At 32.3% G+C, this 72,089-nt stretch overlaps 1 protein-coding gene across 1 annotated transcript; it reads left to right on the plus strand.

Moving 5' to 3' along the window:
* Nucleotides 1–21,569: 21,569 nt before the first annotated feature.
* LOC127702779 (adhesion G protein-coupled receptor E2-like) lies at nucleotides 21,570–33,199 on the plus strand. The gene is made up of 3 exons (XM_052207081.1): nucleotides 21,570–21,619; nucleotides 25,799–26,744; nucleotides 33,143–33,199. The coding sequence occupies exons 1-3, from the start codon at nucleotides 21,570–21,572 to the stop codon at nucleotides 33,197–33,199; spliced, it is 1,053 nt and encodes a 350-aa protein (XP_052063041.1).
* The last annotated feature ends 38,890 nt before the right edge of the window (nucleotides 33,200–72,089 follow it).

Consider the following 72,089-nt stretch of genomic DNA (forward strand, 5'->3'; position numbering starts at 1 on the left):
ATAAAAATATCATATTATTGGAAACATGTGTACTAAGTTCCAAGTTGATTGCACTTCAACTTCATCAAAAACTACATTGACCAAAAATTTAACCTGGAGCGGGACAGACGGACGAACGAACGGACGCACAGACCGGAAAACACAATGTCCCTATAGGTGGGGCATAAAAATGTTGTAAAAACGAAAGTCGCGTGAATCTTTTCACCGAAAAACAATGAAAAATTAGTAAGATGTTAAAATTTTTATCTTATTTTTCTGTAATGACCAATTTGAAAATAACTTACTTTTGATTTTGGACTATAATTGTTTGGTTGAAATCCACATTGTCGCCACAAAAACGAAAATTTCCCTTAAACCCGGGTATTCATTTTAAGATTATATTTTATAAAAAAATTGCTATGTATGGAAAGAAGTGGTGCTTCGTTTGTGTTGTTCAGTGTATATAGTAAAAAATTTGTTTTTCGCCAATAGCGAGAAAAGAAGGACAGTGAATGCAAGTTTTCTTTTAGAATATCAATTGAAAGTAAATATGATATCAAATTGTCCTTTTTATGCAATCATAAAAAAACTATATTTATTGGTTTTTTAATCGCAGGAAAATGTCGAATTTTCTCTGTTTAATTAATGTAAAGTTTACCAGAATTTAACCCCAATCACTGCCAATTATATATAACATACGAACGAAAGGATACATGTGCATTTTAAATCGAATTTCTAAATTGCATCCATCTATACGTTCTCTCTTTCAAAAAATAAAAAAAATATATCTGCTGTAAAAAAAAATAATAAAGACCGCAGAGTGAACAAATACGGTGTTTAGTTCTCTTGATTTTGCCGCTTTTATTTTTCACAATCAAAATTTTATTGAAACTTTTGTTGCAGCACGATTCGAAGATAATAGTTCTTAATTTGGTAAATTTCTTTATAATACAACCCCATAACTCGGAAACGTAAAATCTAAAATTAATAAAAAAAAAAAGAAAAGGAGCTCACGTCAATAGATATTAACAATTCACCAAAGTTTTATGCAAATTGGTTAAAGCGTCTTTGAGGTAATATCCGATTTGTTGACGACAGACGGACGGACGGACAACGGTATACCATAATACGTCCCGTAAACGGGCGTATAAAAAATACACTCCTAGATTATCAAATAATCAAATAATCATGAAATATTTGGTCTGGTAATCAAATAATCATTAAAAAACGTCCAAGTAATCACATAATCAAAAACCCCGTGAGGAAGCTCAACTATCAACTGTTTGTTTGAGCGCTGTGGAATCATCTCTTCGAATTTAACAAGAAATAAAAAAGTTAGAACCTACCTATGCCCCTGAGATTTTTAATAAAATTATTACCGAAAAAGTACAATTTACTTCTACGTATACAGAAGCAAAACTTCTCAAAATTGCATTTCAAATGCAATCACTGAAAGACGTCGTATATATGTACCCTTTTACGCAAAATCTTATGACGCGACGTTATTGTTATCGTCACTGACGGCAAATATTCTTGTGTACCTTAGAAAAAAACAATCTTAGCAGTAAAAGGAAAATTGCGAAATATTCCCTGGCACTGAAAGAGTTAATGAAATAGTAAAATGAGTATACGTTATTGAAAAAACAATAACCAAATAACCGACGTATTTATAATATGGACACGAATGATAGTTCCAGTAAAAGAAAAAAATTAAGCTTGATATGGACACGTTTGGGGGATTGGGCACGTTTGGGTGTTCATTAAAAATGGACACGTTTGGGCGTTTAGACAAATGACACGCTTTGGCGCCCTTTTACATTTAGACATGTTTTGCAGTTCAGTGACGTCATGTGGACACGTTTGGGGGAATCGGACACGTTTGGGGGGAAGGACACGTTTCTGAGTGTTACATATATATCGTAAAAAATGCGTGTGTTTCAAAACTACACTTTCAAGTTTTTGTTAAAAATAAATGGACAAAACGCAATTACAGTACACTGTACAATATGTAACTCACACTAATCAATTATAACACCATATTATAATTTAATAGATAACAGTAAGCCTTTGGTAACAATTTTGAACCGATTTTGCTCGATATCTACATGTTTCTTAAGAATATGAAATCTCTTGTCTTTGTTTCCATATAAAATAAGGAGATGTAGTTTGACTGACAATAAGACAACTATCCACCTATAGATCAACGTATGGGCTTGAACAATGTGTGCAAACCATATCGCAACGTCGTCTAACCTGTCTAGTTTCCTTTATGTAATCTTCTACATTTGACACATATAAATGAAATTGATAATCCTGTTGTGAAACCCTTTTTGTAAAAAGGGGAAGGTAATAAGGCCCTTAGTTATTTTGGATTGCTTCCTCATATCAGCCCGAGACGTTAAGTGGAGGGCTGATATAGGTCGAGGGATGATACTCAAGCCTATATGGAAAATGACATGTATTAATCTTTTTATCATATACTTCCGACAAATGGTTTTTATATGATGCAAATAAAATGTATTAATCTTTTTTGAGCCGAGTACAAATAAAATTTATATTTCGATACAATGTATGGTTATGCTATATATACTGCAACTCTTACAACTATTCCAGATGAAATATTTGGGGTAAAAAACGTACATTTTTTAATTTGAAGCGGACGACGTAAAATTCCTTGAACCTGTATTGACGTCATTTATAAACCTCTACAGAAACGCATTGGCAATGTCATAAACAAGGCGATATACGGTCAGTGTATATCACATATGGATATGCAGTCAATGATATTTCATAGACTGTTCGAACAGCACACATGGAACATTGATATACCGATCGCCCTCTGTCATGTCTTTGTGTGTCAGATATTATTTGCAAACAGATGACATCGGCAATACAGGAAGTAAATTGCGCGAGAGGCACTGCAACGGGTTATTTGCACGAGAGGCCCCTGATATGAGTTATCAGCCTTGGTGTGAATTTATGGCTAGTTTACTTCCGCTCGTTACACATATGCAAAACTATCATGTCAATGCTAAGTATATGTTAATATTATTTATCAACCCTAAAGATATGACATTCAGCCTCGGCATACATGTACAAATTAATACATTAATAAATGGCCTTTTCCCATACCCCTTTATCTGTCCGAGATGTTAGCATGGTTAGTCCATGTAAAATGTTCCATTGGCAGTATCCTGTGAGAAGGGAATACTCCTCTTGTCACTTATACATGTAATTGAAAATTGTAAGATTTTTAATCATCTCTGCATTATTGTTCATAAAATCATTGTGATTTCCATTTTCACACTAACATTTATTTGATGTGCCTTAAGCTAATTCTGTAAAACAGGAGATGGGGTATGATTGGCAATGAGACAACTATCCACCAGAGTCCAAATGACTCGGGTTTAAGAAATTACAGGTCACTATACAGCCTTCAATAATGAACAAGACCCATACTGTATAGTCAGCTATAAAGGGCCCTGACATGACAAAAAAACTCAAAGTGGTATTACATTGTAGCTAAGATTTAGACAAAAATTTAAAATATGATTCTTTTTTTCTCCCCAATTAATATTAGTCATGTAAATAAAAATGGAATTTTGAAATAATATTTCGTTATAAGCAGTCAGTCCGGCCGACATTTTGTCAAAATAAGCTCAAAAACATCGCTGGTGTATTATTGACCAGCAATATTTAATGTTCAAGAGTTGTGCCCTTACCTACAATGTACCTTTAAAGTTTGATTTTTAAAAAAACATGACCAAATATTTTTAACATGGACCAAATATTTTAAACATGGAACACTGTCATGGATTATGAATTACAGAAGTTTGATTTTGACATTTACCTTTGAAAATTATTCCCTCTATTTACCTTAAAACTTGGATTTAGTTTTTGTTCAGAGATGAAGTAGGGAAGAAAAGTCAGACTTACTAGGAAATGTGATATTGTTCCACTTAGAGACAAAATTTGAATTTATTGTCCATCTACCAGCTTTTTAATAGGTATAGTTTTACTTGGGATACAATGCTTTTATGTCTTCCACTACTATTGGAGAATTGTCCATATGGGGTATGTTTGATTAATTGAATGTACAAAGCTTTTTTCTGGTTAGTTAGTGAAAATGAATAAAATATAATTATACTTTTTTGGTAGGATTGAACTAATTGAAGCTTATGTCTTGGCCTTTTCGATAAAAATCATAGTATTTGATAGTTTACTGAAAGTTTTATGTCCTTTGATGTTATGATGGTAAAACATTGACATAATATATATTCTGTAAACCAACCGTTATTTTTCATGGATACTCGATTTCGTGTTCAGCCCTTTGCAGCCAACGTCGCTGCGATTTATTTTTGTAATTTTCAAAAAAAGAATTAATGATTTCTTTATGGAAAGACCAGAATTTTAAAAACATTCGCAACAATTTATATTCGCCTTATTTTCCTGCTCACAAAAGTTTCAAAAGTAATTTGCTCGTAAAAATTATTTGGTTTACAGTATCATACATTTGTGATCTTCATTATAAATTGTAACTTATAACAGACTTGTTAATTATAGTGAGATATTCCTAGAAGGAAAGTTATTGTAAAGTAAGGTGCAGACCAACAAAGTCATGAAAGCACATGACAAATGGACCTGCAAGATATAGTGTAAGTGAACCTTTGTGAATTGTTGAAGAAGCACAAGAAAATAAGGTAGTAAAGTTTTTGAGGAACTGCTTGTTTTTCAGGTTAATTTCAAGTCATCCCTTTATCCATTTATCAACTCAATTGATTTATTTAGTCATAAAACTCCCCTTTGACTAATATTGAACAGCTGGATACCAGAAGAACACCTGTGACTTAAAATTGGATTGCTAACAATTGTTAAGATATTCTTCTCAATAAGTGTTTTTCATGGCTATGTGCTCTGAACAATTGGAAGTTCAATAAAATATGTCAACAGACTGTCAACTATGTTTAGCAAACAAGTCAACAAGTGATAAATAACAAATAAAATATTTCTACATCCTCAGCGCTTTCAGAATACTGTTAATTCAGAAATTATTGCGTACACTTATTATTGCGTTTTTTGCAGAATGGACAAAAATGCGAGATTAATTATTGCGGTTTGTGGAAAAACTGCATACAGATATATCTGTGAGATATCAGAATGCGAGTTCTTATTATTGCGATACTCATCCAGTCGCATAATTCGCAATAATAAAAACCTCGCAATAATTTCTGAATTTACAGTATGTACAATATCAGAATAATTGAAATTACACACTGTCCCAAAATTGACATCAGATGGACACACGGTCAAGGAAATGTTCAAATTCGGATCTGGTCGTTAAAACATTGGGCCATTCGTGAAGGCATCATAAACCATCGTTTCACAGCTGGTTGAATTTTCAGGCTCCGGCAGCAACTTTGTGAGTGGTGGCAAAAGTTTTGGCATGCCATAAAATTTCCCCGAAAGACCTTACAAAGTTTTATCTCCGTGTTGAATTCGTATGTCCATTTCGCCCTTCGTAAGACTGTCGTGAGTGCATCTTCTCAAATTGGGTCATCTTCGTCTTTATAAATGTGATCATCGGTGCCATCGGACATTTTTTGCCTCATGAAGACAATACGAAGGAAACAAGAAGCTGTCCGATTATCTTCGTAAGGCCATATGACATCGTGAAGCCCTCGAAATGCCGTCGTATAGCCATCGTGTTATAGAACAATGACATCGAGATGGGACCACGATGTCCGCGAAGACAGCCAAATTTGAGCAGTTCAAGCGTTTCATATGTGTCATGGTAACGTGGACATAAAAATGACCAGCCTCTAAGCATCTTCATCAGACAGAACTGAGCAACAACTCTACATAACAGAGGCTTGTGTAACTCCCAAAGCTTCAATCACAATTAATCACAATTCAGTTTCTGCTGAATGGCATACTTTGATGATGAGACAATCAGCAAAAAGAAGACAGCAGCATTGCGTCTTATGTTGCTCTTAGTGAAAAGGATGAGCAACTCTTACAGGCCACGCAACTCCTCTTACATATAAAAATTGTCTTATTTCACTTTGCCATATCTTGCTGTATGCCTTTGTAATATTTGAAAATGTCCTTATCTTGTTTTGCTTTTTATTGTCCAGCGCAAGGACAAACCGAGGAGAAGGAGGAAACCGAACTCTATTTGGGTCACAAAATGGCTGTCTAACAAAAGAAGAGTTCGCTATTGCAACTATAACACTCTTATAACGGAGCTGAAGACGGAAGATGAAAGGCCGTCTACACTACATAAGACTTCCAAGAGGTCTCTACGATGAGGTCATGCGAATAGTATAAAGCAGAATAGAAAAGAAGTTGATGGTCAGGGGCACCCCTATCTCTCTCTTATTTGATAAAATGGCGCTTGCAATGATCTTGCTTGTACGTTAAAGAGAACAAAAAAGGATATCCATAAAGATCTTCAGAGATCGAATAAATCTAATGCATTTCCTAGACGACATTATGATTGTCCGTGATTACAAAATCGTAAAGTGTCCCCAGTACAGTAACAGCACTTTTTCTTCATTTGAATAACTGTCAGCATTGTTTCCGATTCATCTTTGTTAAAGTTGGCTTTTCTTATAATAATAAAATGTGGTATGATTGCCTATGAGACAACTATCTTACAAGTTTCAAATGTAGTGGGTGTAAGCAATTATAGGCAATCGTACGGCCTTCAGCAATGATAAAAATCCTAACCACATAGACGGCTATTTAAGGCCCAGACATGAACAATTCAATTGAGAAAACCCATCTATAACAAAACAGTTTACGAAAAACAAATATGACAGACATGAAGCAACGTCAACCACTGAACTACAGGCTCCTGACGTGGGACAGGCACATACACAATGTGGCGGGGTTAAACATGTTCCAACCCTCCCCTAACATGGGACAGTGGAGTTACATCACAACATAAGAACAAACTCTGAAAATCAGTCGAAAAAGGCTTAACTCATCTGATCGATACATAGCAGTAAAAAAAGCTTACAAATACACAAACCAGACGTGGCAGGGTATTTATACATCCTCAACAACAAAAATGAAACAAAGTACAGATCTGAGGATACTCGCAGTTACTGACAGCTAGTTGATAGCCAATAACAACTAATACAAAAAATGTATCTTAGACTAAAATATCAGTCAGTAATTATCCAGCTTCCAACGGATTTAGTATAAAGACGTCATTTACAGTCGGAGAAACACATGACCTTCTGCATTGCCAAATAGGTACCGACAGATTTTATTACCGTGAAAGTGCATATATACTTGTGTTAATATGTCTTTTGATTGAGTTAAGCCATTTCAATTGATATTTTACAGTGTGTCTTTCTATGTTGTGATGTTACACTATTGTTTCAGATAAGGGTAAAGGTTTCGTACCATTTATACGTTTAAACCCGCTGCAATTGTTTGCACCTGTCCTAAGTCAGCAATCTGATGTTCAGTTGTTGTCGTTTGTTGATGTGGTTCATAAGTGTTTTTCGTTTTCTTGTTTTTTTATGTAGATTAGACCGTTGGTTTTCCCGTTTGAATGGTTTTACACTAGTAATGTTTGGGGCCCTTTATAGCTTGCTGTTCGGTGTGAGCCAAGGCTCCGTGTTGAAGACCGTACTTTGACCTATAATGGTTTACTTTTATAAATTGTAACTTGGATGGAGAGTTGTCTCATAGGCACTCATACCACATCTTCTTATATCTATATTACAATAATATTTAGTATGGTTTTAATTTACTGATAACAAAATCAATATTTAAATCAATAAAAACAATATTAAAGTTATAATAATTAAGGTGTTGAATTTAATAACCTTTTAGAATAAATTTACTAAAAGGAGTGATAAATCCTAAATTTACCAGGATCGTATCTCAATTTTCAGGCTTGGTAAAGAAGAGGGTAGGAATGCCCTTTAACGTCAGTCGTCAAACGGTCATTTTCGACTACCTATCGTGATTTGTCAAAATATCCTTATCGTGATTCGTCAAAGGTCTCACATAATCATCCGTTACCGTATAATTTTTGGAAATAATTTATCGGGATTTCGTCAAAATCAGTTGTTTTTAATCGTCATAAAAAATGTATTTTATCGTCATGCATTAAAAATTACGTACCATTAACGTCATAAGGCAAGATTTGTTTATCGTTATTCGTCATTCAGGTACCCCATTAAAACCCTCAAACAACATCACCGTTAAAATAAGGATGTGCTATTCTGTTTGAAATAAGTTTTCTTTAGATACAGCCAAACTCGCAAACCAAATCTGTGTAACTATGGAAAAAAATAGTAATTTTTTTAAGTAATTTGTGGTAACGAGATCCTCGACTTAATAATTTACCAGTAATACAAAGATAATGTTCATTGAAATCTTATACGTCACTACAGACAAGGACATAGCGAACGAATTGGGAAGTATAAACACCACAACACGTTGCCAACAAAACATCGTCGTCAAAAAATGGAGAATTAATAATAGAGAAAAAAAATCGTCCCTTGTTTTCTTCGGACCGTTTGGAGCACCTCCTTCTGCCATTTTTGTTTTTGTATGCAATAATTGAAATATTTTTTTAATACTAGTATAAGAATAAAGAGATATGGTATGATTCCAATGAGACAACTGTCCAATAAAGTTCAAATGAAGTGAATGTAAGCAATTATAGGCAGTCGTAGGGTTATCAACAATGAGAAAACCCCATACCGTATAGTCGGCTATAAAAGGAATAGACATGAAAAATACGAAACTATATATTCAATTGAGAAAACAAACGGCCTAATTGATAACAAAACAATTTACGAAAAACATTCAATGCTCAACAATCAATATAGAATGTGGTGGAGTTAAGCATGTTTATAGGCGCCAACTCTCCCTTAACCTGGGACATGGGTGTAGCAATACAACATAAGAACAAACTATAAAAAAACAAATACTCAATTCAAATATGTTTTTCGACCGTTCTATTAAACGCACAGATGACTTTTCCTCGATTTTGCCTCGAATTCCAACATTCTCTTCAAAAATCAAAGACGGTCACTTCGGAAAAGTCGATAAGAGTACTATCTTAACTCGCAGTCGTAAGTGTATCAGGGGCGTTTTTAGGATATTTGAAAGAGGGGGCGTAGAATAAAATTTTTATACTAAGATAGCTGTAAAATTGTTAAGAGTAACCCACGAGGGGATTGGAGATACGCTTTTTGCACCATCGTTACATTCTTGCAAAGCGTTCGTAAGTTTTCTCTTAAATGCAACTTAAGATAGGTTTTCATGATACTGGCACCTGTACAGTATATGGAGTATAATTTGTTTCAAATTCAAGAAGCCAAATAATGCTAATAACTTTGTTATTAATAGAGCAAATACTTATATGATAGGGTGGCATGGGCTGTGCCAACGCTCATCATACCGATAGATAAATATTAATAAAAAAAAAATGTACTAAATTTTAACAAATTTGGATAGAAGGTATACTTCAGTTTACCTATTGTTTGTCATGGGCTGGGCCAGGCTCAACATTTCACACCGTTTGATTCTATATTCCTAACTCTTCGTTAATGTTTCAGTTTGATGTAGCGACTCGTAACTTCCTTTTTCAGTTATTCACGGGAAAAATTAAGTTATTTGAAGTCACAGTACTACAGCTACTCTTTGGTGTGGTATATGCTTGAATAATGTGAATTTTATGTTTTGTTTGCTATGTATATTTTTAATAAATTGAATAATCAATACATATACACAAAATGTAAGCATGCTGCCCATAAAACAAAGTTCATTTTCATCTTGTTTTATTTTGTATTGTAGAAATATATAATTTTTGACACTATATGATTGAAGCATTTATAGCTGTACACGAAAATTATTTGGTCAAACAGTTTCTTGGATAATGGTTTGTCAATTCGCCGTTTCAAAATCTAATAATGCATTCTGGGTAAAATTAAAATTGATGAGAGGTCACAGCTCGTTCAATAACGTGTTGATATGCAGACGGCACATATTCTCATCAACAAGAATAACAAATTAATATGTTCTTTGCCGGATCCACAGTTGAATAACATTCATGCTATCGATTGAAATTGATGAGTTATTCATATGTTATTCCATGAAGACTTTAGAAACAAAATCATTGGTAATATAATAACTTAGTGTTTGGCAACAATTCTACATAGACATTCGTGACATTTTCATTTGATTGTGTATGATTAAACATCCGTAAATATTATCCACAGCAGTCAAAGGGTAAGCTTTGTTTCAATATTTATAAGAGTGAATATATTTTTTTGAAAAAATAGGTTAAAAAATATTTCTGAAATTTTAAATGCACGATTGATAAAAAGTTATATAAGGAATCAATTTAATTGCTGCAATAACATTTAGAGAAGAAGAAAACCAAAGTTTTATCTCATTTTCATGTGTATATTCCAAATATGATATCGTAGGTGTGGGAGAAACTATGGAAGGTTAATAGTGTGTTTTGTGTATAGAATACATTTTTTAAAAATGTATTACTTAAATCATTGCACAGACATCTTTGCAGTGTAAAACTGTTTTTCTTATAATACATTTATGTAATTAGAATCTATGCTGTTACATGCAAATGGTGTTATAAAAATAAAAGCGATCAAATGAAAACCAAAAAAAAAAAATAGCTTGAAGGGAGTTGGTGCAGTCAAAGAGGGAGCTGAAGTTCTAATTAATGTTTAGAATACAGTTGGTAAAAGTTAGGTTATGCCGCAATTGTTAGTTATGAAATTGAAAAATTAAATTTAGAATTAATAGGCAACAAATTTAAAGGTTTTCTGTCGTCAAATAAAGTTTTGAATATTTAAGGAAAACTAAGGTTATATTTATTCTAAAATGTTAAATGCAAGAGATTTGAAAAATAACGGTACAAAGATTCTTGTAAAACCAATGGTCTTAATAGAGGTCCACAAATTGGCCGTTTTTAGGCTGTAGTTCGAAATCTAAAGTACTTTCTGAAATGAGACAAAACTACTGAAATATTAATGTATTTGCCCCCAAAATCCGTATTTTCTGCGCTCTAATATGAAACGAAGTTGGCTGTTCCTAAGTAAAATACCAGATTTAGGAAATTGAAAATGTTTCAGAAATTATCAGCAAATGTACACAAGTAGCTACTTTTTAGTCTCATTTTTCACGGAAACTAGCAAAGCAACATATATCATTTAGTAATATTTCAAACATCGTACATATATTTGTCCTAGAACCACTAAAACGAGAGTACAACGTGTGGCTGTATAAACTTCTCGTAAGGTGACGAACATCAGTCAAGTCACTTTGTCCTATTTTTTTTTTTTAGAAAATAACGAAGCTAATAACACTGTCATTAAATATAACATTTTAACACAATACTACATAGTAACTGATTCAGTTGTAAAAAAAATCCGTATTTTCTGCACTTTAATATGAAACCAAATTGGCTGTCCCTATGTAAAATACAAGATTTAGGAAATTGAAAATGTTTCAGAAATTATCAACAAATGTACAAAAGTAGTTACTTTTGAGACTAATTTTTCACGGAAACTAGCAAAGTAACATATGTTTCATTTAGTAATATTTCAAACATGGTACATGTATTTGTCCTAGAACCACTAAAATGACAATACAACGTGTGACTGTATCGACTTCCCGTAAGGTTACAAACATCAGTCAAGTCACTTTATCATAATTTTTTTTTAGAAAATAACGAAGCTAATAACACTGTCATTAAATATAACATTTTAACACAATACTACATAATAACAGATTCAGTTGTAAAAAAAAACAAAAATTAGATGTTATTAACAAACAATTATATAGGTCAAATGTTAACATATTTTAAGTGATGAATGACATGCGAATTTGTTGCAGCTGTGGGATATTTTTATGAATAAAGCTATACATTGGGTAAGCATTAATGAGACAGCAACCAAAAAAGACACAAAAACGGAAGTCACCAAAAATTTGATTACGGCCTTCAACAACTATGCTCTATACCCTATGAAAGCGTGTTAGCGTCACACAAAAGTTTTTTATCCAGATGTCCTATATTTGTGTTTATACGCAAAATTATAAAAAAAGGTTATTTTGCTTTTAGATGTCAAAGTGACGTTGATAAATCAAGTAAATAAACGTCATCTTCTAAAAGAATAAAAATGTATGTAATTTGAATTTGTCGTAGGAAAAGGGTACTAAGTACGTGTTTCTTTGTGCTCTAAAATAAGTTAAATATTTAAAATCCGTTAATTCCTTTTTACTTAACTAAATAACATATGTGTCAATCATATTAATCTATAGCAGAAAAAAGAATAGTTGACCAATAAAACGTAACTTAATAAAATTCTAAATGGATACTGAAATTACGTAGGTGAATAAAACAGTTCAGGGAAGCCCGCAAACTCCTAATACACAAGACACAAAAACGGAAGTCACCAAAAATTTTATTACGGCCTTCAACAACTGGCTAGTAAATTTTGTAACTATGCTCTATACCCTATGAAATGCGCGAGTTTTAAATTATAGATAAAACACAGACGAAAAAAAAAAAAAATGATTACAACCTTATTATTTACGGAAGCGTGTTAGCGTCACACAAAAGTTTTTTTATCCAGATGTCCTATATTTGCGTTTATACGCAAAATTATAAAAAAAGGTTGTGTGGCGCTAATATGTGTCCGTAATATTCTTACGTATTTTTACGAATACCCTCAATTAACATAACGTTTTTTTCAGCCAAGATTTTAAAGCTTTCATGTATTGGTACATACATGATAACATTTTCTGAAATTCGACAACCTACTATCAGAACTTCAACAATGATTCATGTAGGTGTGATCCAATTATTGGGCAAAAAAAAACAAAAAAACGGGGGGGGGGCTCTTCCTATATTAAGGTATACACAGACGTGCCGCTGGTAAGGGTCTTTTTTGGATTATTAAATATATCAATGGGGTGCATTTGCTTTATTACAATAGGTAGAAATGTATATTTCAATTAGTCACAAATGTTCATCTTCTAGTATGTCTGTAAAACTTTGTACTGACCTTTTTATGTAATTTAAATGAATGATCCCGTGTGGTTATTATCAAATCAAGGTGGCACGGACATATTGATTGTATAATGAAGGAAAATTGTATGTTGCAAAATGAAAGTAAAATAAAGCAAAATGAAATGAATAAATAAGATTGAAATATTACATTTGAAGTTAATGGCATTGAACACGTTTTGAGATAGAATAATTTCGTTATTTGGTAATGATATAGCTAAACATAATTTATTTATCTTTAAAAATTTATCTTGTGTAAATTTTTTTTTCGAATAATCAGTGTATGTAATGTGCGAATCCTGAAATGTCATTTTCACTGTATCCGTGATGAATTTCTGATGTAGAATGATAAATAAACAGACGACAAATTCATGATTTTGAATAAAATAAGAAATAATATATAATTTGTACTGATTCATGATATAGGTATGAGATGCGGACGGATTTTCATCGCGCCTACAGCCATCCATGTACAAAATTGATACACAAATAGATAAATTAGATTTTAGCGAGAGAAATTTATGTATTACTGAAAAATTATTACACCAGGGTTTTCGATATCATAAACTAGTCAAAACATTTACTAAATTTTATCATCGGTATAAGGACATCATTCGTAAATATAACTCAACATGCAGACATCTTATACGTTCGGGTATTTCACATCCAATCTTTTATGGTAATATTCTTTACAAAGCACAAAAATGTCAGTATTCACCTCAAAAGCTAACAAAACCTTTAAACAGACTTATTAAGAAGGGATATAGTTACGATACTGTTGTCAGGTCATTTAAGATTGCATATTTTGGCTTTAATATTGATTCACTTATAGGGTCTTTGCATCGGAATTAAACATATTTATTCTAAAACCAGTTGTTGGCAAGACACGGGTTATGTTCTTCTCATATATTTAATGATGGTATAATACTAAACCCCTAACAGGAGGGATTGTGCCTGATATTCATATGATGAAGACATAATCTTTCAATCAGTTTAATTGAGGTCTGGAGCTGGCATGTCAGTAACTGCTAGTAGTCTGTTGTTATTTATGTATTATTGTCATTTTGTTTATTTTCTTTTGTTTCCTATTCTGACATCGGACTCGGACTTCTCTTAAACTGAGTTTTACTGTGCGTACTGTAGTACGTTTGTTTTTTCTACATTGGCTAGAGGTATAGGGGGAGGGTTGAGATCTCAAAAAACATGTTTAACCCCGCCGCATTTTTGCGCCTGTCCCAAGTCAGGAGCCTCTGGCCTTTGTTAGTCTTTTATAATTTTTAATTTTAGTTTCTTGTGTATAATTTGGAGTTTAGTATGACGTCCATTATCACTGAACTAGTATACATATTTGTTTAGGGGCCAGCTGAAGGACGCCTCCGGGTGCGGGAGTTTCTCGCTGCATTGAAGACCCATTGGTGGCCTTCGGCTGTTGTCTGCTCTATGGTCGGGTTGTTGTCTCTTTGACACATTCCCGATTTCCATTCTCAATTTTAAATATTAAGAATAGTTCACGAACAGAGCGTGCAAGAGATTTAAAAGTAGCAGTTAAGTTTCATTTGCAGAAAAATGTACCTTTTAACATAATTATTAATGTTGTATAACTTAAAACAGGTTTTGTTATTCAGCTTGTTGGTATTGAATCAAATTCCACTATGCTGTTTTCGTTATGCGATTCCTGTTTACTGTCGAATAATGATACTGGACTTTCATTTTCACTGTAGGGCGATTCATTGTTATTGTACATGCGATGCATTTTCACAGAAGGAAATTAATTAATTTGCATTATATAAAGTCTTAATTCAGCCGAATCTCTAACAAAATTTATGAAGTCAGAAGGATTGATAATATATACATACACTCATACCACATCTTCTTATATCTATTTAGTGAGTGAAAATCTGTGGTAATATATCAATAAATTCTTTAAAAATGGCATTTATTGCTAATATAGTCAATTCTATTTTCTCTAATAATTTGTCCAGATCCAGATCAATATGTAGGATAAAATTTATCCTTTCCATTGACACGCCATCATTGAATACATATATCTTGGACAGTTAGGCCAATCCACGTCACCGAAAAAGCAAAGTTTCTGTTTCGGTCTAAATCTACATCGCAATCTAATACATTAAACGTTATTACAGCTATTTTCCTAATGCATGTAGTTTAAAGGTGTGGTTGGCTTGCTTGCTCTGTTTGTATAAATGTTTGCTTTAGCATTGTAATTAAGATTGAGCAAACATTTATACAAAAAAGCGAGCAAGCCAACCAAACCTTTAAACTACAAGCATTAGGAAAATAGCTCTGATGAATGCATTTTAGATAACAAAGAGCATTCACAAAACGATCTTCATTTCACGATTGAATGAGTGGAAACGTTTTAATCTTGCAAAAACAATTGTCGGTTGGATGACTGGATAATTGATATGTATCATGACATTGTGTATACGTCTAATACAGTAAAGAAAGTTCAAGCAACAGTCGAGTCACCTTAATTTATGTTTTAATTTCTTGTAAGTGTTACAAAAAAGCAAATACCCAATTGTAAGAATACAAGGAAATATTGCAAACAGTTTATTGTTACATGTTTAAATGGTTCTAATGTTTTACTTTTACAAATTGTGACTGGGTTGGGGAGTTGTCTCATTGCCACTCATACCACATCTTCTTATATCTATACCACGGGGTATAACCGCCGCACAGTTGATTCCGGACGTTAATCGCTACTCTTCGCGATGTAGGTAGATAGACCGTTCTTATATTTTCACCAAAGACTAAGTGACGCAATGTTCAGATAAGTATTCAATGTTTACTAAAACAAAGTTTACTGCTCCTGGCAGCATTGTATATTATTTATATTACATGAACACCATGTGACTATTTTAAATAGACAGGTCTGTGAATTACTTGTAAACCTCGCGAAACAAACACTCTGTGTAACTCAAACTTGATTAAACTAGAAATAGAGCATAGTTGGTTGGCTCTTACACTAATGGGACCGTGTATTTTGTGATTTGTTGTTGTTAAAAATACATAATGCGAATGAGAAACCCGTTGTTTTAATTATTTTTGAAGACATTTACTTGAAAAACTGACCTCAGAATTTTGGCACTGTACGATTAATTCTCTTTGTAGTTTGTTTATTTTCTTTAGTACCATTCGTTGTACATTCTTGTACTGTTCGTTGTGCAAAAGCCGATCAATATGGTAGAAATATGTATGACACGGCGTGACAAATTTTCAAAGCTTTTTTTTTGCGAATTCTAAAACTTTTAAAGGAAATATTCTGCTCCAGTATATTTTCGGATCCATGACAAGCTAATAACAAACTCACCAACAATATTTGAATATGCATGATATGAATGTGGTTATATCCGTGTATATTCAAGTAGGCATCTACGACTAGCTTGCATTTCAAATTGTAAATATCATCAATATAAAAGTCATTTAAACACCATTTTCTACGAAAGCCTATTAGGGTCACAAAAAAAAATATATTTATCTCGTAATTACGAGATAAATATCTCGTAACTACGAGAAAACTATCGCGAAATTACGAGATAATTATCGCGCAATTACGAGAAAACTATCACGTAATTACGAGATAAAATTTTTATCTCGTAATTACGCGATAATTATCTCGTAATTACGAGATAAAAAACTTCTTATCTCGTAATTAAGCGATTGTTTTCTCGTAATTACGCGATGACATCTCGTAATTACGAGATAAAAATTTTATCTCGTAATAACGTGATAGTTTTCTCGTAATTATGCGATAATTATCTCGTAATTACGCGATAGTTTTCTCGTAATTACGCGATAATTATCTGGTAATTACGCGATAATTTTCTCGTAATTACGCGATAGTTTTCTCGTTATTACGAGTTATCTCGTAATTACGAGATAAATAATTTTTTTTGTGACCCTAATAGGCTTTCGTTTTCAGTTACTGCATGTCGAATTAACATTTAAAACAACAATGAAAATTCATCGCACCTTCAAAAATTCTACATCAGAAATGATTGCACTTACAGTGATAATTCATCGCATCTATAGTTAAAATGAATCGCATACAAAAATTCATATTATGGATTCTGCTGCTTTAATTACACTTTTTTGGACTTTAATCCTGTTATTATACATTAAAAAGTTATATTCTAATGAAATTATGTTAAAACATACATTCAAATCAATTATTTTGTATTTTCAAAAGGTAAACAAACGCAGTTTTTCCCATCATCCTTTATTCTACAATAGACATACTCGTACACAACAGTGAAAATAAACTAACTGGATTCGCACTTTATATACACTGATAATTATTGATCAACTTTAAATAGTTGTGCATTGATTACAAAAAATAGACAAAATATACTTTCGTACGGTCTTTTTCGTACTTGCAAGATATTGGACAATAAAAAGATATTTGGACCAAGCCTTATGAAATTTGCATTACTTCACGAAATACATGTAATAGGTAAAATGTAAAGTTTGGTGTATTTTGGAAACTGGAACTTTTCTGCTTACTACTACACTTGTGAAAACCCATTGGTAGCAGACTGTTTGTTCGCCGACTATTCTTCCTTTTCTGAGTGTGTGTGTGTGTAAGTGATGTTGGTTTTTTGTGGGGGAAGGGGGGGGGGGGGGTTTCATGCACATACATGCACATGCTTACATTACTTTTTTAATCTCTTCTTTTTTAGAATCAATTATTAATTTTTATTTTAAACGGCCCAACTTACATCCACACAATAATTGACGGCAGTTTATATGTCAACTTTCTTTTTAAGATCGCAGTAAAAATATGCGTATAATATTTCAGTTGAAGTTGAAATAATTATTATAATTTACACAACTTAACCTTTTTCCAATATTTTTTATTCATTTATTTATCTATTTACATTTTTTAAAAGACAAAATTGTGACTCCGACATTGAGTACAATCATGAAAGAGCTTTTTCTTTCATTTCTTATTTTGTGCCATGAATTGGTATTGATGTCATCCTGTATGTTTTTAAATATAAAGAAAAAGAGAACCGGTTGTATGTCAACGAGACAAAAACAAAGGACAATAAAAAACGGGCAACATTCATTCTTCAACAATAAAATACGTTACAAGAAAACATGTTTTGTAAGTATACAAATGCATGAGATGCAAGAATGATTTATCGACGGTACTGCAATTTAGTTTATGACACACTATCTTTGGCCAAAGAAACAAAAAAGGATCACACACACGCGTAACAGTTTTCCCCTTTACATAAAAGCATTATATAAACAGAAAAGTCTTTTAATTAATTGGATATAATATAGGTGTATACATAAATAGAAGCAATTGAGTTGAGTAGTACTGGAATATCCAAGGCAAACTAATAGTATGAGTTATATGTATGACTGAATGATTCAAACGATGATTCATGTGAAACATATCCAGTTAAAAAAATATCGTCCGGAACTCTTTTCTCAAACAAATCCCACGCATTGAATAAATGGAAGTTTACTCTTAAATGATCACAAAAGAAGGGCAAACGATACCAGAGGGACATTCAAACTCATAGATCGAAATTAAACCGACAACGCCATGGCTATAAAAAAAGAAAAAGACAAACAAATTATAGTACACAAACAAAACATAGAAATCTAAAGACTAAGCAACACGAACCCCACCAAAAACTGGGGGTGATCTCAGGTGCTCCGGAAGGGTGTGCACCCTTCGTGTTGTTCATTTTATTACAAACGGTAAATAGTCTAGTTCGGTAACATTCGTGAAAAGGGAACGGATTGTAGTTACGACATAAGGAACATATCCGATATCATCTGTGAAACGGATATTCCATAACGGTCAACCAACTCGTGATGGCGTCCGTAAAATTTACGAAGGGATGATTTCAACTTCACCATTTGGAACTCTTGGTTTAATGGCTTCCTTGTGAGCAGTTTTTCTCTAAATATATTTTGTGAATCAACCCAATCGATTTTTTTTAACAATGAGAATCCAAAGGTGTAAATGTCTTTTTCAATTATAAAATGATATTAGCTCTGAACATTTATTATTCTCTAAATGAAATTGTTGTGTGTGCTGATATAAAGAATATCTAAAAAAATTCCTTTTAAAGTTTTGAGAAAAGAGTTTCATTTTATTTTATATAACGAAATGTGTAACGATGATCATTGTACGTTGAGACCTCACTCCCCTAACGAGATGAAATTTAACAGATTGAAAAACTATGAAATAATAACTGTAATACTGAAATGCGAAATAAAGTAATGGGAAAAATACCCATAATGTATTTCAAAATTTACTTCAACACCAGGAGATTGTTTAATGGAGCTGTCTTCGGACAAATGTGCGAACTCTAACAGGATCTTTAAAAGTTTTATGGAGGGGGATGGGGTGGTGGCGGTTCAACATGAAGAGGCACCAATCCTACACAAAGCCACGGATTTAAAACCGATTTGATATGGCTGTGAATTAGTACATCCAACACAATAAGGGTTTTACAGCTGGACAGTAAAATTCCAGATGACCATATTTGTACACCCAGTGAACCTCTGGTTTGATAAGAAAGTTTCTGGTGAAAAATACTTTGCATTTTCTAATATATGACAAATATTCCAATATAGTAGGGAATGGCAACGGGCAATGTGTTAAAGAAACAACAACCCGACCAAAGTTCAGAAATCAGCCACCAAAAGGTCATCAACGCAGCGAGAAAAAAAATCCGCACCTAGATGCGTAGAGGCGGGCTTCAACTGGCTTCTAAATAATAATAAAAAATAATATAATGAATATTAGTTCAGCAAAATGGAAGCCACACTAAACTCCTAAACATGCAAATGAACCAAAATAAAAAAAAAACAAAAAAAACACAGTACTTACAAATGTTACATGTTTCTGACTTGGGACAGGCGCAAAAATGCTGCAGGGCTAAACGTGTTTAATGTGGAATAAACAACATTTCAGAGTGGTATCATACTTTAACTTTGTTTAAACCTGTTTATTTACTTTTGACCTTAATTATTTATCCCTTATAATTTTTATTAACTATGAATTTGCATTCAGGTATCACAGATCAAATTTATTCGTTCATTGTGTGTTAATTTACGTTTTTTGATTGAGTTAAACCTTCCAATTGATATTTTATAGTGTGTCTTTCTATGTTGTGATGTTATACTATTGTTTCAGAAAAGGGAGAAGGTTTGGTACCATTAAAACGTTTAATCCCGCTGCAAATGTTTGCACCTGTCCTTAGTCAGGAATCTGATGTACAGTAGTTGTCGTCTGTTTATGTAGTTCATACGTGTTTCTCGTTTCTCGTTTTTATATAGATTAGACCGTTGGTTTTCCCGTTTGAATGGTTTTACACTAGTAATTGTTTGGGGCCCTTTATAGCTTGCTGTTCGGTGTGAGCCAATGCTCCGTGTTGAAGGCCGTACCTTGACCTATAATGGTTTACTTTTATAAATTGTTACTTGGATGGAGAGTTGTCTCATTGGCACTCATACCACATCTTCCTATATCTATAAACACACAACAACACGCACAGTTAAACTCAGTTCAAAAGAAGTCGGAGTCCAATGTTAGAAAATGGTAACAGAAAAAACTAAGCAAAGTGACAATGATCAAAAGAAATTCACAAAGGATACCTAACAGTTAATGAAATGCCAGCTCCAGATCTGAACTAAACCGATTAAAGACTATGTCTGCATTATATTTAAATCAACTAAAATTCCGGCCGTTATGGGTTCAGTATCATGTCATTATAAATCATACGAGAATAACACAACCCGTATCATACCAATAACTGGTTCCAAACATTAACTTCCTTTCGATAATAAAAAAAACTTTATTTTGCAGATTATTAGAAGGTATGTGATTTCTTTTCTTAAAATCGTCATGGTCCTTGAACACGCTAGCGTGTCGCTCCGTGACATTGTAGCGTCATATTACAGATGTTATACCTTTACATGAGCATTTTGTAACTTTCCGATAATTGTTTCGATTGCTGAAATTGATTAACTCATATAAGCGATATTATTTTCGGTCGAACATGAAACCGGAAGAGCGTATCTTTTGACTTCTTGTGATATTTTGATGACTGGATCTTATTGCGTTACAAGAGTACGGAATTAAAATTACCCAATATCCGATTAAACGATTAAATAAAATTTAAAACACACACCACCATAAAGACAGAAAAAATGTAGGACTAAAGCCGAATTGTCCTTTAACAAAACTCTTGGCGATTTCTGTGAGTATAGAGACGCATATGTTCATTTAATGGCGTTATAGTCTAATTTTTGTTTATATTCCCGAAAAGAAGGATATCGGGAGTAAGATCTGTATCCACCAATGCTTATCCAAGTCACCATGTAGAGCGTATCATAATATTTTGGTATGTTCAACTATCTTTTCTTCATTTTTTTCAGATTTAGAATGAATTGTTTCCATCAAACCACTAAGTTACAGTTGATATCGATATATGCTGTCGTCTCCGTGTATTGCTTAGAACTTTCGTATATTATGGATGCATATAGAGCAAGATGTGGGAATAAAGTTTGTGGTCCACAAAGGTTTGATTCCACTAATGAAATAGTTAGAGAATATTGCCCAGAATGCATCTGTGACGATACATGTATAATTTACAAGAATTGTTGCCCAGATCACTACTTTCGTTTTCCTCTTTCGTGTATAGAAGCAAGCCTCTTGGACTTTAACCCTTATTCTAACAAAACATCAATAGCAATGATCAGTCATTGTCCTGTGTCCTCGGACAATACCACAAAAAGGAAATGCGAAATGTCAACTAGCCTCCTTCAAAAATTTCAAAACACTCCCGTTTATTCACACAAAAGCGGACTGACTTACAGAAATATTCATTGTTCAGTGTGCCATAACGAGTCATTCCAAGATATACATCAATGGAAAATAGAAATAAAGTGTGCAGAGTTTGCTGATTTCAACTTTCTGTCTACTTATTCTGAAATATTCGACTATGCCGAAGAGAAGAAATGTGACATTTTTTATTCAAGCGCTGACATATATGGACTTCATATTAACATATGCGAAGATAAATCTATGTTGGATAAGGCTATGATAAGTAAATGTAATGTTTCAGGAACATGGAAAAAATATGATGCTGATATAGATTTTGCATGCCGAATTTATGAAAATAGATTTCATTTTTTCAAAAATATATTTTGCCAACTTTGTAATCCGCCCAATGATGTAGCTATAGATGAAGTTATCTCGAAATGTAATGCGACAGGTTTGTGGGAAGTTTTCAGTGCTGAATTAGAAAAGGCATGCTTTAATAACATACAAAGTCCCTTAACAACACCATTCAAAAATATTTACTGCTATTTATGTAATTCAAATGACAGAAATAGAACACACAACATGCATTTTAAGGAACTAGTTTATTTTATTGTAGAAAAAATGGAAAATCAAAATGAATTCGTGCTTCAGTTAAAAAGTTTGGATTTAAACCTTGAATCGATTATTGAGAGTGGAACGAAGTACTTAAAAGATACCAACCTTGAAACTTTAGCAACGAAAAAAACTAAAATAATTCAAGATAAAGACTTCTACGATTTGAACAAAACAAGTATAATGCTACAATATTTTGCATTTACTGGTTCTCCTGTGTTTTGTCACAATTATTCATTTTTCTCGAGATTGTCCGATTGCGATTGCAGCGATAGTTGCTATTTTCAATCTGGATGTTGTGTAGACAAATACTTTCAAAAGTCGACTACATGTACTGATCAACAATATTCTGATCAGAAAAACGGATATTTAGTTTTTGATACATGCACTAAATCCATGAGCAGGTGGTTGGAAACGTTGTGTAGTATGAGTAATATCACAAAATTCTTTACTTTTCTGCCAATAGAAATTCAAATTGATAAAAGTTATACACACTTTAAAAACATATACTGTGCTTTGTGTAGTGACGGACTTAATCAGTCCGATTCACAAGTTTTAAATTCTATTTCCATGTGGGACTTACATATTAGTTGTAATGTGTATTTGCCGCCATTTTTCTTTTTGTCGTTCGAAGACTATTTCCGGGTTTTACAAGAAAACGGATGTTCTGTAAAATACAAACCATCTGAATATACCAATGTTTACTGCGAAGAACGAGAAGACAAACACTGTAATGTTTCCGGGAACTGGGTGCATGGCGACCGGGATATTAAGTTTGCTTGTGAGAATGTAAATATGCCTAGGAATTTTTACAAATCAAAAATGAGTGTCTTTTGCGCAATGTGTAATCCGGAACAAAAATACAATGTGGAATATTCTGATTGTAACACTACAGGTCTTTGGAAGAACTATGACAAAGACACAGAGGAGTATTGTTTGAGTTTGCCAAACATTGAATACCTTGCACCATACAAAAACAAGTTTTGTGAAATATGTAATAACGAAGAAGACACATATACACATATACTTCCAACACACAGCGAAACATTTGATAATATTGTCTTCATAACAGAATTCATGCCACCGACATTTAGAGTTATATTTGAGCTTTCCAACTTCAAGCAATCATCAAAACAGAAAATACAGACACCCAGCTGTAACGCAAGTCAGATTCTATTTCTTGTAAGTAACGCCGTGTTCTCATTTATCATGACTTAACTTACATGTTCTTATTGCAAGGGACGTTAACTTAGTCGATGGGAATCACACTGCCATTTTTGCCATGTTTGCAACCTTTACATCAAAACTACTCTTACAACAAACTAACACTATAAAGTTACCAAAACAAAAATAAAAAAATCTTAATTGAGACCACAGATAAAATAAATTCTACATGACAGGCATTTTAAATATAGACAAGTATACTGTGTACATTACCCTTTATTTTCAAGAATATTAGAGTTATTGGATTACGTTCACAGAAACTTTACACTGAAAATTCCAACAAACAAAAATTGCGAGGTTTTTATTAATACGATTAATGCGACTGGGCGAGGATCGCAATAATAAGAACTTTGATATCGGATGATATAACTGTATGCAGATTGTCCTGAAATCGTAATAACTTTAAAAATTACATATTTGTCCTTTCTTCAAAATCCGCAATAATAAATGCACGCAAAAATTTCTGAATTTACAGTATTATATTTCCCATTAATCACGATATAGAATAGTTTTCATAACAGTGTGGACGAGACCATTTCTTGACGCGCTCAGTTTATCAATTGACTGGGTTAGATTAGGTGAACGTTCCTCTGTAACGCTGAAATATCACATCGTACGTGTTATAGAATTTAAACTGTGGTGTTGCCAAAGATTCTAAATGCATAAATCAAATAAAACGAATAACTAGCAAAGGACTTAACATTGTGTGGTGATTTAAATGTTGAATACTTAAACATTCTTTTTTCTTCTCTTCCACATGCATGAACTTTATTCTTTTGTTCTATTCAAATCCCAATTGGAAGGCCTCTGACAGACTGAGGGAACGTAAATTCATTGTTATAAATAGCCGATGACAAACAAGTTAACGGTAAATGATTCAAGTACATGTATTACGGTTGTCAACACTGTTACGGGAATACCTATAAATAAAACTTAGAATAAGATATATGACAATCAGACAGCAACTAAAAACACACATATGAAGGTCAAATCCGTTCTTTAACCATAGAAAAGTGTCTAAAATATACCAAGCCTGAAAACTTAATAGCCCCTATGTTAGAATACATGACAAATTAGTTGAGAACAAATTCAACAGTGACCATCAAAAGGTCTGTCATCTACACCAAATTCCTGAAAAATTTGGGACAGGCACAAATCACTGTACACGTAAAGGTACGAGCATTTGATATAGTGGAAAAGGGGGTGGGGGTGGGGGCGAAAGTACAGGGTGATTTTTCTGACGGATTATATATTATTTTCACCTTTAGCGAATCTCGCTTTTTTTTTCACTTTTCTACACATTTATGTCCTGTATTTTATTATGTAATATATAATATATTTATTTTCATTCTATTTTGGGAAGGGGTATTTTTTTCATTTTAGAATTTTCATTTGAAAAAATTGTGAAAATGATAGATATAAAATGTTCGTGCCATAACCATAACTTGATCATTTCAGAATAAATGTCGTGATATACATTGTTATCCTGGTAGAATGCATATCGACACAAGATGTACCCCTCTATTCCAAACAACAGCAAACCTCGGATACATTTTATATGCAGGATTAAAAACTAGTTTAGTTTCGGATATCAATGATACGATGCCATTCTTAGAGTCAGTCGGTCAATCTTTCAAGGATTTTCTAAAAGCTCGCTTGAGACTGTCGTTTATTGACTTTGAAACTTCCATCATATATTCCAACCTATACTGTCCAGACAGTAAACCTAACAAATTAGACAAAGGAATTGAGGTTTTTTTCTTAGCCTATCACAAATTTTTTATACATGATTCTGTCAACCGTTCAATGACGGAGGAAACACTTGTTTCATTGCTAGGATCAACCTTTAATGTTACATACGATGAATTCCAGCAGCCATTTTTAATTCAGCGTGATGAAAATGCTTTCAATTTACCGACTCTAGTTTCCAGATTTCAGTTCACTGATAAATGTTATACTAAAGAAACACCCGAGTCATACCCAGGAAATTCGTACGTTCATTCACACGTGACTCAACTTTTGATGTGTGAACAAATCGAATTAAACTATACAGAATTCAATATCAACTTGAAAAACTTACAATTAACTGTAATTTCAAGAAAAGCTGTAATTGAACCAGACGAGTACATTCTGATATCACCTAGACAAGCTAGAATATGCATAGATCGTCTGCAGACTTTGAATGCAAGTAGGAATTCCTTCAATTCTGGTGATGTATGGAATATAGTTGCAATGGTTTTCACTTGTATATCACTTCTTTGTTTATTTCTGACATTTTTAACTTACTGCATTTTTCCAAGTTTGAGAACACTTCCAGGAAAAAACAATATGTGTTTAGTGTTTGCAATTTTTTGTGCGCAATTATTGTTTCAGTTTGTAGAATTAGGTACAAAATCCGACATTGGATGTAAAATAATCGGTGTTTTAATACATTATTTTTGGTTAGTTACTTTCGGTTGTCTCAGTGTTTGTTCTTTCCATATGTACCGAGTGTTTACAAGCAAAACTGGTATCCGTATATCCGAAACATCTAGACTGGTTAATAACATAATATATTCGTATGGGACACCTGCTATAATTGTTTCATTAAATATTATTGTAACAAGTTTCTCAAGCGTTACATCAATTGGATACGGAAGTCGAATTTGTTTTCTAGACCAACCAATCGCATATGTAGTTACATTCGCAGTTCCAATAAGTCTCGTTTGCTGTACTAATATTTTCTTCTTCATTGCGACAACTTATAAAATAGCAAAAAGACCAAAATTGAAAAACGATTCTCAGATGAATCTTAATCAAATTCAATTCACCGTGTATGCCAAATTATTTTCTATAACTGGAATTACATGGATTTTTCAAATTATCGATTCTTTCATACCAGTTTCAGCCTTTTCAACGATTGTTTCACTTTTGAACGCTTTACAGGGTGTGTTCATATTCGTCTCGTATGTATGTAACAAACGTGTTTTAAGTCTGTATAATAAAACAAGGATGTCTTTTAGTGGATACAGCAGGACAAGAACGAGCAGACGTACAGCATCCACCGTACTAAACAGCAGTACGCTATAACCACAAACTCTTTGGCTCCGATCCACAAATTACTCTACACTAATTGGTGTAGTAAAGGAAAATAGATCCGGCACGGAAACATTCATTGCACGGAGCTCGCTATCAACATAAACTAAACGTAGCAGAATGTAGTTAATTATTGAAGAAATACTACAGTGCAATATGGAAGTTAAGGATGAAATTAAATAAAATCAAGAATTTATAATTGATACTATAAGTCGGAGGAGCATTAGTTAAGGAACAAAATAAGCTAAAAATATTGACAGGTCATGGCGCTCCTTTTCGAAATATTTGATTTTTAAAATATTGCGGGAAAATGCAGACTCGGACTTTTACCTTATATTTGCATTGGTACTATTTGGGTCTCAAATCAAAAGAAAAGAAATCAAGAATCTGCTTAAATGTTGGCAAATGACCTTATATGAGCTATTAAGTCTTATATGAGAAAATAAATGGGTGTTATGGGGCAAAAAAATTTACCTTGTATCGTATGGAGAGAAAAAAACAAGGATGCCTAACATCTGTCACATATTCCAAAATCTCACCTAAGTACATCTTTAACATCATTATTCATTTGCTCTTCCTGAACATGCATGAAATATTTGTCACTGGACGTTAAGTAACCAACAATTAATTAACCCCTTTGTCTCTGCTGAATATTTGTTTTACTGTCAGTCATACATACTACATCTCCTTATTTATACTGTTATTGATGTAAAATATCTTTTTACATTTTATATTTAGATAGACAATTACTGATTGTATTGTACCATACATACAGCTTTTTATAAAACAAATAACTGTTTGTCGTATTTAAAGTATGTACACTCATATCCGATACGTAGTGTCAATACCTGTGTTACCAGGTTGCTGTCTTAATTAAAGAACCTTTAGTTAGCTAGCTCATATACCCAACGCCCCCTAAGGGGCAACAGCTTATAACGACCAGATGCATAGTTTTTGCCTGTTTACCTAAGATGTTGAACAATATTGGAAAAAACAGTCCTGATAAATAAAACAACCCATTGCAATAATTTTATAAAGACATACCAAAATTAATATCATATTTTTTTATACTCATTGTACTGAGAAATTTTACTTATATAGTCATTTGGTATTAGAAAATTACAGAGATTATTAGTTACATAGTGTTCTAGTGACCTAATACGATATATATGGGGTCAGTAAATTCCATATGGGGTGAGAGCAAAGCTCGAATCCCCATATTGAATTTTACTGACCCCATATATATCGTATTAGGTCACTAGCACACTATGTAACGAATTTATCTTACCGACTATCTTAACTTGTGGTATTTAGACTATCGGCCTATCAAAGGGATCAAGTCTTCAATACCGTTAGTATTGAGAACATACTTCCATTGGTATATGGTCCGTGTAACACTTATCAATTCAAAAATTTTAAAAGTTTAAAAATTTTAGATTTTTGAAATTTTGTGAAATATTGAAATTTTCACCAAATAATTAAAAATTTTAAATTTTAAATATCGTTTTTATAGTTTAGATATTTGATCAAACTTTAAAAGTACTAAACTTTACGTGCAGTTTTGATTATTTCGCTTTTTGAAAGTTTGATTTTTTTTAATTTTTGATTAAGATATCAAAAATAGAAAACAGGCGAAAAGAGGGGTACCTATAAACGGAATAAAAGCGGAACGAAACGAAACAAAACGAAAGGAAACAAACAAAAAGAAATTAAAAACCAATTGTTCAGAGAACAATTGAAGGTCTTTCCACCCAAAATGATATATTTGATATGAAAATAATAAGATCCAGTTTAACATGTCACTTAACGTGTCATATGATAGATTAATGTATACTGATTCCAAAAATATATGGTTTCTATACACTTTTGTTTGAAATAAGGGAGATAATATGTTACTTCCGGTTTGAAAAATGTAATTTCCGTTAATATTTGATAGTTTACTTGACACTGATTCCAAAAATATCTGGTTCTATATACTTTCACCTTAAATAAGTACAAAAAATAGCTACTTCCGGTTTACGTAAGGTCATTTCCGGTTGGAATTTTCAAGGTCATATGGCTTGCAACCTTATGCAAAAGTCCCATGGCTTTATAATGTATAAATATGAAGTTAAAGTACGTTGATTCGGTTAAAATTGACAAATCATCCTTAGGATATAACGAGCAATTTAGTAAAATAAATTTATCGCTTTCTTTTACGGTTACGGAGAAGATATCGGAACAATGAGAAGTCAAAATTTAGAAAATGACCTTGACCTTTGACTTTGACCTCAAATTTATTTTAAGAACCAAGGACCTCAAATACACGTACCTTAGGTCTGTATTACTTACCATTCATCTGATACATTGAAATATCACTTATGTCAAATTCAAAAGGGAAAATAACTGTCATATGGAGTCTATGAATTGATTCGGTTAAAATTTGACAAATCGTACTGAGGATATAACGAGCAATTTAGAAAAATAAATTTGTCGCTTTTTTTTACGGTTACGGAGGAGATTTCACAACAAAGAAAACAGCGTTTGGGGAGATAACTCGTACAATAACAAATCTTCGACTAAACAGGGTCAGTCTCAAAAGCGCAATAACTGTTCGATATCATATGAAAAAAATCTAAGTGACATCTTGCGAAACCACAAAACAAGTTTTGAAATTTGGCGGAAGAAGAAAAAAAAATAATCCGAACAAATACAAAAGCCTAAGGTTTTTCCACAAAATAGTGGAAAGACCTAATGAACAGTTACTGGTACTTAAAACGTAATGTATAAAATAAAACCAGAGGCAGACAGTTGTAAGTAGTGAAAAACTGGATAACAAAATAAATATTTCTCAAAAGCGGAGAATTCATTTTAAAACTAGAAACACGTTTTTGATGATGATCATTCTATGTTAGGAATAAAAAGCACAAAATATATCAACTCATTTCTAATTGCAAAAAAATTAATTTAAAGAAGAAGTCGATTTTTTTATAAAACAAATTGGACATCATGAGATAACAGTATCCTGAAATTTTAAAGGTTTTGCATCTTTTGCAAAAAAAAAAAAAAATAATAATAAACCTATTTAAACAAGATGATTTAATTTTTATTCCCTTAAATTTGATTTCTTTTTTTACTCTACGACTTCTTACTATCTGCAATCATGTCGGCAGATGAAATCATTGAATGTATCAATTATTCGGTTATCTTAAATTGTTGGCCTTCAAATATTCAACTTTTGAGCGTTCCTGATGAAGGCAAACCCTGAAAAGCGCTTCGGTCGCATGCGATATTTAACGTTTTGTTTTCATTTTTTATCGATTGCATGACGATCATATTTTGCCTTGTATCATTGAATTCATTTCAAAGTATTGATAAGGAAGGAATACTGAAATTATGGTGTCGCAATGAACGTTGTGCTAGCCACAAATATTAATGTGGAAGGTTGTTGATATCTTTTTGACACTGCTACCCATTATATACACTGAATTTTAGAGTAAGATCAATTATAAGAAACTTGGAGGCTGAATACATTCATACCATATAAACGTAAACCATAAACATTATTTCAATCCTGCATATTAATGTAATAGTTGCCGCTGTACATTAAGCGCCCATCTATCCATTTGTAGGTGTCAGCATTTTGAAATGGTAATTTGAAATAATTTTAAAAAGTTTATATCAACGATAAACATATGATCAAGTTGAAGTGACCAATCGAGATGGTTATCTATTTGGGAATCGGAAATATAAATATTGTCACTAAGGTGACACTATATTTGACTTTGATACCTCCACGAGGGGCTTCAATAATGGTACATTTTTCTAGTGCGGATCCATGAATTTGAAAATTAGGGGGCTTAGTTAGACAACATTAGGACCGATGCTTGTAAAAAGGATATGCATTTATCGTATATGTAGCTCCGTTCGGGGTCGGCGGCCCCTAAATCCGCCTCTTTTTTTAAATAGCAACTAAAAAGAAACGGGATATGTTTGTATCAAGGGATAATTCCGTATTTGTAATTTGCGCATTTTTAAGTTATCGTACGACAACCAACATTGAGCAAAATAAAAGTACAAGTATGCAGCTACGTCCAGTCAGAATGGGGCGTGTAAAGAAATTGCACGATGGATTTTGTCATTTTGGCCATACACCAATGTTGCTCTCGAAAAACCAGGACAATGTAATACGCTGAATTTTTTGTAAAGCACTTACATACAGAACGCTGAAAACTGAATATTTGAAAGTCAAGTAAATAAGAACTGAAACAATTGAAGAGGTGTTTGGCTAAAATGAAAGTTAAACATATAAGGGATACTTTGCCCGAGGGAATTGAAACCCAAGTTTCTTTGTAATTTGTATACACAAGACCTATTTCAAATGATTGATTGTTTGTTGCCGGTGGCAAATATTTCATGCATGTTCAGGACGATAACAAATAAACAATAAATACAACAGGTAGGTCCTGTAAGAGTCTGTTCAGGATGAAGATCGGCAAATTTAGATGCCACTGGAAAATGAAGGTATATAGGATAGGGACAGAAATGTTGCCTTGCAACAAACCAACTATTCAAAAACAATTGTGGACCCCTAATGGAGCTAAATATATATTATCTGATAAATGCATATACTTTTTACAAGCATCAGTCCAAACGTTGTATAAGGGAGCAACCATTTAACTTCAAAAGGGGGGAGGGTAATGGTTTTTTGTCGATGTGAGAATTTTTTTTTTTTCGCACGAACAATTTTATTATTATAAGTTTTTCAACGCTATCAATCAAATTATTTGGGTCAAAATTTAAAACTACAAGTTTGTTCTCTGCTTGAACAGAATATTTTTATCATCAAATTAGGGATCATAATATTTTTTTAGGAAAAAAAAACCATACCCCCCTCCTTTTGAAGTTAAAATGGTCGATCCCTGACTAGAACCCCACCTTTTCAAATTCGTTGATCCGCACTTGAAAAATGTACTATTATTGAAGCCCCTCGTGCACTGAAACCAATGATACAAGGCAATATACGATCGTCATGCAATCGATAAAAAATGAAAACAAAACGTGAGAAATTGATTGCGTCCGAAGAGCTTTTCTTGATCTACCTTTGAAGATCGAATATTTGAAGGCCAACAATTTATAAATAACCGAAATAGTTAATCAAAGGTTAAAGATTATCGTTCAAAATGTACATTCAATGATTTCGTCTGCCGACAAGGATTGCAGATAGTATAAAGAAGTAGTAAAGCAAAACAAAAAATGAATTCAAATTTGAGATAATACACGTGTATCGAGGCGTTTTATTGCTAAAAATTCAGTTGAAATATATACATACGCAACCCTACCATACTATTTGGCCTACTGCGAGTTGGTCAGTTTTCACTGTTACTCCTAAATGATGGGCGCTGGGAAAACCAAATAGTTCTGAATTATTCGTTTCGTTCCGCTTTTATTCCGTTTCGCAGTTTACATGTACCCCTCTTTTCGCCCCTTTTCTATCTTTGATATTTTAATCAAAAATTGAAAAAAATCAAACTTTCAAAAACCGAAATAATCAAAACTGCACGTTAAGTTAAGTACTTTTAAAGTTTGATCAAATATCTTAGCTATCAAATATAAAAACGATATTTGAAATTTTAAAATTCTAATTATTTGGTGAAAATTTCAAAATATATAAAATTTTCAAAAATTTGGAGTTTTGATATTTTAAAACTTTGATCAAAATTTCAAAAATCTAAAATTTGAAAACTTTGAAAATCCAAATCACTGTTTTCAATTTTTCAAAGAAATCGACATAGTTTAAACGCGGACCGCGAAGAGGACTCCAAAATGAACTGTTACACAAAAAAGAAATATCCACATAACCACTTGCTCAATATGGGTAACAGGAGACTTTATTTGTACATGTACAAATAAAGCAAAAAGATATTTGTGTTCCTGTCATCTGTTCAATAGTTGGCTGATTGCAGGATAAAACAAACATGTTGGTCTTCCCTGTCTTTAATGGAGAAGAACAGGAAAGTTGTAATCATGAAGATTCAAGTGACACCTACTTGATAATTTGCAGTAAAGGAGTTCTAAGAGCTCTACAGTGGTAAACCACACCACTAACATGACTGCCACAACTTGCAATTTTTTAGAACATAAAAAGCCGGTTAAAAGTATATTCAATCTCAAACATATTTTTTTTTATAAAATAATAGATGAATTAATTTGTTATATATAATTTCCCAAGTATTTGAGTAGTCGTATTTTGTAATGGACGGTTGCTGGTTCATAGAAAAACATAATTATTCAACTTTCAAGTATGATATATGTAATTTTATTCCAGTATGATATATGTGATATATGTAATATTTGTTCAAGTATAATATATGTAATATTTACTCCAGTATGATATACGTAGTATTTGTTCAAGTATGGTATATGTAATATTTACTCCAGTATGATTTATGTAATATATACGTAATATTTATTCAAGTATGATATATGTAATATTTATTCCAGTATGATATGTGTAATATTTGTCCAAGTATGAAATATGTAATATTTATTCCAGTGTGATATATGTAATATATATGTAATATTTATTCCAGTATGATATATGTAATATATAATGTAATATTTATTCCAGTATGATATATGTAATACATTTTTTATTTGTTCAAGTATGATATATGTAATATTTGTACAAGTATGATATACATTATATTTATTCAAGTATGATATATGTAATATTTGTTTAAGTATGATATATGTATTATACAAATGAAGATGTGGTATGGTAGCCAATGAGACACTTCTAAACAAAAGACCAAATGATACAGAAATAAACGACTATAGGTCACCCTACTACCTTCAACAATGCGCAAATCCCACACTTATATTTTTATATTTGTATACTTATATATCATGTTTATTAGTTTACCTGGCCCAAAGGGCCAAGTGAGCTTTTCTAATCACTTGTCGTCCGTCGGCCGTCGTTAACTTTTAAAAAAATCTTCTCCTCTGAAATTACTCTGCCAAATTCAACCAAACTTTGCCACAATCATCATTGGGTATCTATTTTAAAAAAAAATTCGTCCGATGACCCGGCCAAACAACCAAAATGGCCGCCATGGCTAAAAATAGAACATATGGGTGAAATGCAAATTTTGGCTTATTTCTCTGAAACCAAAGCATTTAGAGCAAATTTACGGCATTTCCAATTCGTAAGGTCAATAATGACTCTCTAAAGTTAACCCTTTTGGAGCCAAAACGACATTTTTGTCGTTTACCGGTAGCACGCCAAAACGATATTTTTGTCGCTTTTTAGCAGAACCCCCAAACCCTTAAAAACGAATATAAAAACATTATTTTACCGCCGAAAACATAATAGCATAATAGGTTTGAAGAAAAATAACTGACTTTGTTCTATTATTCAAAAATAACCCTAATAATTCCAAATATATATTGAATGTTTGTGGTTGAAAACAATTTTTTATTAGGTTACGTGCAATTTTTTATACAAGCTATACTTCAATAAAAAACTATTGCCACTGGACGTTAAGCTAGCAACCAACAATCAATCAATCAATAAAAAACTGTGTATGCCTTTATTTATAAAATGCCCCCAAGGGTGACTAGGGAATAGAAATATTTATTTCCAAATTGTCGGTTTTTTTAACAGTATTTTAGAAAAAGAAATAGAAATGAAATAAAATAACTTTCGATTTCCAACCCGAAAATTAAAAAAATCACTGAATATACACAAGATCCGCTACGTGTACTAAAGTTTAAAGGTTAAGTCCCGAGGATGATGGAAATTTCACCGAATGTGTGAGATGTCCAATTAAGGTGGCTCGGGTGTCTTCCTCCATCTTTGATTTTGAAGTAGCAGATAACAGTTGGTCTAGATCTTAAATGAAATGTGCAAATTTTGAGAATAGTTTGTAATTCATGTGTAAGACTTTTGATGTAAATATAGAAAATTATGTGTTTCATCATATTTACGGCCGTAATTTCTAAAAAAAAACATCATATTTGTGTTTGATTCATTTTTTTTTCAACTTTGCCAAATAAGGGGAGATAACTCAGATAGTAGGGGAGATAACTCAGATAGAGTTATTTTTCAATAAAAAGTGTTGTGAATTAACCTATTTTAATATGTAGCAAGAAAACAAGTTCGGTGACCCCATTTTTTTTTATTTGAAAGCATGTTACAAGAGCTATCTTCTCACATTTAATCTTAAAATCCTATCATGTAGTTTTCTTTTTATCACACAAAATTGGATTTTCCATGCATAATCTATACAAAATCTGACAATTTTGCACAACCTGTAGGGTGGAAAAAAGTCCGGTGACCCATACTTTTTATTATATTTTTGAAAAAAGCATGACCAAAACTTCATTTTGACAAATTATTAAAAAAATCTATGGATTTTTATAAAGACGCCCCAGCCACCTTAATCGATTAACGGGGATAACGTGCATGTGCTTATCAAGTGATAGTGATATAGCTATTAGTACAGGTTCTTTTTTTCTTTTTTTTTTGACTGAATATTGAACATAACTTGATAATTTTCGTTATACTAGCTGAAATACTACCACATTAAAGTCATACGAAACTTAAAATTAAAAACAAATGATGCATATGTTTTCCATAACTAAATGGCTAGTTTTTATTATAAAACTTATGTACACACACTTTTTTCTCAAGAAAATAGAAATTAACCCCAGTGACAACTCTGGTAGTATAATAGAAATTGGCCCGAGTGACAATCAGGATGACACTGACGTTGAAACACCAATCATACGTGCCAGAAAGTGTGCGCTGTCTGGCCAACAGATCCAAACCGAATATCTAACCAAGAAAACGTAACGGAAATTATCAGAACTTGCTGTGGGGAATATGTCATTATACTAATTTCTCAGTATGATTGTGCCCCAACTGATCTTCGAAATATCTTAGATGTAATTATTAAATCTGGAGAATTTGGGTACTGCATTGGAACAGCTGTAGGAATTTTAACAGGATGCTTGTCGAGAAATCAAATTGAAGCTGTTAAAGACCTATCTTTATCGCAACAACGGTCGCTGAGCTTCAACTTTCGCTACGTGAAACAGTTAAAAAGCTTTCAAAACTGGTGGTCAGGGGTTTCTTTGATGTTAATACTATTTCCGATGCCATAATTCACTCATATGCTCAAACAAATGATACAGAACTATTTTTGTATTTTGTAAATAAGGTTTATTGTTTTGTCATTGAATAATATTTTTAAAGTGTGTATCAATGCTTTTTATAACAAAATTCATACTATAAATTATTGTACAAGTTATAAGTGAATTTTAGTCAAATTTTGTACACAACATATACATGCGTTGGTTCAAGAATTGGATAAGCATTATTTTCCACCAGTCACTCGTTTCATATGACTTTAAGTATCAATCTCAGTGAAATAATCACTCCTAAATGCATTATATTTTAAATAGAAAAACCAGATTCTTCGAAAAAACGAAATTCAAAACAGCATCACTGAGATTTGCATGTATATTTATTCATGTATTTGAAATGTGGTGTCGGAATTGTTGTTTCAATTCGTTCACCAGTATCTTGCTATATTCCTATTAAAGATATTATTATGAAATGCCATTACAAAATTTGTATATTTATTCATATTTCCATAATGTCTCCACCACAATAATATGAGTATGCTTCTCTGAGGACTAGATATTGTCGCCTTTTGTCAGTAATACCGGTCAGAGAGAGATTCACGGTAAATTAAACAAATACACATCCTCTCGCTACATCCCTTTGAGAAATAAGAAAGAATCTATAATAAAGGCTGGGAATAAAATCGTTTACTTTATTACAAATTTGTTAAAATTATGCCATTATAATAATTGTATTTGTCTATTTATCTATTTGTTTATATATGTACTTATCATTAGCACAAGCATGTTTGCTCGAAGACTAACTTTAATTGCTTTACTGGCTACGTTTGGGTAATATGACACATCAAATATTAACTACTTATAGAAAATTCTGTAAAATAAGATAACAAGACCTTTGAGGTTACAAGAGTTCAATTATTTGTTTACATTTTACCGGCAAAAGATGGTACTCAGAATAGAATCCTGTACGGCTTCTGACTGGATGATACAGGATTGGAATTAATTTTAATCGAAAGCTTATCCAATTAGATTTAAAAAATCCAGAAAATCAAATTCACATCTTACAAAGTATAGAAAATATTTTTCATTTCTGCACGTCGGAGCCATTAAAGATATGTCTTTTTAATTAAGCGAAAAAAATAGACGATCTTTTTCAACTGCATTTTAGGTCAATTTTTGCCGCACGACCATATGTATTTTTTTGGTTGTTATGCAACACTGGCATTTCTAGTAACAGGAACTGCTACCCGTTTTTTTCCTAGTTTGTGTAGTCTTTGAGAAACAAAATACGATACACCACTGGTACCCTATGGAAAATACATTACGAATAATTGCGCTCTTGTAACCTTGATTGACACAGAATACACATAAAACGTGAATAGCATTTAAGAATTAAAAGGGCTTTTTTGTATTTTTTTTTGGTGTAAAAGCGTTGATCGAAGCACTTTTCAGCGCTTCATATTAAAAATGAGTGCATGATAAAGCTTTGACAACCAATTAAAACTACTAAAAGAAAGAGTCAACTATTATTATAACTAATATATATGCTACAATAATGAAACTACGTCGAATACATTAAACCTTGTATTTGTTTTCCAAAACATTGTTTAGAAATTTTAACGGAGAGCACACGCAGTCATAGATGTTGCATGTTATACGTAAAAAAAATAACTTTTGAAGTGCAACGGCCAATCAAAATAACGAAATTGTAGGAAACTACTATGCCATGCAATTATTACTGCATAAACAAATATATTAGACTAGTGATAGATTCATGAATCAATAATTCCATTGCATTTTTGTGTATATATATTATCATGCACTCTATAGTGTTGACATATAAAATAAGATTTATAAGTTATTGTGATTATTATGATACATGACATGAAATTATTGCTTTTCTTACTGAAGTTTTTTTTATGATTTTCCCTAAGGATGTGAAGAAGACGGATAAAACAAAACGATCTGCTTTTCCGAAGCAGTGGAATAATAGTAAATGTGTTTAAGTAACTACAGTTGAAGTGTTGTGGTAAATTATAACAATTTATACCCCACAGAAAGAAATATATTAACCGACTACGAAAATTTATTTGTGGGTACGTTGGATATTCATCTATTGACATGTTATCGACCCCATGCTGTTATGTCCACGTTAATATAAGATTATGGCTATTAGCAGTTCTGTGATAAATTTTATTTAAATAGATTCAGTAAAAAAATATTTTTAAGACAAAGATATGAAAATTACAATAACGAGCAAAACCAATACTGTATAGTAATCTATTAAAGGCACCGGATGACTCAGAATTTGAAACAATTAAAAACATAAAAAAAAACCAAAAAACAATTATACTACGTATCAACCCTTAAGATCTGTTGCACATACATGTATGTCAAGAATATACATGAAATAATTGCCACTGGATATTAAGGAAGCAACAATTTCGGTCAATGTTTAATATCAAACCTGAGTTATTCGCTTTGTTTAACTTTTCTTTACTAGTTTCCCTACATGTGACAAAAATTATGTAATACCATAGACACATATGTTTTTCTGCAATGTGTAATACTGTTTGTACCAACATTTGTGATTTCTTTTTCATTATGTTGTAGATTGAATCAGCTACTATCCTGACTAGGCATGAAACACTGGATTCTCCAAGAAATCAAGACTCGTTTGAAAATCAATAACCTAATCAACCCAAAAACGTGAAAGGTGTAGACGATCCATGTCTACCTAGACAGAAAAGGATGCTTGCTAGGTTGGAGACCGGGAATGCAGAACCACATTTCCATGAAACACCGGAAGATTTATTTAAATCACTTGGTAAATGCCATTAAAGATCGGTTCGACACACCTGACTTCGACATGTACGTCAATGTAGAACAGGCTTTGATACAGTGTATAAGAGGGAACAAGTTTGAAGGTGAATTGAATGCCATTACGACATTTTACGGGGATGACTTCCATAGGGATAATTTGAGATGCCAACTAAAGATGGTTTCTTCAAATTTTGAGTCCAATTGCAAACGAGAGGAAGCTGTATTTGCTGACATTGTTAAATACGTCAAGTCCCGGTCAAAGGGGGAGAAAGTATGGTTAAACGAAGTTGTAAAGTTGATAAAGCTTTTCTTGTGATGCCAGATTGAACATTTTAATATTTCTAAATGTTCACAAAGACAAAACTGATGGCCTGAACATACATGATGTGGCTAAGGAATTTGTATTTAAAGAAGGCAGATACAACACTTTTGTTTCTGTTAAGGATTATGTACCTTTGTGTTGATTTAATGCTAAACATATAGAAATTGTATAGAAAATCAACAGTCTTTCCCCTTGCACTCTCATATTTTGCAATTCAGTGCTTGAAAGATAAAGGATTATTGCATGCAATGCTAGCAATGATTTCATTAAAACAGGTTTTTTAATCTAGATATTGGTTAAAACAAATATAAATATGGACCAACGCAGGTACACCTTCTTGGGTGCGCTCGACTTTAGTGACTCAGCACGATTTTGTTTTGGAATTTAAAGATTGTTAAGGACTTTTTGTAAACAATAAATGCTAGCACATCATAGAAAAACAAGTGAGTAACCTTTGTTTAAAATTTTATAACAAAAATCTGTTTTTTAAAGTCTGCGAATTTTTAGTTTTATTTGCCACAAATTCCCTTTTTCTATTAAATGCGAAACAATAAATAATAATGCTTTGCACGAATTTCCCCCTTGGTATATGTACAAAATGGCACATCTCTATTATTCATTGTGTTTGCTGTTTTGATACTATTGTAGTTTGAAAATTTCGTAATTTACATGGCTACAGAAGGGGTCATAAACCTTAACAGAATGAGATACAGCATTTAATGACAACCAAATTTAAAAGAAAAATTGATTCGAAATTAAACATGCAGGTGCCCCTCTAAGAGCCAAATCAGAAAAGGCCCTTCTAAATTCCATTCAATTGATAATTCAGCAACACTTACCGTTGTCTTGTTAAATAATCAAAAATATACAGCTAAAATTACTCAAAGTAATTTACTTTGAATAAATCAAATTAAAATGTCCTTTCCTAAATATAGATATATCAGTATATCAGTATAACACAAATTTTTCGTTCCTTATTGTTATATTTCCATTTTAAGACGATGATGTTCGTTTGGTACCATCTTACGATGTTTATATATCACAACTCGTTCGCTATGCCGGTGTCTTTAGTGACGTTTTAGATTTCAATGGACGTTATTGAGGTAAAACTGTTGAGTTATTTAGTCGAGCATATATTATCCCTATAAATTACTTAAAATATTTACTTGGAAGGTTGTCTAGGTACCCGTGGAAACATTATTACAACGGTATATCGCGTATTAAGTTTTACGATAATATTGTGTTGAAAGCACGTAAATTCTTATACATCTTTTTCAGTATTTATGGATTTCACCCTATTAGAAATTACCCTGGTAATTTTGTTATACGTTTTATTGAACCTTCGAATACACTTATACTTTAATGTTATCAATATAACACTGTAGTAACTGTCATGAATATTGTATTTATTTGTACTTATATTCACAATTTGATCTTTTCATTACTGTGAGTTGAATGTAAGTGTTGATCTCACCTATTGTAGTTTATTCAAAATTCTGACCAAATTGAAATTTCTTTTTTCAAAGCAAACCGTTCAACTAGTTTTAACGACTTAGTGTAGAAACCACAGTCAAGTCGTGAAGTTCAAAGTAATAAAATAAAAAGCATACTTACTATCCTATAAGACTTAATTTCCACTTAATTGATTTGAGGAAAATCACTCTAAGAATTTCTATACATATTTGTATTGTAAGCGTCATAATATCTAGCTGTGGGTACTGTTTAATTGATACGTCCGGTCTTGTCCTTGTGTCTTTAAAAGAAAATAAAGCTCTTTTATTAACATAGACAAAAATTGAGTAAACACTCTATACATCTATAAAAAAAATTAATAGCATTCGGTAGAGTATAATATAGAAACATTTATAAATATTGTTAATGATTTATTAGATTTCTAACAGCAAAATGTAAAATAACAGAAATACTGAACTCTACGGAAAATTCGAAACGGAAAGTTCCTTAACATATGGTAAAAACAAAAGCTCAAACACATCAAACGAATGGAAAACAACAGTCATATTTCTGACTTGGAACAGACACTTCCTTATGTAGAAAATGGTGGAATAAACCTGGTTTTATAGCTAGCTTAACCCCTCACTTTTACGACATTCGTAATGATTTCCATTAATTTTACAACAATGTATGAGCAAAACAAATAGACATAATAGATGAAAATGTAAAACATTTGGGTACAGCAGTCATCATTGTGTTATAATCTTAATCACTATAAAAACAAACAGATTGTATGTATTTCTATGTGCACTAGTTGTGCCCTTTAATAGCAGACTTAGTGTGTCTTTCTATGGTGTGATGTTACACTATTGTTTCCGATAAGGGTAAAGGATGGTATCTGTTAAAACGTTTAAACACGATGCAATTGTTTGCACCTGTCCTATGCCAGTAATCTGATGTTCAGTAGTTGTCGTTTGTTGATGTGGTTCATATCATAAGTTTTTCCTGTTTCTCGATTTTTATATAGATAAGACCGTTGGTTTTCCCGTTTGAATGGTTTTACACTAGTCATTTAGGGGCCCGTTTTAGCTTGCTGTTCGGTGTGAGCCAAGGCTCCGTGTTGGAGACCGTACTTTGACCTATAATGGTTTACTTTTAAAAATTGTGACTTGGATGGAGAGTTGTCTCATTGGCACTCATACCACATCTTCTTAAATCTATTGTTCCTTCACTGTTATGAATCGCAGTTTATGGCTAATCTCAGTAAAGAACCGTCATAATTCCATTTAATTGATAAATTCAGCAACACTTACCGTTATCTTTATGATATTTTTTTGTTAAATAATCAAGAATTCCCTAATTATACTGCTGAAATTTACCAATAGAACTTTCTTTAAATTAATCAAATATTAACAGCAATAACTGTCCTCTCCTAGATTAAGATATTTCAGTTTTACACCAGAAAGTCTACGCTAAAAATGACGACAAAAGGGATGATTTTTCTTTCCCAATTGTTAATTTTCCCTTTTTGGACGGTGATGTTCCTACGGCACCGTATTACGGTGTTTATATATCCCAACTCGTTCGCTATGCTTGTGTCTTTTGTGACTTTTTGGATTTCAGTCGGCGTAATCTATGTATTACTTTTTAATGATAAAGTCAGGGATTTCGTTATAACTAATTACTTAGATCTGGTCTGCAAGTTTGGCTGTACCTGTAGAACACTTTCAAATGGAAAGGCACATTTTCAATTTTACGGTGATGTTGTTAACCGAGCCCGGAAATTTAGATACGATCAGGGTGAACTTATCAATCCTTCAAATAAACTTATCATAAAAGGTTACTTATTCAAAACTGTAATTAAATATTCGAATATTTTTTTTTATTGGTAAAAATATTGTTAATGACGTCTTTATATTAAATTCATTGGATGTTGGGTGTGTACTGATTGATATTTTAGTCTTAAAATACGTATTTTTTTTATAACTTGTTATTGGCTTTGGAATGGCTTTCAGTAACTGCGAGAACTCTCAGATTTGTACTTAGTATATTTTTGTTGTGGGGATATATAAGCATCCGTCCACGTCAACTCCTTCTTTTTGTTATGCTCAATCTACGGTAGTAGAGGGGCATTATGTTTTGCGGCCTGTGAGTGCGTTCGTTCGTCCGTCGTTTCCGCTTCAGGTTTATTATTTCAGGCCAAATTAGAGTTTTGACCCCAAATGTCTTGGTCCACTGAACATGGAAAATGATAGTGCGAGTGGGGCATCCGTGTACTATGGACACATTCTTGTTAGATGTATTTCTAATTGTATCCATCTGATGAGTTGGGCCTTTGTCAAGTGATTTGTATAGTTTGTTCTTATGTTGTACTGTTACACCACTGACCAATGTTAGGGGAGGGTTGAACGCTTACGAACATGTTTAACCCCGCCACATTCTGTATGTGCCTGTCCCTAGTCAGGAGTTTGTAGTTCAGTGGTTATCGTTGGTTCATGTCTGTTATATTTGTTTTTCGTAAATTGCTTTGTTATAAATAAGGCCGTTAGTTTTCTCAATTGAAGTGTTTCATATTTATCAAGTCGTGGCCTTTTATAGCCGACCATATGGTATGGGTTTTTCTCATTGTTGACGGCCGTACGGTTGTTATAATTGCTAACATCTACGTCATTTGAACTTTGGAAAAGTTGTCTCTTTGGAAATCATACCACATCTCCTTATTTTTATAACCATGTCAACAAAGAAAACCAAAATGGCAAGTACACATTCTATAGACAAAGCACATAAGCAAAAATGAAAGACAAGAGTACAAAAAATGACCATAGCACAATAACACAATGACGGGATGGATAATTACCGAACCTCGACAAAAGAATATTACCAAAAAAGAACTAATCAGTAAAGGTAAAAAAATATACAAAGACAAATAAAAAGACCACTTTAACGTGTAATTTTAAAACACGATAAACAAAGTCAGTACCACGAATCTATACTTCAAGACCATCATGTATTATTTGTGGAGTTGATACGGAATATTTATCAATATGTTCTTTATACCTCCCCAATATATCTCTATTCAAACTAACCAGATGAGGGTAACACAAATTCAGGCTTATATCTGATTTTTAGCCTGCATGACCCGAATGGCCCAGTATGAACTTTTGCCATTGCCTGGTGTCCGCCGTCTGTCTGTCGTCTTTGTCCTTCATTGTCCACCGTCTGTTAATTTTTTACAAATAAACAAACTTAGCAGCAAACATCAATGGGATATCTAGTTAACAAAGTTGTCCGATGACACCACTGCTTTCAAATGTAGTCTACATGGCTTAAAATAGAACGTAAGGGTAAAAAGCATTTATTATCTATTATTTTAAAAAACGCTATAGATAGAGACAATCTCATGGGGGCCATAAATGACCAGAATAATGAGATCTACCTAATTTCGATTGACATCAAAACTGACGACCTATTATTGAAGATATTGCGCTTAAAAGACTAATGTAGCACTTACTAAGAATGAAAGTTTCGAATATATTGTTCTATGAATGTGTTATTATTCTACATTTGAAAAACATTTGTCCTAAAAGGCAGGAAAAACATTGGCGATTAAGGATAAGTTCTTTTGGCGAAAATTATGATCATTAATTTTCTTTTTGTTCAACAAAGTAAAACTAGTACCAAATGTTGGTTGGTCATTACGTCTGTTGGTTTTTGATATTATGGAAATAGTTCAACGAGGCTTTCAACCGGATTAATATTTTTGTTACTTTCTACTGTATCGTTTTGATTACCTTTTCAAATGGTGTACGTATGCACAAGATAATCATCTCGAATTGATTGCAGAGTTGTAATAAGAGTATAAAAGAACACAATTAAATAAAGCTTTTTTTATTTAAAAACTCATTTAGTTACATTATTACTTACAACAACAAATACATATATATATATAATTATAATATACATAATAATAAGAAGATGTGGTATGATTTCCAATTAGACAACGCTCCATCAGAAACCAAATACATAGACGTTAACAAATAAAGTTCACCATACGGACTCCAACAATGAGCAAAACCTTTACCGCATAGTCGGCTATAAAAAGACTCGAAATGACAAATGTTAAACATTGCAAACGAGAAAACTAACAGCCTGATTCATGTAGAAAACAATGATCGAAAACATATATGATATACAGCAACAAACGACAACCAATGAATTACAGGCTCTTGACTTGGGACAGGCACATGCATAATTTGGCGAGGATAAACCTGTTTGAAGGGCCGACTCTCCCGTTTACCTGGGAAAGTGGTGTAACGGCACAACACAAGAACAAACTGTATGCAAAACAATTTACGAAAAATATAAATATGAGAAACAACAATAAACAACCACCACTCGTTTTACAGACTCCTGACTTGGGCCAAGGACATAAAGAATGAAGCTGGACTAACCATGTGTGTTGGCGGCAAACCCTCCTCTTAACCTGAGAAGTGGTGTAACAGTACCACATAAGAACACACTATAAAAATCAATTAAAAATAGTTTAATTCATCAGATTGATACAAAGCAGAAATGTATACATAAACACAGACAGGACGTGGCAGGGAATTTATACATTACCGCAACGAAAAAGACACAAATTACAGATCTGACACTACTCACAGTTACTGACAGCTAGTTCAGAACCAATAACAACTAATAAAAAATCATATATCGAAGACTAAAATATCAATCAGTACACATCCTACATCGAATGCTTCAAGTGTAAAGACGTAATTTAACAGTCAGAGAAAATATGACAGTGTACAATGCAAAATAATCCGACAACTTCATTAGGTTTGTTCTCGTGTTGACATTGTTTGAAGTTCTGTGCTTATTGTGCTCATCCTCGATCTAACAATTCCGTAGTTGGCAGTTTTACCAGGACTTGGCCTTAACATACTCATGTACAAATTAAGGACTCGTTTGTTACAAATGAATGACCAAAAGATAAAAATGCCCTGAACACCATTTAAGATTGAAATGAATGATGAGAAGGCAGACAATGGAAGAAATGTATCAATTATCTGAAACAACCAAGAGATTCCAGTCACAGAAAATAATTTAAGATAAACCAAAAAATTAATCCTGTTAAGTTTATTATTTGTTTCATTCTCTATCTTTGGTCTATTGATAATCTTGATTGCCGTTGTAATAAATAAACCTACGTTTGTGAAACAAACAAAAGTAATAGGGACAATAAAAAAAGCAATGAAGGATGTACGATGAGTCAAGAAGCAAATAACTCCTCCATACCCGATTGATGCACGTTCCGAAATTAAAAATGTAAGAACACTATTTAAAAACACAACTAACGCAGATGATCCGTATGAATACAAAATGTACATCAATAATGTTTTGTATTCTGAAAATATAATTGCAGTTTTGCTCATAAAGACCCTATGCATATGAAAAGAACAAACATTCAAACATCCGAAAGTCACCAACCAAAAATAGTGTGTCATCATTCCAATTATCGTACACATTAAGTCTGATATTGATTCAAATAAAACAATCTGAAACAAAACATGACTCCAAAACATTGCAAATACTAAGCAAATATTGTTTTTTCCTGGAAGCGTTTGAAGGGTTGGAAATATAAGGTATGTCATGAAAGTAGCTGCTAGGCTTGCAAGAGATAAACAGGTACATGATACATGAATAATGTCCCAAACATTTTTCTGTGATGTTTTGTCGTTTGTTAAAAAATTTTGGAAAGTATCTGCACATATTCTAGCTTTTCCCGAAGTCATTATAGCATATTTATCAGAATCTAATTCAATCCCTAAGAAAACTAGCTTGAAAGCATGTAGATTAAATTCTGTTGTCTCTAATTCTATTTGTTCACAAGCCAACAACTCGTTAACATAAGAATGAGAATATGAAGAAGACATCGTTCTCATGTCCTGCAAATAGCAGCTATCTGAAATTCTGTTTTGAGAAATGTAACTTTGAATATGTATTGCTTCAGGGTCACTGTAAAAAATGAAATTGTGGGTTTTTGAGTCATGCAACACAGTGAAGTTACTGTTCTGTATCGAAAGAAGTTGTTCTTCAATGCGTGATCTATCTATTTCCTGTGGGATATACATATCTTGGTAAATAGAGATTTTTATTTCGGTGCCATTTTTCCATATAAGGTCATCTTTACATTTAACATGTGGGAGCAAAATCGAAGAAATGAAGTTTAATCTATTAATTTGTAATACTCTGTAAAGAAAATCTTTTAATGACCATTCTGCTGATTGCAAAAAAAACAGTGGTTCATTGATGTTGCTACTTAATTCTGTTTTCATTCCAAGAGATAAAATATAACCGACGTTGTTGGTTATCTTTAGAAATGGTTTACACCCATCAATCGTCAGAATTCTTCCGGGATAACACATCAGATCAATACATTTATTCTGAAAAAAAAACGATAATGACATAAGGCATACAATATTTTGAGACTCTAATGATTAAGTTCACATAAAAGAAATATTTAATGAAAAAATATTGTCGGATTCGCAATATCAAAGAGTTTTAACATTACTATTTAAGGGCGGGGAACGAGGAAATATCTGAAACTGGCGCCCGCTTACACTACTGAATTGCGATTATAAAATTATAGCAAAAATACAAGCAGAAAGATTAAAAATAGTCCTTCCAAAGATTATTCATCTCGATCAAAAAGGGTTTGTAAAAGGCAGACCTATAACAGAAGCGAATAGAATGATATAGGATATCATAAAATATATTGATGATAAAGATGAAGAGGGTATAATTGTCTTGTTAGACCAACAAAAGGCCTTTGATAGGATAGAATGGGGATGGCTAGACTTCGTTATGAAGGAATTTGATTTTGGGAACAATTTTCGTGGTTGGGTTTAAATGCTATTAAAACGTGCAAAGACGTGTGTAAAACAAATGGCTACGTCTCAAAATATTTTTCAATTTCTAGATCAGTCAGGCAGGGGTGTCATATAGCCCTCTTTTATATATATTACAGGCAAAGCCCTTGGCCTGCGTTATAAGGACATTCGAGGCATTATATTGTCTGGGGAAGAAAATGGGGAGGTACTAGAAACCAAATTGAATATGTTTGCTCACGACACACTATTATCTAAAAAAATAAAAGGAAATTTCTGTTAAAAAATCTTTTTTAATACTAAACAAGTATGAAAAGGCCTCGGGTTCTAAAATTAATTACGAAAAGACTAAGGGAATAAATATTGACGCAAATAAACGCAGACGGCCTACTTTTAAAAAGATAAGCTGGACAACAGATAACATAAAAACACTAGGTATTCACCATGGTTATAACATTGATAATGACAAAATTTGGAAATCAATATTAGAAAAAAGTACAAAATTGTGTACACGTCTGGAAAAGTAGAAAATTGACATACTCTGGAAAAGTCCTTATTGTTAAAATTTAATTATTTAAGTGTGTGGTTATGAGTTAGAAATAAGAGGTATACCTGAAAAATACAAAAAAGATTTGAATAAGACAATATGGAATTTTATTTTGGATGGGAAAGTGAATCAAGTAGACCGTACGGTTTGTTGTTTAGATGTTAAAAAGGGGGCATGGGGATGGTCAATTTGGATAGTTGGATTGAAAGTAAATATATCAAATCGTTATATTTGATATTACATAAGCCATTATCTAGTAAGAATGCAATAGGTAAATTTTGGTTAAAAAAATATGATAAGAAATTTGCAGATGAACTTTTTCTGTGCAGATGTCCGACATGTCTGGTCTTGAGATAAAAAAAAACCTACCACATTATTACACAAGCGCTTTACAATCGTGGTCAAAATTGAATTAGATCACACAGGATATATTTAACGAAATGAAGGTAAAGAAGCAGCGATTGTTTAGAAACTCAAATATTTTATTTCAGGGCAAATCTTTATTTTATTCTACTTTTTCAAAAAGTCAAATAAAAACTATTGGTGATATATGGGACGATAATACCAAAGATTTTAAATCGTGCAATGAAATATATCGACAATTAAAAGACAAACGTAATAGTATTTCTGAATTGAATATTCACGAATTAAAAAAGTTCCCTACCACAAACATTCATGCAGATTTTAAAAAATATAACGATGTTCAACGCGCTTAAAAAAGCCACAAATTCAAAGTTTCTGATAACCTTGAATTTCTAAATCCAGATAATAAAATCATTAAAATCAAAGATTTGACATTAAAATATCTTCAATTAAACATAAACATAACTGAGACCCCCTAAATGTTAAACAAAATGGGAAAAGCGAGTATATAAATTGGGAAAAAAATTGGCTAAATCTCAGTAAAATGGATATTAATAGAAAAGTTAAAAAATTTCAATGAAAATGTATACACAGGATTATATATACCGAAAACAGACTGCAAATAATGCATATGTCAAATGAAAAATGTCATTGATGTGATGAAAATAATAATATTGAAACTCTTGAGCATTTATTTTATCAATGTAACAATGATAAACCATTGATAGAAACAGTTGTCAGAAATTTTCAACTTTTAACCTAATAAATAACGAGGCACTCGTTGAAAACGATATCTTACTAGGAATCGTACAGATAATATGAATAATACAATTGTTAATGCAATAATACTTTATTTTAAATGGGCTATTCAGAAAATACGTAATTAATGCAAATTCGATAAAATTCAACTGAATATGCAGTCTATACAGGTTTTTTTTTTAAATTGCACACGAAAAACGAATTAAAATTACTCTTGCTACGCTCGGATATAAAGTATATTTATGCAGATCAAAAATTGAACTCTTAAACGGAAAAATATAGGAAGATCTACTTAGTTCTACTGCTCTAAACTACTGTGTTCGATTCCATAATAATAATCTTATTGTATCTTAGGTAGAACGTAGTGAACAATATGTTATTTTTACAGAAAGAAAACCAATATTTTTATTGTAATCGATATTTGAATCTATGTCTGTGCATATTATGTATATAAGTAAATTACCTTACATATATCATGGTTCGTAATACATTTAATTTAGTAATCACCACATGTGCTATATCCTTTTTATAGTTCATACGTATATTACAGAATAATTTCAATTTTTGTTCAATCACATCAATAACTTCCAAATCAAATTATAATTCATTTTTCTCAATCAAATATATCGTTTTTCAAGTTTAAATCAACACATGTTTAGTCAGTGAACCGGATATACGATAGTGATAATGTATTAGTATTGGTTATTTAAATATATGTATGTAAAACCTTGTAAGTTTAAACTCATATGCGACCTGGGCTACTTAGGTATTTATATATCAGGAAATGATTGAATACAAATATTTGTTATCGTTAAAAAAAAAGTTCACATAAACATTTACAAGTCTCATTAAACATAAAAAAAGTATGAAGAGTAACCAATAAATTGAATACTAGTAGGCTGTTAAAATGATGAAAGACTACTCGTATAAGCGGTCTACTTAAACACATATCCCTCATGAAACGCTTTGGTGTATTGTTCGGATTTGGCTATACTTTTGGGGTGTATTGTTCGGATTTGGCTATACTTTTGGGGTGTATTGTTCGGATTTGGCTATACTTTTGGGGTGAATTGTTCGGATTTGGCTATACTTTTGGCTTGTATTGTTCGGATTTGGCTATACTTTTGGCTTGTATTGTTCGGATTTGGCTATTCTTCTGGCTTGTATTGTTCGGATTTGGCTATATTTTGGCTTGTATTGTTCGGATTTGGCTATACTTTTGGCTTGTATTGTTCGGATTTGGCTATACTATTGGCTTGTATTGTTTGGATTTGGCTATACTTTTGGCGTGTATTGTTTGGATTTGGCTATTCCTTTGGGGTGTATTGTTCTGATTTGGCTATACATTTGGCTGGTATTGTTCGGATTTGGCTATACGTTTGGCTTGTATTATTCGGATTTGGTTATACTTCTGGCGTGTATTATTCGGATATGGCTATTCTTTTGGCTTGTATTGTTCGGATTTGGCTATACTTTTGGCTTGTATTGTTCGGATTTGGCTATACTTTTGGCTTTTTGATTATTTGATCATCTCTTCAACGTTTGTATTAGGTTTTGAGTTTTGAGTTTTGAGTTTTCAAATATTCCAGCCTCTAACATCATTGAAGAGACATTAATTGTCGAAATGCGCATCAGGTGCAATAAAATTGGTACTATTTATGTTATTCTTAGAATATGGACTTCACTAACATGAATTTGCTCTTTATACAAAAATTGCTCCAACAGAGATATAAGGAAGAACGACTGTGATCGATTTACTTTTACGGTTTCTTTCACGAATTGGTTGACATATACGATGTGTCTATGTCTCAAAGCACTAACGACATGTGTTTGAGGCCTTAGATTTTAAGATACTAAACAAGTCGTCTGAATTGTATACTTTGAATTTACTGAATTTGTCCTACTCCTGATTCTGATTTGTTGACTGAATGTTGATTTGCACAATGGTGATGAGTGCATAGCATGTAGCGCTTACCCGGTTTCGCTTACGATCACCCCAGATTTTGTTTTATATCTTGATTTGTATCTTTTTAAACATATTTTGAGATCTGAACATGTTTAAACTACTGCTGCCTCAAACTCAAGCCCTGCTTAGGGAAAATAGAACTTTTACTGCTCATTTACAGAACTTACATTGTTGAGCCAAATAAAGAACTAGATGGTAACCCGCTAAAGTGCAGTTAAATATTGACGAATTAATGAAGTTCATGTAGAGTACTACAATTTTTTAAATCTTTACAAAAAGATATTGTGTTTGGTTTGTTTGTTTTAAAAAAATCAGTTTGAATTAATTTACATGATTTAAACTCCCATCGCTAGTATTTATCTAAATATTCTGACGTAAATATATATATATATATATTTATTATTACTATAAATAACAGTACAACAATGTAAGATCTGCAAATTGTGGAAGCAAATTGTTTTTCCTTGCCGGGATTCGAACTCGGGCTATTGAGATATCGAGACAACACCACCTGCATTGTGTCCAGCGCTCTAGACCACTCGGCTACCTAGACTGAACTTAAAATTCAGTTTTCTGTGGCCTATTGTTACCTTTTCTTGTCTGTAGAATCTAGAGTTGTAACACAGTACATGATATATTGATATATTAGGCATGAAGATGGAATGTATATATATATATACATGTATATAGAGAGGGAGAGAGAGAAAAAGGTATGAATGTCTTCCAACGTTACATATCAACTTTACCTTGGTTGGACCTGGGATTTGTGTAACGTTGCATCTATTCATATTCGTTGTTTGAGTATAATGGTCTTTATAACTATAAAAATCAAACATAGCTCGAAATGAATATTTGTTTAAAATCGGTGGCCTTCTAGTGGAAACTGTGGTCAATTCTGTTGTGGTAGTATCATATCCTCGTAATGAACATTTATCCATAACGTTTCCATTGCATTGTTTGCAGAAATAATTCTTGAACGGCAAATGGTATTCTATTTCCGGTAAATTAAGACAATTGTTTTCGATTTCTTTATCATATTCTTCCCATTGTCCTGTTACATTGCACCTTGAATATACCGGTTCTGTTGTAGAAGAAGGGTTACATATTGAACAGAAAGGTGTTTCCCGAAACTGCAGGTTAACAGAATTACAGACAAATGTAATCTCAGGGTGAGTATATTTCGATATGCCTGAGGAATTGCATTGTGCTTGTTTTGCGCACACTGAAACATCAATGGAAAATGGTTCGTAAAACATATCACAAGAATTTTGTATCGCGAAAGTAAGGTAATCTTCAATATTATCGAGAAAAAATATGGGTAAAAATACTTGACATCTAATAAGTAAATTCCAGGTATTTATGTTTTCGTTTTCCATATTTATATCTCCTGTACTTGTATTTTTATTGCAAAAATAACAGTATATATTCTTATATTGAACGGTGTAATTTTGGTAGCTGTATTCAACTGGCAATACAGAATAAACATGGTTTTCATCATCACTTTTACAAAGTTCCGTTAGCCATGCGTTCTCTTCATAGGAACATTCGTCATAAACAAGATACTGGATACCGTCTACAGAATTTCTTTTGTGTGTACAGTCCAGTGATGTGTCTAAGAATCTTTCAAAACAACAGTCTTCCTTGTTGAAATGACAGTGCTCGCTACAGTCACAGGAACATTGTTGTTCAAATGCCTTACTGCATGATTGTGAGCGGCCTGTCAAGGCTGAGTAGTACGAAAATATTACAGTGGTGTTCAAGTTGTGTGTAACATTCACACTTCGCTTTATAAAATCTTGAGCTGTTCCAGAATCGTTACCCCGACCTGTAAACAAATGTATACCAATCTTTTTGACACTTTCATAGTTAAGCTCCATTTGGTTAAACTGTAACATAAAATTTCCATTTAGATATGTACTGTTGTTTAATGTAGCCCCAAATATTTTTGTAATGTTGGCTTGTGTATTATTTCTATTACAATAGTAGCAATGTATATTGCTGTACGGTCCAGTGACTGGTGTTCGAATTGTTTGCAAACAATAATTTTCTAGATCAACATCAAGTGGATCCCAGTTACCAGTAATATTACACTCTGTAATTACATTATCATTTTGGAAAGGTGGATTACAGATATAGCAATATACATTTTTAAAGAAGTGGAAACGGTTATCATATGTCTGGCAAGCGTAATCAATATCAGAATTATATGTCTCCCATGTTCCTGAAATGTTACAACCGCTAATGACGTCATCTGTCGATATTTCCTGAAATGGGCACGATCCAGTCATAAGGTCAATGGTGTCGGTGTGAAACAATAGATTGCATCTCTTTTTCTTCGCAAGTGCAATGTAAGAAGAGTAAGACGACAAATAATTAAAATCTGCCACTTCTTCGCATTCCAACTTAACAGTCCATAAATGTGAACTCTCCAAAGTTTTGTTAAAACATTCTAGGCAATGAACATTTCTGAATGTAAGTCCTTCTTCTGGCAATGTTATTGGTGCCTTTTGTAATAGTGTTACCAAATCATATGATTTTTCACATTTTTCACGCACTTTACTGTCGGATTCAGTTGGACATTGACTAACCATCAGTACTTCACTTCTATATCTTAATCTAGAGTTAAGCGACATGAACTTTGTTTCTATGCACTTTGGTTTATATTTGTAGAATAATTCAGGGCAACAATTTCCGGAAACGAAACATGTTCGGTCACATGAACAAGCCCCGCAAAAACTATCATTAAACAATAGCTTGGTACTTTCATTTTTTTCTGTTATCTCATCACATTGATTCCTTCCGCAAACTGATGAATATAGTTCTGAGATAAATGTGAAATTGACGCTACCAGTTTCGTATGAAAATACGTGCAATGTTTCTGCAAATACTATCAAGAAACAATATCTGCGCAATATACTTTTCATATTGATGAATATTTCGATCCTGAAATTTACATGGAGAAAGCTGATTAAATATAAATGATTTTGCATCGTAAACATCCTAATAAATTTTTTACGCTTAATAATTTTTATGTGATTAGACAGAATATGCCGAGTAAATGGACTAGCATAAGATCAGAAGATTAATATTCCCTTTCGTATCAATTCATTGGTTCATTGTATGCTAGGAACTTTCTAGCACAGCTTTGTTGCATTGGTTTTGTTTTGTTAGAAATCGACAGATCTTGCATGTTCACTCAAACTAGAATAATACTTTTATATTTTTATGATAGTAAGTGCCTAATTAAAACATTTTAAGATGTTCAATCTTTACGCTTCACTTCCACACAACCAAACAACAGTTTTCCTATTTGATAAGAAGGTCATTTTAAAAATTTGATTGCAGATGTATTTGCTGCAAATTATTTAAAGCCTTCTTCTCTAATGAGAAAGGTAAATATTCTTACTTCAGATGTGATGAAATGATTGAAGCTGTAAGTTTTATCCTTATTAACATTTAAGTACGTTTCGGCAATAAATTTTATCAACAGTTTGTAGGTATTCTTATGGGCACCAGTTGCACCTCTCTAAGAGCATATTTATTCCTGTACTGTTATGAATCACCGTGTATAGCGTGTATATATATGTTCTGAATATACTGCGACAATTTATCCAAAGGAACTTACATTAGCTGAATCAAATGTAAACATTAATAACTATCCACGCCTAGATTTTGGTATTTCATATTTACACGGGAAACCCTACACTTACATTACGACATAAGGTTCGATTTTTCGTTCCTTATTTTTTTTTTTTTTAACTGTGATGTTTTTATTTGTTACCATCTTACGGTGTATATATCGTAACTCGTTCGCCATGCCCGTGTCTGTAATGACGTTTGGATTTCAACAAACGAAATCTATGTATTACTAGTAAATTATTGAGTCTAGGATTTGCTATATTTGGTATTTTTTTTGCGAAAATTTATTACAGCTACCATTCAAGCATATGTAATGGCCAAGTAGACCTTTATCATGTCTATATATACAGGGATCTCCAGGGATGAAAATTAACGATGGAGGAATTTTCAACATGACAAAATTCCTCGTCTACGGCGTGGCGTGATCGAAAACATTTCATTCCTTCATTTCCATGTAAGGAATAGTGAACAGGCTGATATATTGCTTATTATATTTACTTCAATATATAGAATAACAAATATTTTCATTAATTGTCATTTTTAACAATTCCAATGCCAAGCCTGCATTGCTCCGCTTAGCCAAGAATGATCACAAACTGTCCTTGGGGTTCCCAATTTGTTTTCTTGCTGGTAATTGTATAGGGCTTAAGATTCGGTTGGATATTTAATTCACTGTCAAAGTAAGAAGTCATGAACCGGTAATGCGGTATCGACGATTTGCAGCATCAACTACCAGAAGTTTCGTACTCGTTTTGTAAAACGATGAAGAAAAGATTTGGAGGGCAAATGTTTACAACTTAAATTTTTTTAATGACTTTAGATGGATAATCTCATAGTTATATACTATGCAACATTCATCTTTCGATTCTGAATGAAAACAGGAAGACCGGCTGTATCAATTTGATTGTAAATTACGGGATGAATTCGGAATAACGATACGAAATTTCTTCAGATACTATCAAGTTGCAGTAAATATTCATGTATTTACTTTTAAACTTGCAAAGATATTAATTATTATCGATAATTGCTGTGCTCGTGTTATTTGGCATGAATTTTGTTCAGTTTTATGTCTTACTTTGTACTCGTTTAAAAAGGGTGATGGTGATTGCGTAAGTCGTCAACATAAGCACGTGTTCGACTTGTTAAAAGTTTTTCTTTATTACTGGATTTAACATTTATTTTTTTATTCTGAATTTCCATTTGCATTTGCTGAAAACGTAATTAAATAATGCAATCAGTCGTCTATCTTGATCAAGAGTTCTCCTGCGAAAAGCCTAAGGGTAAATAGATTATATTTGCTAACATAAATGGCGGTGGCTAGAAAAACGAAAACAAATTTTGACAAAGGCGGGTATCATTTGACGATGGCGGAAGATAATTTAACGATGGCGGGGATATTTTGACGGTGGCGGGCCGCCATCATAAAACAGGTCATGGAGATCCATGTATATATGCATTCTTTTCGAAAAATAAATTTGTTTAAAAAGGAGGACTTTTACAAATTGCATAACTGTCATGAATCTATTAAATTGATCGCCTTGGTTCAATACATGTCAGAATAACAACGTTTTCCATGTTAGTATTTGGTTTTTTTTTTCTTTATTTTAATCAGAACCATAGGTGTGTTCACGTTTCTACAACATTTGATAGTTTTGCATAATAATGATTTCCTTTTGGAGAAACGTGATTTTTTGGCATTTATTAAATTAACCTGTAAATGGAGTTACTATAGTTAATCCAGCTCAAATTAACTTTTGAATAATCCGACGGATTGAAGTAGAAAAACCCATTCCGGAGTAATGAATCATTTCCGTAAAACAAACTAACAAACTTGTGTAGTGAAAGATATTGTAACATAGATATTATTATAAATATAAATGAAATACTAACTGTGTAGTAGTGAAGACTGTTGGTAACAGTTATTCATATATTTAGATATTTATACTAATGTTATTTATAGTCAACTTTACTGAATATTCTCCCTGGATATTTAGTGGTAAATTTGACAAGGATACATGATGGAGTGCTGTACACAATTTGTTTTTATTAAACAGCAATATATGCAATAAAGAATCAATTTGAGTGTTAAAAAAAATAGAAAAAAAGTCAAAATTGTATTTTTTATTTTTTAATAACATAAACGGTACCAATTTTTCTGCACCAGATGCAATTTTCAACAATCAATGTCTCCTCAGTGATGATCGAGGCCAAAATATTTGAATATCCTAAGCTTATTAAAAAGATGGAGAGCTCTAATACAAAAAGGACAAAACAGTAAAGTCAAAGCCGGACAAGGAATTTCCGAAATTTTGTAACACAAATCCGTATTTTCATGCCAGTACCGAAGTACTGGCTACTGGGCGTGTGAGATCCTTGGGGACTATCAGTCCACCAGCAGAGGCATCGACCCAGTGGTAGAAATAAAATAAACGGTACCATTTTTTTTTGCTCCAGATGCGCATTTTGATAATCAATGTCTCTTCAGTGATGCTCGAGGCCAAAATAATGACATTCCAAAGATTATTAAAAAGATTATTTGCCCGGGTCCCCCTTATCGAGCTACATATATGGTTAATGCATAGAGTGTTGACATATCCCACCCCAAACACGTCTGGTGCAAAAAAAAAAAAAAAAAAAACAACTTACAAACTAAGTGCATTAATTTTATAAATTGTATGAAATTACTTACAGAAACAAGATGGGGCGTAAGCCGCCATACACTTAGAAAAATAATAAACAAATAATAATAAAAATACCAAACTCCGAGGAAAATTCAAAACGGAAAGTCCCTTATCCAATGGTAAAATCAAAAGCTCAAACATATTAAACGAATGCATAACAACTGCCATATTCCTGACTTGGTACAGGCAAAAGATTACACAGTAATAATCACGAAACAACAGCATGAATGCATATTTTAAATGTGTAGGAGAATTTTAATAAATGATTCAAGAAACGTTATGATGTAATGATTGAATATCAATAGTTATGAATAAAAGATAGACACAGAAGATACCAAAAGGGAGAATCAAAAGTCACAATGAAAGAAAAAGCTATATCACCATGGCAAAATAATAAAAACAAATAACGACGGTAAGAAAACCAACTTTACAGAAACCAGAATCTAAACAACTCAACCAAATCGCTAACAAACTCAGGTGCTCTTGTAGGACAGAAGATCCTGCTCCACATGTGGCATTTATAATAATCTCATCAACAAACATGCTAAATATTCTTAAAAATAAAATTCAGCCATTATCGTTTTTCATTGTTTTTTTTTTCGTTTTCTTTTCAAAGTATTTTTTTATTTAACTTATCATTGCATTTTAATTAAACGGTATACTACGTTACACCAAGCCGACCACTCCACTATGTGATAGATTTTGTCTTTTCTGCAATGACAATTTTATAAAGACAGAACAACATTTTTTAATAGACTGTAATTTTTACTCAGATATAAGAGAAGAACTTTTTAATTACATTAATGCTATGAACAACTCTTTAAATGGTTTTAAATCTGATGAAAAGTTTGATTTTGTTATGAACTGTGATGATACCAAAGTTTTATTAGCCAAGACAATGCATCTTATGTCTAAACGTAGGAAGATAAATTTGTTAACTTTTGATCTTTACTGAATGTATGAATGAATTTTAATGAGTATTTAGAATTTTTAGTATCATATGAAAAGTTTTATGGAAATATTCATTTTACATAATTATTATGCATATACTTTTATTTTGAAAAGGATGACAGTGTATCATATGTCTAAAAGGCATGGATCTTATATTGTTTTAAAGATTTTTATATTGTATCTGATGATGTATATTAGATTGTTACACTATAATAAACTTTAATCCTGGTCCCTTTGATAACTATTTACTTACTTACGTACTTACTTACTTACTTACTTACTTACTAAAACGTATGAACATGACTTGTTAAGTAATAGACAAATTTACATTTTACAACTTCATGAAATAAAACCTCAAAATGATAACATATTATAGCTTACCTAGTTGTATATTTAACCATTTGAATTCTGATGCTTTATTTTGTATGCTATCTTTAAATATAGACGCGTTCTTGGATTGTGGTGATTCAGATGCAATTTTGAGTTTTTTATTACTGTAATTTAGAAAAAAAATAATTTAGCAAAATTTAATTGTCTCGTTTATGTTTAATAATTAAAAATATTTCTCTTTGAAAAAGATTTCAACTTTGCTGGTGGAAATTTAATTTTAGTTTTTCAAAACAAATATAAAAACGGATCATAGGTAATAAGAGCGATGACGTAGCACAAATTCCAATTTCATGCCAATTTTTTCTGGCAAATTATTCACTTCAATGAGATTTGATTATGGTGTACCCGTAACATATATATATATCCATATCATATTTTACTTCGTTATTTCTATGTTTTAAGCACATACATTTTACCCTGAGACTCGTAAAACAACAAATAATAAATATTACCTTTTAAATTCACGATGAGATGTAATGCGTTAGTTACATAAATATACTATAATGCAACAGATAATATTAGAAGTAAAAAATAAAATCGTGTATTCGAAGCGCTTTCCATCACCAGAAACGATAAAACCCAAATAATTGAAAGCAAATGATATATGACCAAAGTAACTTAAAGATCTACGTAGGTCAAGTTTATGAATTTTTGTCAGATGTTTTTTCCTACGATACAGGGTAAAATATTTTGCCCCATAACACCCATATTTCTTTTCATATAATTTTGCAATAGCTCATAAAAGGTTATTTACAAAAACTCAAGCAGATTCTAGATTTGTTTTCTTTCGATTTAATACCCAAATAATACCAATGCAAATATTAGGTAAAAGTCCGAGTCAGCCTTTTGCCGCAATTTAAAAAAAATAGATATCTCAAAAAGGAGCTCCATATTTTAGCTTAATTCTTTCCTTAACTAAATAATGTTCTTCTCACTTATAGTATCAACTTTAAATTCTGGATTCTTTTCAATTTAACTAAGTACATCCGAAAAAAATGGATACAGTAACATAGACAGAGGTAACATCATACAACCATATCAGTAAAAAAAGTAAAAAATCTGAAATATGAATGAAAATTGGCATATTCGGCAAATGAGGTAAACATAAGAAGATAGGATAGGATTGCAAATGAGACAACTCTCCACCAGAGACAAAATGACGTAGAAGTTAACAAGTATATGTCATCGTACAGCATTCAGCATTCAGCTATAAACAAAACCGATACTCCGTGGTAAGCTCTAAAAGACCCAAATAATGACAAATGTAAAAACGGAAAAACCTTATTCATGTACAGAACAATAAAGAAAAACAAATATAATATATAGGACAAACGAAAACCACAGAACTACAGGCTCCTGAATTGGGACTGGTACATACAGAGTGTGGCGGGTCAAACATGTTTGCTTGTTCCAAATCCTTCCCCTTACCTTGGACAGTGGTGTTACTGTACAACATAAAAACACACTACTACAGTGCAACCTGTCTAATCCGAAACACTAAGGGACCAGATAATTGTGTCGGATTGAACAGGGTGTCGGAATACTCAGGTTTCACACTAAATTTTGAACAACACTAGTATTTCCTGCAGAATTATCGGCATATTTCTGGTTATAAAATTCTCATTTTCAACATATCCGACACTGTTGCACCTACGATCCCATACTTCTCGCCAAGTTGTTTTTTGGATAAATTTTGGAATTTTATCGTAGTCTTCAAATATAACTGTCTAAGCTTAAATTCGTTCTAGTCCGTTTTGGTGAAGGCGAGGTAGAGTCATTTTCTAAAATCTCTTTTTAAATTTAGGTGTCGTAGCCGTGCTGTATAATACTTGAATGATTTTGACAACGAAACTGAAAATAACTCACGAAAGTTTTATTTTTCATATAGGTAAACTTACCTGTTACCCTTAACGAGCCCAACTCACCTTCCGATCTATAAATTTAAATGTACATAATCATGATAGTTTGTTTGACGGTTCAATGATCATTATACACATTAACACGTGTAGTATACAAAAGTATACAAATCAGATTAAAAATAGCGTAATTCATCAGATCGATGCAAAGCGCAGTCAAACATCAAAAATACACAGAAGAAATTAAAAACGAAACGTTCAGATCTGAGAGAACTCATAGTTACTTAAAAGCTAGTTCAAAGTCAATAGCAATTAAATAAAAAATAAGATATATAAAACTAAAAATATTAATCAGTACACATTCAACATCCAATGGATTCAGTGCAAATACGTCATTAACATTCGGAGAAAAAACATGTAGTATGTTAAGAGAATTTTTTAAATAATTAACGAAAAAAAATCATCAAGATAACGGTAATTGTTGCGATTGAATTCAGATGGGTCTTTACTGAGTTTTGCAATAAACTGGGATTCATAACAGTACAGATAAAAAAAACTGCCATTTAAGGGGCGCAATTGGTGCCCATAGGAATCTACGGCAATTTTGTTATTTGATATTTAACAGCAATCTAGATTTAAATAAAATAGAATGTTACTTAGTAGTGATATTTGTAACTAAGAATCATGGTAAAAGTAATTCGTCTAAATGAAAATATAATTTTTTTTTATGTATATATATATGACAAGGGAGTAAACTGCGATTGTTCCAATATCCCTCTCATGCATTGCGTTTGCATGCTAATTTAATTACCCCCATATAAGACTTTATATTTCAATTGCAGCTGCGATTTTACAGTACATTTAAATACTCTTTTCTTTCTTTTAAATGTTATATTTTACACGTTTTAATGATTACTTTAATCGCACAAAAACAAAGCGATGTATAGCGATAAAGGGAAGTAGTTCAATCGATAATACTTCTTAATTGTGTCTTGTTTTTTTTATGAAAATAAAACTTACTCATAAAGATTGTTACAGTGTTCAGCAATATCTGCAAAATGTTTCCCTATATGTAAGGTAATGAAATGACAGTTGATTCAAATGTTTCCTATATAACGTTCTTCAACATTTTGCATTAAACAATTCATGACAGTTAATTTATTAACAGTTTATGTGTCCTCCTTGTAAATATTTCCCTCCTGAACGAATCCTCGTCAATGACCTGTACCACGCCCTAACGAAAATAAGATTGAAGTCAGTAATCTTATCCGATTTATCATCGGAAGGGAGGGTGACACTTACTATGTAATGAGAGGTAGGAATGGGTGGCTAGAATAGGTCACTTTTGCAGATTTCTTGATAAGGTCGAGCATTCACGATAAAATATATGACAAGGTTGCTGTTTGAATCAGAAGTGTCTCCTAATAATTAGTTGTCAAATATTTCATAAATACGATGAAAGCAAAGTACCCCCCCCCCAAAAAAAAAAGCGATGGTTATTTATCTCCAGTTATCTTCCCCTAGCGGGAGCTGACATCTCTTCATTAAAGTCATTAGTAGTTATTTCATTTCGTGTGTGATTTAACGTTCGTTTCGTTGGTTTGTTGTTACACTATAATCTAAGGTTCTAGTGTCAGTCTCGTACACGAATGTTTGAACACGAGTCCAAAGCTACAGTTAAATAGATACAAGAACATGTGGTATGAGTGCCAATGAGACAACTCTCAATCCAAGTCACAATTTATAAAAGGAAACCATTTTAGGTCAAAGTACGGTCTTCAACATGGAGTCTTGGCTCAAATCGAACAGTAAGCTATAAAGGGTCCCAAAAATTACTAGTGTAAAACCATTCAAACAGGAAAACCAACGGTCTTATCTACATAAAAAATAAATGGTTATTTTCACCTTATTCTATTTAACATTATCTCGATAGTGACACCACAAAATTTATACTTACCATGAGCTACAAAATTGGTGCCACAAGTGGAGCAGGATTTGGTTAACTTTCTGGAGCACATGAGATCGACCCCATTTTTGTGAAGTTCATCGAAGCTTCGGGTCATATGTTTTTTTTTATTTGAGACCCGAGTGAGCGGTCCAAAAGACGACATTTAGCACGATGTGAAATAAATTATTCGTTGATAACAATTTACAAGCACGAGGATGTAAAAACAACATCACCTTTAACAATAAACAAAACCAATACCACAAATAGTCAGCTATTATAAAAGTCCCGAGATGAAAACACGCGAAACAATTCAAAAGTTTTATACAACTGCCTTATTTATAATGAAACATGAAACTGAAAAACGAATTTGTAAGACAGCAACGAAAGTTTGTTAATTATATATTTTTTGTTTTAGCTCTCAACCCTCCCTCATACTAATTGAAAGATATGATCACTATATACAAAAGGTCTTATCTGGCGGATGTATTCAAGTAAATCACAATATTTTTTTTTATTCTTCGGAATTAATTGCAGCTACCTTTCCAGTAAAGATACTGGGCAGATAAAACGCTATTTTGTCATTTAATATTTGCATGAATTCTTTCAAATGTTTCTTTGTCTTTAAAAGTTTTTAAACCAATTGAATTTTGTCGTGGTTTTGAAAAAAAAATATATTTATTTGTTCAATCTTATAACGGAATTAAACGTTTCTCATATAGTTATCGACATTCGTCCTCTATATGACACATGAAAACAATGGCAAAATCATGGTAATCATTGACCGACTTTTAACCTTTCTGCTTAACTTATGATATTTTACCAAACAATTACATGGCAATTGAAATAATCTTTCAATTGTATGATAAAAAAGTAACAACTATTTAATAATTATTAATTAATTAATTAATTAATTGATTGATTAATTCATTAATTAATTAATTAATTTATTTATTTATTTATTTTTATCTATTTATTCATTTATGAATTTTATTTACAAAATATCTATCCAATGTGAATAAAAAAAAAACCAACGTAATACGCACAGTAAAAATATAAAAGTCCGATGTTAGATAAGGTACATTGTAACAGAAGAAAATTAGCAAAATGACAATGATGAACACATATTAACAAAGGACTACTAGCAGTTACTGACAAGCCAGCTCCAGACCTCAGTTAAACTGATTGAAAGATTTTTATCTTCATCATATGAAAATCAAGTATTTCCCTCCCGTAAGGGGTTTAGTATTATACCATCATAAAATATAACAGAAGAACATAATCCTTATCAGGCCAATAACTGGTTTCAAAATAAATGCGTTTATTTCTTATGCAGCATAAATACTGCAATCTGATTGGTTAATTACCCCGTTGTAAATAACACCCCACCCTTGTTCACCCCGGGATAAATAAAATTTTGCCAAAAAATTAAAAAAATAAAATATTGCCAAAATAAAGAAAAAAAAAATGTAAAAAAAAAAAAATAAAAAATAAATAAACTTGAGGACAAAAATTAGAAAAAAAAAATTAAAAAAAATTTTAATTTTAGTTTTTTTTTCCCGAAAATTCGAAAGAACACATAAAAAATCTGAATTTCCCAAAAATAAAGAAAAAAGTATGTAACAATGCGCAGCAACATCGACGTTGAAAAAATGTTGCACTGGAAATTTTTCATTAGCATTTTTCAATTTTACATCCCGGTATAAAAATGGGTAAAGGAATTGTTTATAAGAAATAAATTCGTTATCTTGGTGTAATCAGGGGTGTACGGAATTTTACACCGTTGTTGAAAATTCATACACCCATTCGGCTGCGCCTCAGGGTGTATGAATTTTCAACAACGGTGTAAAATTCTGTACACCCCTGATTACACCAAGATAACTAATATTATTCCATATTGATAGAATTTTAGTAGGGTTTTCTATATGAATTGGATTTTGAATAAAAAAGCATATTCACCTGCTGAAAAAGTATTTTCACCGCGCAAAACGTCGCGTGCTTTTACGTGTATAATAACGGTAAAATATTTGACGTACAATTGGTTTTGGTAGATAACTGTAATTGAATATTACATATTTCTCTATCTCGGAACATGGAATAAAACAATTACTGTCTCTTGTTTCGGTTAATATGTGGTTTAATTGACTTTTGAAAAACCTAGTGACATTCACTTCGACCGTTGGCCTCAGTAAATATCAGTTTTTTCAAAAGTAAAAAAACCACACATTTACCTCATCAAAAGACAGTAAATGTATATTATTTCCGACACAAAGACCCTCAGATTGAATCAATATTAATTAAAAAAATGCCATCTTTAATGACTTGACAACAGTATCGTACCTACATCCCTTCTGAATAAGTCTGTTTAAAGGTTTGGTTAGCGTTTGAGGTGAATGACGACATTTTTGTGCTTTCTATAGATAATACCGTAAAAAATGGTATGTGAAATACCTGAACTTATAAGATGTCTGCACATTTATTTATATTTACGAATGATGTCCTTGTACCGATTATAAAATTTAGTAAATGTTTTGACAAGTTTGTGACATCGAAAACCCTGGTGTAATAATTTTTCAGAGATTTCTTTCGTTAAAATCAAATACGTTGTTGCATACACGAGGGAATCGTACAAATGAGGATATATAAACACCATCATATGATGCCAATGGAACGTTACAATCTAAAATTGGATAATTAACAATGAGAAATGTAAAATATTCTCTTTTATCGTACATTTTAGTATTATTATATAATAAGCTTCCCGTTAAAGATATGAAGAAAAAAAAGAACCAGGAAAGGAATGTGTTCATTGTTAGTATTAGCTTTATTTGAATTTATTGTTAGTATTAGCTTTATTTAAATGCATTGTTAGTATTTGCTTTATTTAAGTTCAGATCAGCAGGATACATCTCTTTAGTGTACATACTAAAGTCATTATTGAGAGTCAATATATCATTATTGGTATTGTAGTTTTATCGTTTTTATAGATATACAATGCTGATTTCCATTGCTTTATTGAACTTTTACAGTTTTTATTTTATAGCTTTAGCTAATTACGTATGAAGTTGCTCTTGCCTTTTGACGATGTAATGAGTTTTAGAAACTAATATAAAAATAAGGAGATGTGGTATGATTGCCAATGAGACAACTATTCACTGAAGTTCAAATGAAGTGGATGTAAGTAAGTATAGGCAACTGTACGACCTTCAACAATAAGAAAACCTCGTATAGTCGGCTATTAAGGGCCCGACATGAAAAATATGAAACAATTCAATCGAGAAAAACTAATGGCCTAATTTATAACAAAACAATTTACGAAAAACCAATATGACAGTCATGAACCAACGACAACCTCTAAAATACAGGCTCCTAACTGGCTTGGGACAGGCACATAAAGAGTGTGGCGGGGTTACACATGTTTGTAAACGATCAACCCTCCCCTAACCTTGGACAGTGGTGTTACAACACAACATAAGAACAAACTATAAAAATAAGTTGAAAAGGTCTTTGAATTGTTTTACATTTGTCATTTCGGGGCCTTTTATAGCTGACTATGCGGTTTGGTCTTTCTCATTGTTGAAGGCCATACGATGACCTAAAGTTATAAATTTCTGTGTCATTTGGTCTCTTGTGGAGAGTTGTCTAATTGGCAATCATACCACATTTTCTTATTTTTATATTCAATCATCAGATCGATACAAAGCAGAAAAAACATCTAACAAAAACACATACCGGACGTGGTAGGGTATTTATACATCAATAACAACAACAAAATACACAAAGTACAGATCTGAGAGTACTCACAGTTACTGACAGCTAGTTTAACGCCAATAACAACTATACAAAAATAATGTATTTATCTAAGACTAAAATATAAATCAGTACACATCCAACATCTAATGGATTTAGTGTAAAGACGTCATTAACAGCCAAAATATATGTATCGGCAGACTGTAATACCGTGAATGTGAATATGTGTATAACAATATTATTTAGTATGATTTTAATTTACTATTCATCAATATTTATACCAATAAAAAAACTATTCAGAGATCTAATTATAGTGTTGAATTGGTAACCTTTTAGAATAAGTTTATTTTAAACGAATAGTAAGTTTACCTGAATCGTATCTAAATTGCCGGGTTCGGGAAACAACGTCCCCATAAAAATTTAAGTGTGCTTTTCCGTTGGAAATAAGATTTCTACAGGTACAGCCAAACTTACAAACCAAATCTTTGTATCTATGTAAGAATTTAGTAAAGATTTTGAGATATTTGTGGTAACGAAATCCCTAAATTAATAATTTACCAGTAGTACAAAGATTACGCTCATTGAAATCCAAAACGCCACTACAATCACGGGCATAGCGAACGAGTTGGGATATATAAACACAGTAAGACAGTGAGGCAAAGGAACATTACCGTCCAAAAAAAGAATATTCACAATAAGGAAAGAATATTCGTCCCTTTTCTCGTAAATTTTTGTGTAAAGTTTCTCGTCTAACACTGAAATATCTGAATCTAGGAAAGGACAGTAATTGCTGTTAATATGTTTTTTGGGGTAAAATTCGGCAGTCTATTTAGAGAATTCTTGATTATTTAACGAAAAAATATTATCAACGTATACTAAGTTTATTTTATGCTTATTGCCTTCAACTTATGTGGTCATTTGTTTTGAAAAGGAAGGACAGAGATGCAAATAATAAAACACGAATTTAAAAACTTAAAAATATAAAAATATAACACTATGAAATTAAGGAAATATGGCTTGATTGCTTATGAGACAACTTGCTATCAAAGTTCAATATATAAGGATGTAAATTTAAAAAATCAAACAGTTGTTAACCGATCTTTAAATCTCATGATTCGATTAAAAAGATATAAATCACTGGTCCAAACAAAAACTGAGGATATAGCATAAACTACTACATAATTTACCTACACATATATGATGTTCAACAATTAGCAAATCCATAGCGTAAAGAAAGCTTGTATAAAAGGCACCGAAATTGGAAGCTAATGAATATGAAACAATTCAGAGGATTAAATCCACGGCCTGATTTCATATAATAACATTAAAAATTAACCGAAAAACAATTATAGCAGACAACAACCATTGGACTGCATATGAAAGGAACACCGCTTTGTTGATGTTCGTCATTTTGACACTTGCCGATCAGTTTTAAACGCTGACATTGAGCTCGAACCTTACATCAAATTTAAAACGGGGCCTAGCGTTGACAACCGCGCGAGTAAGCAGTGAATTGCTTATAAATTGCTTATAAATCTTAGAGTCGTTATATCAACTATATCATTCGTTACTGATGAGAGAGGCGAAAGATACCAAAGATTTTGTAAAAATATCTAACAAGAAACAAAGATGATTAAACACTAATTAAACATGATTACTAGTGAAAATAGCCAATGAAATACGGAGCACTGTATACATAATTTTTCAAAAGTGATGCATTAAAAAAAAATAAAAAAATATAATAATTATGAGTAATTATTCAAAAACAGACATTCTTTAAATAAAATTATGAGGATCATACAAATCATGTTTGTTTACTCATGATCGCTTTCCTTTCTTTGCATTTATCTATTAAACTTACGTTTACTTTTACTTCGTACATTGTACATGTATTAAACAGTTTATATAAAAAACAAGTAAAAAACAAGAATGCCCCACTCGCACAATCATTTTCTATGTTCAGTGGACCGTGAAATTTGGGTCAAAACTCTAATTTTGGCATTAAAAATATAAAGATCATATCCTAGGAAACATGTGTACTAAGTTTCAAGTTGATTGGTCTTCAACTTCATCAAAAACTACCTTGACCAAAAACTTTAACCTGAAAAATTTTAACCTGAAGCGGGACAGACGGACGAACGAACAGACAAGCGAATGAACGGACGCACAGACCAAAAAGAAAATGACCATAAACGGGGCATTAAAACTGAATTATGAAGGTTTGTACCGATTTGAAAGCACCATTTAATAATAATAGATAATATAAATATATAGGACTTGCAACATGACTATTTCACCTACCTTATTGCATTTCTAACCCTTTCCAATCTGAACCTGACTTTGTATTTTATTATCTATTTATACCCTATATCGATGGGTGATATGATTCAATATTTTATTTGATGTGGTTGTTTTTATTACTGTAATTGGGAAATGAATATATTTTAATAAGACTTAATCATCAAATTACTATCATTGTTTACTAATTGAGATTGTTTTAATGGACGAAGATATGAAAAAAAACAACATCCAAAGGCAGGTTACGGATTAGAAGAGTCACAAAGTCGCATAATACCAATCTCATACTAATATATTTTGTAGATTATTTACTTTAATTAAGCAATCACAATGCTTCTCCAAAAGACATATCATATTTTATCTTCATATTTCGACGATTTCAAAGCATATGGAAATCAAATCAATCCTTATGGAATCATAAAAATACAATTATTTCTTATGTATCATAAGATCAAGGATTTAATGTTCACTGTGTAGAATCACCACCTGATATAGGTACCCCTGCTGCGGGGGAAAATCAAATGTGAAGTAAGGTAAGGTCAAATTCGTCATTATATTCTACGTTTTGCTGACCAGTAAAGTTTTGTGGTACTAATTCCTAATAATGTTCCTACAACCTAGGGCTAATTATGACCTCTCTCTTCAAATAATCTAAATCTGATATGGGGTACCTGTTTATAGAAGCATGTGAATAGTTAAATCTTGTTAAACACATTTATCCTTCAACTATTCATTTAAAGTTTTCGTAGAATAAAGAATATCAGATTACTACATGGCATTTTTCATACAAGATGTATTATCAGCCCAAGGTTCAATATCAGCTCAAGAGCCGAAGGCTCGACGGCTGATAATACATGTGATATGAAACATAACATGTTATGACTTTTTTATCATATGCTTCAACAATGGAGAAAAATAAGTTAAAAATGGTTATTCTTTTAAGTGGTTCTCAAGTATAAGTTCTAAAAGTGAAAAGTTTACGGACGTCGGACGTCGAGGTATATGATAGAAAGATTACATATCGGATGTATTAGATTTTGCGTCCGACGTCCGTTAACTTTTCACTTTTTGAACTTCTACTTGAGAACCACTTAAAAGAATCAATATATTAAACTGTTATTTTCCTCCATGGTTGAAGCATATGATAAAAAGATCATAACATGTGTCATTTTTCATATCAGATGTATTATCAGCCCTCGGTTAATATCAGCCTTCGAGCCTTAGGGATGATAATACATCTGATATTTACACGTGGTGGTGACGTACAAGAACCGAATCGAGTGCACTCAAAACATAAATAATTGAAGTATGAACTTGTGTTTTACCTTTTGAAAATTGATGTTATAATATATTCACAGTACTACGATTATTTATAGTTACTTTGTCTATATATGTTTTGGTAACTTGAAATTTTATAGTTCTATATATTAGATATTTTACTCATTCTGTCATCTGTAATACCAATGTATTATGTATAATTGATGATCCTGTATCGCAGTTATTGCCTCTGAGTTTGTTTAATAAAGTTCTAAAGTTGATATGAAAAATGCCATGTAATAATCTTATATTAAAGCTTGACCACTGTATTTCGAAATAAACTATAATTGTTTACACAGAGAAAATCATGTAAATAAAGCCGATAAACTGTACGGGATTATAATAGGTACCATTTGCTTTCATTGTTTCTTTGTTTCGTGGGTACCTATATCCTTTGGTGATGCTACACAGTTAAGTTGAATATAGTGCATATGTACTGTATATAATATAACAACGCGTCGCTGATGAATCTTTTTAAGAAATTACAAGCCTGGTATCTTTGGTGGTGTTTTTCTTTCTCACACTTTATTATAACTATTCCATTTTGCTACAAGGTCTATGTCATTCTTGAGGATAGTCTCTCTCTCTCTCTCTCTCTCTCTCTCTCTCTCTCTCTAAAATCCTAAAACAAATCTGTGAGTATATATTCACCGTCATGTAAAAATTGGTACAGTGTTTTTGGTCGAAAACTATACCAACTGCGTTCATTCGAGATAACGTTTTTTAATTAGCGGAATAAAAAATCCTCCAAAAATAACACTACCGTCCTACCTTTTATTGTGTTTGCACTGTATAATCACGACCTTCACATTATCCAAGATTATTTTCAATGGTTGAATCCGACATTGTTATTACCGGACGTGTTGTCGTGGAGTTTCACGTTCATTTTTTTTTACATATTTCTCGGGCCATATAGATGTAAAAAGTGTTCATGCAAAAATGAGATGTAAGTTATATATCAATCTCATATATATATGTAGGACTCTGAACCGCGATGGTACTCCGAACCGCGATGGTCACGCTAAAGTGCGATGGTTTACGCTGAAGTGCGTTGGTTAACACGCTGAAGTGCGATGGTGACATTGTGACGTTAACTTGTTGTTAGATACGCTGAAGTGCGTTGTTCACTGGGTTCTCTGAAGTGCGATGGTCTAACTGTATCCTGGTTCCCGGTACTACGTTCCAGGTATTAGCTTATAGCCATACGCTGTCACGAGGTTATATTGGTATAGTGTAACATACTGAATATTGCTATCGGGAACCAGTCTTGTCTAACTGTGACGTTGTGTATACTAGCTAAATGCGATGGTCTGAAGTTAAAACCCCATTTAATGTGGCGGTGTAGTGGTTAGCGTGCTAACCTCGTATTTGGAAGATCGGATTTTATTTCTGGTCGGGTCAAACCAAAAACTTTAATTTTTAATTTGCTAATTATTCGCTTAGCACACAACAGTATGGAGTCCGATACTGGACTGACAAATAGACTGGATGGCTCAGATTAAGAATAATAGATTCGAGTTGGGAGGACATGTCTTTATATTGAGTGTTCAAGTGCGATAAAAAAAAAACGGGTTCAGCGCGGCGGTCTATAGTACTAACTAAGTAGGATTCATCTAATTTTATCAAATATACTAGTAACTTGTTCTTGTCATGCCATAGCTAAGAAATTGCTCACAACACTCATTCATCCATTTATATGATATCAACAGTTTATAAGAAATAAAAACCACCATGTACATTTATGCTTGACTCATATGAGACGTGACGCATATTCTGTCAAAAGCTTGAGAATTAGCTTCTTCTCCGTTGAGCAGCAGAAATTGAGAAGTACACCAAGTTGGGACCATTCGGGTTTATTTTGGCCTAACCCATTGCAGAAGATTAATACTGTAAACACAATAAAATTACTAAGATTGCGTGTTTTTTTACAAAGCAGGATTCATCTCAAGAATAAAACAAAATTATCGCTACTTGATATAACGAAAACATTGCTAATAATTAATCTTATTTTATCATTAAGTTGTCCACACAAAATCATGTGATGTATACTTGAAGAGAAGTCAAAATTAATATTAAGATCAAGACATTTTATTTGTTGTACAAATCGTTTGCGGCATACATTATACATGTTTCCGAACACTGGTTAGTCCATCTGAAGACCAAGATCAACTTTTAGCAGCCTTGTTCCCCATGGTTTGCTGTCTGACTTAGTTTTACATATGTTTGTAATCACCACCTCT

This window comes from Mytilus californianus, unplaced genomic scaffold, assembly GCF_021869535.1.
Source record: "Mytilus californianus isolate M0D057914Y unplaced genomic scaffold, xbMytCali1.0.p SCAF_5, whole genome shotgun sequence".
Taxonomy (NCBI): Eukaryota; Metazoa; Mollusca; class Bivalvia; order Mytilida; family Mytilidae; genus Mytilus; species Mytilus californianus.

Excerpts from the sequence above, each read along its gene's own strand:
- LOC127702779 (XM_052207081.1), top strand. The coding sequence starts at position 21,570 with ATGGATGCATATAGAGCAAGATGTGGGAATAAAGTTTGTGGTCCACAA. Across the intron at positions 21,620-25,798 it reads AAAGTTTGTGGTCCACAAAG|AAAAGCTGTAATTGAACCAG; the intron begins GTTTGATTCCAC and ends TGTAATTTCAAG. Across the intron at positions 26,745-33,142 it reads GCAGACGTACAGCATCCACC|TATGATATACGTAGTATTTG; the intron begins GTACTAAACAGC and ends TATTTACTCCAG.